Source organism: Peromyscus californicus, unplaced genomic scaffold, assembly GCF_007827085.1.
Source record: "Peromyscus californicus insignis strain IS unplaced genomic scaffold, ASM782708v3 Scaffold_8__1_contigs__length_139910024, whole genome shotgun sequence".
In the NCBI taxonomy this organism is placed as follows: Eukaryota; Metazoa; Chordata; class Mammalia; order Rodentia; family Cricetidae; genus Peromyscus; species Peromyscus californicus.
Window position 1 is genome coordinate 22935587 of NW_026294606.1, and position 72089 is coordinate 23007675.

At 41.7% G+C, this 72089-nt stretch overlaps 1 protein-coding gene across 1 annotated transcript; it reads right to left on the reverse strand.

Annotated features, from left to right (window-relative positions):
- Positions 1-2781: 2781 nt before the first annotated feature.
- On the reverse strand, positions 2782-41204 carry Tmem170b (transmembrane protein 170B). Its single transcript, XM_052727138.1, has 3 exons — positions 40792-41204; positions 16300-16470; positions 2782-10226 (listed from the first exon to the last, which is right to left on the reverse strand). The coding sequence occupies exons 1-3, from the start codon at positions 40886-40888 to the stop codon at positions 10096-10098; spliced, it is 399 nt and encodes a 132-aa protein (XP_052583098.1). The 5' UTR covers positions 40889-41204; the 3' UTR covers positions 2782-10095.
- Positions 41205-72089: the final 30885 nt, after the last annotated feature.

The following is a 72089-nucleotide window of genomic DNA, read 5'->3' on the forward strand; positions in this document are numbered from 1 at the left end:
AGTCAGCATAAAGGGACAAGGAAGGAAAAGCGGGCTTGGCTCTCAGCTTCTCTTGTCATGGTGTCCTGACTTAGGGTTGGGAGCAGCTTCTGTGTTTGTCTCCACAGTCCCTGCAGAGCGGGCACACTGTGTAATATAACATGTGCGGGAAAGCATCAGCCCTGTGGGGGGTCTGAGCTATAGTTATTTCTGTACACTAACAAACAAAGCTATTAGCAACAGGATCTGAGGTAGCTGGTGACCTTGCACAGCTGACAGGCGCGTCATGCCTGTCCTTCAGGGGACCTCACTTAAGTCACTGCTGTGGCTTCCTCAAGCTTGGACATATTTGGTCTAGGGAATGCAAAGAATTTGCTGGCTGAGCAAGTTCATCCATTCTGCTTTGTAACAGGCTCCTCTCCACTACTGCTTCTAAAAAAAGAAAAAAAGAAAATCTCCCAGCAGGCTTTGTTTCAGAAGTAGCACCGTGGTCAATGGGACAGTTTCAGTCTGAAGGATTTTCTCAAAAGAAGCACCCTAACCTCAGGACATAGAATCTGGTTCTGATTTTTGGAAGAGATCTATTTCACTCCCTACTGAAACCTGCAGCAAAGGCCTAGAAGGACATCTGTCTACCTGTCCTACAGACAAACAGTTCATGAGAGGATACAGTTAATGGCTGGGCATTCACTGTATACAAGTTATTCCCGGTTTATTGATGTTTAAACTGAGGATCACAGAAACTAAACACCATGGCCATGTTGAAGCAAGGGGTGGCAGACCAGGACTTGACAGGCAGCTCTAAGGCTGTGTAGTGTTGGAGTTGTTTCTCTTCTCTGGGGAAGCTATTTAACTATCACTAGCTATGTACTATATTCAATTTGATAAAATATGATTAGGCATTAAGTAATGGAATTTGAGAAAAATGCATAAATCAAGACAAGGCTAATGACTTAATTAAAAATCATATAACTGTGATTTTTTTTTATTTGTAAATAACTCTCAACACTGTATCTTAATCATTCTTCAGAAAGCAAAAATTGGTTAGTAATGGCATATAGAAACCATGTTTTTTCTCATGTTTAATTTGCTCACTTATCTTTAGGAGGCAAAATAATTAGCTGTCTTAAGGGAATGAGCCCCCAAAGTACATACCAAATTAATCTGGACGCCTAAGTGGAAAAAGAATATAGAACCATGGCACCATCTAGCGGCAGAATGTAGCCTTGCAAGTAAACAGACGATGCAGTTCCAGTCTACAAATGTGGACAAAAGTGGGTCTGGTTGCAACAAATAATGAAAACGTGCAGACAAGTGGTCAGTATTAGGAGATATAATGCTTCTCAAATGTTTCTGGAGGCAGACCCAATTTCTCTATGAAAGATTCACCCTGGGTCCTGTTGATTTCCTTCGTTGTCCCTATAACCACAGGTAAAATTTTATGAGTTAACAAGGGTCAGGATTAAAAACACCAAGGACGTGAGTACCCGTTCAGTAAGTTGAGAAGGACTTGTCCTCCACAAGGGTTGGTATAGGATTCAAGTGTCTTCCTTCTGGATCCCTTGTCTCTGGTCTTGTCCTAGGTCGGTGCCCTAAGGATGAAGTTTATTGCCTTCTCTCAATGCCCAACGGATATAAAATATGTAAAAACAGTTACCCGTTTCAAAAACATTAGAGTCCAAGAAAATAAAGTAATAAACTCTTGGTGCATGTGTGCAAGATTTGCATTTCATCTGAGATTTCTATTTGGTCTGGTTCATGGGCAATGTGGAGAGGTATTTAGTAATTTTGTAATTCTTATGGCGGAATGAGAATGCTTTCTGGTACCCCCCCCCCCCAAAAAAAAAGAAACTCACTCCAATTTGGTAAATATAAGAGTTAAATAAACACCAGTATAAGTGAAAAATGTATTTACTTCCTTAACATTTTACATGAAGCTAGTTTTTGTCCCAATAGGGTCAGTGACATTCATAGGAAGTGACTGTCCACTCCCTTCTTAAGATGGGTGAGCCTGGCACCCTCCTCAGAAATCCCTTTAAAAAAAAAAACATATTCTGCCTCAAATGTGACAGTCCAAATCCTGAGGCTCCACAATGCCAAGTGTGTGCTACAGTTCTCCAAAACTCTCCATTTTTATGTTGAACTTTCTCCACCATGTAGGTTTTGGAGACTGAACTCAGGTCATCAGATTTGGTGGTGAGCATCTTTACTCAGTGAGCCATCTCTCCAGGGCTACCTTCATTTTGGAGACAGTCTTTCCTGGACCATATTCACATCAGTCAGGACTGGCTAAAGAGTAAGGCCAGGAATCTTCCCGTCTCCTATTCCCTAGTGCTTGCGTTATAGGAACACGCCATAGATTTTGGCTTTTCACATGTGTGCTGGAATATGAACAAGGCCAGCAGTATTGACTGAGCCATCACCCCAGTCCCACGGCATAATTTTTTAGAACAGTGATTCTTAGAAATAAATGCTTATGTGGCCTAGGATTAGTTTAGCACCGACTGACTACTGGCAAATATAAGCCAGGCCAAATTTGTCTTTCAACTTGTTGCTTACCTTTTCAATACTTTCACAGTCCACAGGTGAAACTGGCCCAGAAAAAACAGCAAACGATCAGGAGAGGTCATGTTATTGTGTTTTCTATGGCTTTTGTGGTACCAGAGATTGAACCCAGGATCTTACAAATGCTAGACAAGCATTGCAGCTCTGAGCCATATCACTGGCCTATGAGAATACAGAGTCCACTGTGAGTGAGTTGAGAGGATACAGACTTTAGACAGTCAAGAGTACAGCACTGTGTAAAGCTTTTGAAGACAGGTTTATTTATATATAAGTGCATGAAATTGAATACAGAAACTTTATTAAAATACTGTATATTACAAATTTTAATCCAATAAATTCTGTGTAATGACACAATAAATTCTGTGTACGACATTGAAGTGCTGGGTTCAGTTTAACAGATGTTCTGTGTGTTGTCCTCAGTTCACCCTGTATACTACAAAGAGAAGAGCCATGTGCGGCTCTCCGAAGTTGTCCTGGGACCAGACGCGGGATGGTGTGAGTTGTGCATCTTTACAGCAGTGGATTGACTGCAGTCTCATCTTCGCAGGCCAACTTTCAAGGATCAAGATAACTTGCATATGTTTATTGCTGCCCTTTGAAGAAAATGTGTGGTGAAAAATAATTTAAAATAAGGACCAGCATCTCTGAGGCTAACCCGATGCTTACTGCAATTAAAATACTTAAAATTCACTGCAAAATTTGTGTTCTCCAGGGAGTTATGCTATATATACAATGAAATTTGTACATGACTTGGGAAATAAAAAAATTGCTCATATAAAATTAAAAATCAATAGTATACAATATTTACAGCCGGTTAGGTATTACATATAAACATATTTTAAATAATCCTTCAAAATGAAACTGTTTTATGTAAACATGCAGTACACATCTTCATACAGTGTAGTTTATAGTCTTAACAGAAGGGGAAGTTGTGTTCACATAATGCAGGTACTTCATCAAACACTCTTGCTTGAGTATCACCCTCCAATGTCTATTCTTCCTGTCTTTAAGCTTCACAGTACATTTAGTATTTTTATTGTAAAAATAAATCCCTGATGGCAAACGTATTTCTAAAGGTTACATAAAGTCTGTCCTTGTACTACAATATTAAACTAACACTGTTCACACAGGAATCTCTAGTTTACCATAAAACTCAGCTTTAAAATCCCACATTTAATTTGCTTGACTACATATTTCCCCGTTTCATACTTGCTTGGAAAATGAAGAGCGAGCCAACAGGAAAGGGAAATGCTGCGTGATGAAGGACAGTGAAAGCAGTTGTCTCCTGTCGTAGTTGGTGGCTGACTAGTTCCTAGGGAACCCTAAGAAGGTAGCAGTTGGACTGTCTCAGTGGCCCTTCCTAAGCCTGGAGTCTCACTGTAGGTGGAGTGCACAAACAAAGCCAGCTCACTGGTGCCAACCCCAGCCCCCTACGTACACTCTGCAAAAGGTTCTTAACTTTCAAGACACTGAGACATCATTTAGCTTTTAAAAATTGTACTGTGGTTCAGCTAAATGATTCATCAGTGGGCTGAGAGCTACTACAATTTTAAAGTGAGTTTCTTAGTATTATCTGCCGGATCAATTATACTTGCTACTTAAACAAAGCCACATAACTTCAAAGCTGCTCCCTCATCCTGGGACATCTGAAGGCTGAGGTTAATACGAGGGTAGAAGCACAGGTGAATGTTCTGTCAGATTATATGGCTAAAATGAGCAACAGGGGAACTTCCTATTTATCCATCTAAACAGGTGGACCTCAAGACCAAAGGTGCGTACTGGGGAGAGAGTCAGACTGTTTCTCTATTTCTCCCTGAAATCGCATCCACTATCATAAACACTGAAAAAAAGCTATGCAAACAAAAGCCTCCAGTTGTCTTTCCAGGAAGAAAGCTTTAAAACTGTTCCATCCCAACCATATTGAGTGATGGAACGTAAACATTTTGATTTAAAATGAAGGAGCCAAGCACAGTGGCACACACCCCTAATCCCAGTACCTGAGAGGCTGAGACAGGAGGATCACAAGTTCAAAACTAGCCTGGGCTATACAGTGAGTGAGCCCCTACCTCAAATACATAAAACTTAAAATAAAAGCAAAACAAAATGTTTTAATATCAGTAGTAGTCCCAAGCTACTGCTCATTTAGACAGGGCTCTAAAAAAGTTAATTTTTAAACAGTAATTACCAATACACATCTAAGATGAAAGGACTCTGGTTCTGGGTTAGATGATCACACATCAGAACTCCTCTTTCTGGTATTTATGCCGTACTGTTTCCCAGCTGACATTAGGAGGGAAAGGACTCTGGTTCTGGGTTTAGATGATCACACATCAGAACTCCTCTTTCTAGGTATTTATGCCGTACTGTTTCCTAGTTGACATCAGAGACCTGGGAACTCCCCAAAAGGGGAGAGTGAGACTACATACACTAGCTGTGGGTACAGGACAGCATCTAAAGGAAAACAGGAGCATCACACTGTCCTTCCCTCCGTCACCCCACCCCCACCCCACCCCACCTGACGCCTTCAGCTACTTCCTTTTCCATGAGCTAACCATGGCATAATACAGGCACAGAATGCTCACTCTAGACCAGCACTCCAGCTTCTGTCAAGGAACTGTGACATTGAAATAATAATGAGAGAGACTGTTACAGAAACTGCTAAATAAATCAGTTCAGAAAACCACTAGATAAGTTCAACACATGTACCACACACACAGGTAAAGAATGTGAGAGCCAATCTCCTAAATTAAGAAATTATTCTGGATCACAGCTCAGCTTGTTCAGAAAGGTGAATGCTGCCCTACCCCCACAAAGAGGTAGCACTTCCTGTTTACTGAAAACATTTCAAATATTAAGCATTAATTCCTCCCAAACAAATTCTAGCTATGTTCTGTCATAGGCAAATTCAGAAACCAAGACACCACACTGGATTACCTAGGGGGAACAAGGATCTCCAAGGGAGGAGGGCAAATCCACCACACACAAAATGCACCATGATTTTAAGTGCATGTGTTTGGTAGAGCCCACACTCCCTAGAGTGAAATATTAGCAAACTTGTATCTCACTGGAGTTTAAATTCTTAACAGGATGGAGGAACTATGCTTGCGGAACGCAGGGAACCTCATCACACATGCTTTTGTGCACTGACCTCTTAACAATTCCTCCTCTTTCAACTTCCCTCTGTTGCAAATGGTATTATTCACACACATTTAAAAAACATTATATTTTAAAATCAAATAATGTCCTTTATATTCTGAACAGTTTCAAAAGGATGAGAAATTCTGGACAACCAGGAGACTACTAGATGATGTCACGTCTCACCACTGAGAATGTAACCAAAACCCTTGATTTTAAAAAGTAACAGCACTTTACTCAGTTACACTTAACTTGTGTTACCATACTTCTCTGCAATCTAAACCCATGAGAAATTCCCCAGTAATTTCCCTGTATTCCTCATGTCTTACAAACAAAATAAATAGGAGTGCTTCCAAATATTGTTTGAGACATTCTTCAAAAAGGTTTTCAAATGGCAATAGCACTGTCTGCAAACAGTTCAGAAAGTGTTCTCAGCATCTTGTCACTCCCTCCATTATAAAATGGTCATAAGTTTAAGATAATGGTTTTTTTTTTTAGGTTAAATAGAAAATAGGTAATAAACAAACCAACAGTGACAGGATACAGAAGTGCCAAATGCTCAGGATGACAGGTGACAGGTGACCAGGAGAGGTGAGGAGCTACAACAAGGGCAAACCTTTGGATAACGGAAAGAGTCAATGAAGGTTTGGAGTCAATCCAAAGAAGTAGGAGACGGCAGCGGAGGAAATGCTGGCCACCTCTACTCTTCCTGTAGTAAGCAGCGGTGACAACCTCATAGTTTCCTCCTGTCTGCCCTGCACCACCAACTCCCCGAAGTACCCTTAGAAGAGTTACCTGCTGACTTTAAGAAGAGGAGGTGCCAAAAGCAAGGCTACAGGAAAGGTTTGTTTCCTTTCTTAAAATATACAGAAAGACATGAAATGGATGAAGAGAGGTAAATTTTACAAAACATCATCTCTAATGGGTATCACAAAAATGAACTGTAAATTCTATTGACTGTCTTCTGAGCACTTACTGTCAGATATGCATTCTTTTACCCAGGAGAAATTCATCAAAGTCCAGAGTGAAACCTGAAACTAAGAGTGGTTAAATGATGCTCAGATCAGAGGGAACAAGGCGACAGAGCCTAGACTCAAGACTGCAGCACTGGCTGAGAATCTAGTCCTTTCTCCCCTAGCTCCCCTTAGAGCAACATCTAAGACACTGCAATGCCCAATTCAGAGGATGAGATGGGAAAACAACAACTAGTTCACAAGAGGAAGAGAAGGATGAGTCTCAGGAAGCAACAAGGTACTAGCCCAAGCTATTTAGGGCTTGAAATTGTTTAGCCAGTTCCTGGTGGACTCGAGTGAGGGAATCCTATTTCAGCCGTCTTTGTACATAGGAGATGGGAACACACCAAACTGAGCTAGGTAGTGAGTGCCAGTCTGGGTACCTTAAAGAGGCCACCCTACCTTCCACTGCAAATGAAAGGTCCTGGAAGCACTGTTTCCTATAGCATTTTTTTTAAATCTTAAATCATCCAGTGAACCTTCTTTCCTTTCATAAATAAAACCTCCCAAGGGCTTGGAAAAGAAGCCGTGGAATTCTGCATTGCAAATACTAAGAAAGTATCCTGGATAAGACTTTAACACTGGATTATACATATGAGAATTCAAATTAACAATGACACTTTAAATGGAAATGAATGCAGGCATCAGGTCCCCTGAGAAGCCAATGGAACTGTGCCAGGGCCCATGACCTGCACCTCTTTCTTGAGAAGTTAACAGGCTTCACTTGTAACTTACATGAGGCCCTGGTGCTAAAGAGTTTTCCTTTGTCATGAACGAAATTTACTGCTAGACCATGGCCGAGTTTTCAGAACATGGAACCTGACTATGTTGGTGGAAGCTTTTGTCATGTCCCAAACAAGGGTCTCCAGCAAAAATCCTAAACACCCTCCAGTCTATTTAAAAGATCCTTTAACTGAACAAATATATCAACTTCTCCAATAGGAAAATGTTCATTAAACAAAGCTTTCCAATTGGACCGTATTCATATATAGATATCTATATATGTATATAATGATATACTTGTGTGTGTGTGTGTGTGTGTGTGTGTGTGTGTGTGTATATCATTAAACATTTGTCTCTATAAGAAATGGCTATCTTCTTGAAAACTTCACCATATAAACAGCTATTTAGACAGTTTCATAAATCCATACTATTCAACTGCATTTCAAACTACCAAGAGTGACAGTTACACAAAATCCCAATGGAAATAACTGAAGAAATTAAAAATGCCCCTCAAAATAAAAGTACACACACATACACACACAAACACAATTCTTAATGCAAATCAGCTTGACAATGAGATGACTTCAGGACAGTCTATAAAATGATAACCCTCTCAGACTTTCATCCTAGAGCAGAAACAGGAGCTCAAACCTTTTTGGTCCATTCATTCACATATTCAATGTGTCAAGCTAATTTCTAGTTAATTTTAGGTTATAAACACTGGGCTCCATATTACCTCCTATGATAACTTTCTTAGATCATAAAATAACCATGTTAAAATAATTATTTGTTCTGTACATGAGGAAGCACTGTCCATGTTAGCAATTTTCCTGCTGGTACACGAAGCTCTGAATTCTGGACAAGCTGCTTGAGGGAAGAGCAGAAATCAGCCAACACGAAAGGAGAACCAGGTCTATCTGGAAAAGATGCCTAGGTTTCACTTCAGAAAGCATGAAGAATATAAAGAACACATGGGAGAAACAGCAGGCTTGTACACAGAATCCATCTCTAGACTTGTTTTCCCACATTTCTCAGGGTGAAGACTTGCTGATTGGTTGATTTGGGGGGTTGTTGAATTTCCAAGTCACATTATAAACTGGTTTATGTACTGGCAAAAGCAGCCCCTCCAAAAACTGTCAATATATTCTTTTGCTAGAGAAAAGGGGTATGGATAATAAAAGTCTTAAAACTAAATTAAGTTAAAGAGCTTAGGGTGCTCCATTATTTTTTAGCTTACTTACAAATTCATAATCTCTACAATGGATATTCTCTTAAGTTAGCACACTGTAATCACAACTAGTTAACCATCTTCCCCGCCCCCCACAATACTCAGTTCAACCAGGGTCTGTACTTTCCCGACTTCTTGTATTCATAACCAACAACTGTGTATTTTTATAAACCTCCTAAAAGGTTTTACAGACAAATTCTATATTTTAGAATTTTAATGAGTGTGATCCAAGACACTATTTGACTCAGGTAATAACTTAGAAACACGAACTCAAATGACACCCCTGAAATGAGCCCTCAGACAAAGGCTCTGTGCTGTCTTGATACACTCTGACGAACTGCCAACTTGTAAGTGATACACTATGTCCGTCCCCCAGTTTTTATTTAGTGTAATCCTAACCCCACCACACACACAGAGCAAGAGAGTTCCTGTTCTTCCTATGTAAGGTACTTATTACTCTTCTATAAATGAGGCATTTTAAATCCCAGAGCCTAATTTAGGCCACTCTCTAAGCAGTTAGTACTCCGGAATCAAAGACTGCCGAAACGTGTACACGTACAACACAATCCTACCACAACATGAGTTAGAAGGTCGTGTTCTGTGACTTATGAGGCAAGAACTTTCTTAGAAGGGTTGAAGAATGCAACATGCATTTCAGACTTCTTACAAAATTTATAAGAAAAATTTCAAATGATGTTTTATGACACACAAGTGACAATGTGTTTGAATCCATATAAATAGAGTATGATGTACAGGGAAACCATTAAAAGGGTGAAAGTCACTGCAAAGTATGCACCCTTCAAGTCTATTTGAGTTCTTAGAACAGCTCAGCTAGTCTTCCATTAAGAAGACTACTGTTTTTCACTTAAATTAAATAACAACACATAGACATATTAAAGCCCCAAGTCCCAGAAACACTCAGCTTTAACAACCAAATGCCTTCCTTAGTACTGAAAGCCTGGTGTTCGGCATTCATACAGGAGTGAACATGACAAAACAAAGTCTGACTATGTTACCTGAACCCATGTCAAGTACATTCACAGCACTCACCTACATCTACACTTGCAAACTGTCACATGATCGATGTTAACAGAAAGAAAAGTTTGGCACATAGATCAGTTTCTCAAAACGTCCCTGTAACTTAACACAACACTGTTGAGAAGGATGACCTCACACCAATGTTAACCTGATTGGCAGCTAAACAAGGTGCTTTTTCTTGCAGCTTCACAGAGTGTCCTGTGCACCTTGCCTGGGATGGAGGCACGTAAGGTGCAGTGCGGTAGTGCAATCACTTGAACGCCAGAGGGCAGGCTTTCCACACAGCTCAAGTCTTCCCTAGGTTTGACTTGACGGGTCCCTGCTTGTACAATTTCATTTCAGCTGGTTAACAACGCCATTTCCGGGGAAGCTGTACATCTATTTCCTTAGTTAAGAAGACATTCCCTCAGAACCTCAAAGTGTCGCGAGGATCCTTGAAAAGGAGATGATAAGGGTCAGTACAGTCTGCCCCACGCCCCACACCAGGGCTTCCAGGGGAGCCATGTTCTTCCCAGCCACTCTGTAGATGCCTGCCACTGCTGCACCTGTGAGGGAAGCAGAGCACAGGGTCACCAGGGCACCACCTGCCACACGGCTGCTGCAAAGGTCACCTTTCAGTTTACCAAAGCAGAATACTTCAATACATCCTCGCTCTTCTATGTGACTGGTTAAAAGTTACTACCTTTACTACACAACACATAATCACTGAATTCAAGAATGGCTTTTTCAACTCAGTTATAATACACAGCTTATGCTCTCATCCCTTTTAATGTGAAAACTGTTTTAACAACTGCCACTCGTATTTTACTCCAGAATAAACTCTCATCCCCTTTCATTCATATATATAAATATATATGGTATGTGTATGTACGTACACACACACACACACACACACACACACACACACACACACACACACACACACACACGAAAGGAAAGAATTAGGTGCTGCCCTGGAACTCTCTGCACTAATTCTCGCCAGTAGCCATGGCATGGGAAAGCCTATCAGTGTCTCACAATACAACTAATGGTATTGGAATAACTCAGTAGCCATCTGGAAGAAATAGACTGAAATTCCTACCTCATACCATTCCATCAGGCAGACTAAAGAACAAAATGCTAAAAATAAATAAAACCACAACTATAAACTATGAAACACAAGCGAATGGATTTAGTATCCTAGGAAAGAGGTGACCTTAAAACCATGGTGGTGGGGGAAGGGAGGAGAAAGGAAGAAAAAGAAAAGAAGGGGGCGGGGAGTAGTAGAAAAGAGAAAAGGAAAAGGACCAGGCATAGTGGCGCACATCTTTAATCACAGCTCTCACGAAGCAGAAGCAGCTGGTTCTCAGTGAGTCCCAGGCCAGCCAGGGTTACACAGGTTACACAGTGAGATCCTTCCTCAAAAGTCAAACAAATGTGGTCTGGAGAAATGGCTCAATGGCTAACAGCACTGGCTGCTTTTGCAAAGGACCTGGGTTTAATTCTTAGCACCCACACAGTGGCTCATGACTACCTGTAACTCCAAGGGACCCAACACCCTGTTCTGGCCTCCATGGGCATCAGGCACACAAGTTGTGCACATACACACACACACACACACACACACACACACACAAAAAAAAAAAAAAAAAAAAATTTAAACGAAACAGCAGAAGCCCTAGATGCAGAGAATGAGCTCTGCACTCCAGAGGCAGCATTGTTGTGCCTAGGAGCCCACGCTTCTGTCTTTAACTTTCTGAACTTTCCTGACACTCTTGGACAAGCCTCGATAAGAGCTGTGCATATTTTACTCTTTCTACTTTGTGCAGTAATTTGGATTGGGGGGGTAAATATTCTTTAAAATTTTGGTGGGGTGACATGAATAGCAAATTTAGGTCTGGAGATGGGGGAGGGGGCCCTTCAGCATTTCAAAGATTTAAAAGTGTTTCTGTTCCATTAGTGCTTTCTATTTCTCCGAATGCCAATTTTGACCAATTTTAAGTTTGTAAATTCTTTATCCTTTACTACACTTTGGTTGTTTCCTCAGTCCTGGTCTGTATTTGACTGTCTTAACACTAAGCCTGTCAGCAGTCTATATCTCTCCAGAGCACCAAGTCTTTGTGAATCCTAACTAAACACAACTAGCCAAGCATCACAGTATTTCCTCAACCAATACAACTAAAGTATGACCAAAAAGCACATGCACACCAGTTGTAAGATGATGTTTAGGATTTAAGCAAAACACAGTCCTCCCACTGAGGAAAACAGTTTAATCTCTAATGAAAGGGTAGGTAAGTTCCGTAAGTGAACACGTCACATATCCTAACATTCCAGAGCTTCCCAAGAAAGTTCTAATAAAAACCACACTTGTGCTTTTGAGGGAATTTAGCAGACATACTCTAAAATTCACATGAAGAAACAGTTCATGAACAGCTAACTTTGAATTACCTAGGACACACGACACCATACGACACCATACCACCTCCATGACACACTACAAAACCAGAGGCCTAGGAAATGTGGCCTTGCCAAGAGATGGATCCTTGGGCCTTGAGAATACAGCAATTCAGAAGGCGGCACCCACAGACTGATCAGCAACTGGTGAGTTACTTCAGTGGGTGCTGGGGTGAATAGTGACTTACCATGTATGAGGGGGTCCCACCTAATGCTAAAACCAGAGGTAGACTTGGGCCAGGACTGAGTTCAGACACCTGTTTCTGGGAATAGTTTTCTCTGAAGAGTGATGTCCATTCATTTTCCCACATCCAGGCTTTGTGCTGCAACAGCAGGCTGGAGTAACTGGGATCACTGCCTCCCGAGTCTGAAACATTTACCATCTGTCCCTTTAGGAAGATTTTTGATGACTCCTGCTCTAGATGAATTAAAGACTTACTATAAGAAGTAAAGATATAAAATAAAGAATATATATCAAAGTGCCTTTTTTTCTGGTGTGAGATAGAATTTCTTAAAGGCCCAAATTATAAACCATAAGTGTGTGGGGGGGACCCTGTAAGCTGATTACATTGCTATTTAAACATTTCTACTCAATAAACTCACTGGACAAAGGGCACTGGGAAGAGCCTGGGAAAAGGTATTTGCAAAGTCCCATACCAGGCGAAGCTCTCAGCCTGCACATATGAGAAGCAGCTGTAATGGAGTCAGAAGGAAACAGGTGCATCCAAAGGAAAGCACAGAGTTAAGCGATGTGTACAGGGGAAAACTCAGAATTGCGGGTGGAGGAAGAGATGCTGAGACCCACCGGTATACAGAGAAACACAAATTAAATCAATAAAAAGCTGTTACTCTACACCTTTAGATTGGCTTAAATGTTTATAAAAAATTAGCCAGCTAAAATTGGGCACTATAAAGAAATAAATACATTTTGTTTTCTTTTTAAAATTTTATTTGTAATGGGGCATGGTGGCGAATGCCTTTAATCCTAACCGTCCAGAGACAGAGGCAGGCAAATCTTCAAGTTCCAAGACAGCCAGGGCTACAAAGAGAAACCCTGTCTCAAAACAAACAAACAAACAAAAAAAAACCAAAAGATAAACCTTTATGTATGTGGGGGGGGGGGGGGGGTGTGACGACACGGGACAGGTTGTGTGTGCCCACATGTAGAGGTAGAAGAGGATGCTGGCATCCTGGGTGCCCTCTACTGTCACTCTGCTTTATTCCCTTGAGACACTGAACCCCACTGAACCAGAAGCACACCACTTTGCAGCTAGGCTATCTAAGCAAGGGTCAGTGAGCCCCTAATCTCCAAAGCCCCCACCCCTCACCAGTGCCGGGGCTCCAGGCTTGCATGGCCATACCCGGGGTTTTGCATGGGAGCTGGGGACCAACTCAGGCCCTCCCATTTACGCAGCAAGTACTCACACCCACTGAGCCCCCTTCCTAACACCACCTCTGTTTTTGGTTTAAATCAAATCTGGCAGTATCAATATTAACCAGCATGAGAAAAACAAGCAAACAGAAAATCCAACCACACATCACATTTTCTTGGAAATAAAATCTAAGTAACAAATACAGTGGATATATGCCAATATTCATCCCATCAGTGTCTTACTGATAAGGATGATATTCCGCAACTGTTAAGTTCAGTGTAGAGCTATGTATAAGCCACCAACAAGCTACATTAAGAAAAGACATAGAGGGGCTGGAGAGATGGCCCAGTGGGCAAAAGCACTGGCGGCTGCCCCTCCAGAGGACCTGGGTTTGAGTGGTGGCGCATGGCCACCTGTAAATCTAGTTCCAGGGATCTGACATGCTCTTCTAGCCTCTGAGAACACTGCACACATGTGCACACAGACACACATGCAGGCAAAACACCCATACACATAAAATAAAAATTGAAAAGATTTTTTTAAAAAGATAAAAAAGGAAGATACACAGCTAAATATTATAGCTAGTTTTCTTAATTCATGGTTGCAAGTAAAAAAAAAATGCTGACAAAATATTTCTGTGTATTCTTGCTAACCTAAGAACCAAATTTTTATTTGAAATTTGTGGCAGACTTACATTTTCAAGGATTTTAAAATATTTCATTGCAGTTTTAAAAATTACTAGCTTGTTGGGTAGTGGTGGCACAAGCCTTTAAGCCCAGCACTTGGAAGGCAGCAGCAAGTGGATCTCTGTGAGGCCAGCCTGGTCTACACAAGCGAGTTCCAAGACAGACAGGACTAACACAAAGAAACCCTGTCTCAAAAATCCAAACCAACCAACCAAACCATTAACTTATTGTTATATTCTCGATGGAACTGAAAGTGGTTATATGCATACACCCATATTAGACATAAACAGAAGTAGAATTAAATACCTCACACACCCTTCAAAATCTTACAGTGACACACACATGCACAGCGTCTACAACATCTGAGCAAACCCTCCTCCCTCCTCTGCTTATGGACAACAGTAGCCCACAGTCTTTAAATGTCAGTCACCACAGTGCACAGTACACAGTGCACAGTGCACAGTGCACAGCCGTCACCTAGCGCAGATCCTGACACAGCACTGGCTCCACGTGGACCTCTTAATTCCTCTTCCTTCCCCTTTATTCTCCCTTCTGACCCTCCCCACTTCCTCCCTCCTTTTCCTCCTTCGCTCCATCCACCCAGCCGACAGTATTCACTCTTATTAGTGGTTTTATTAGTGGGTGTGGCCGTGAGAGCCTGCTCTCTGAGTTTTCTCTTGCTTCTTTTCATATACTCCATATACAGTTATAGGACAAAATGTCTAACTGAAGAGCTTACCCCGTATCAACCCCCTGTAAAATATCTCTCTGCGGCCTGGAAATGGCTCAGAGGTTCAGAGCACTCACTGCTCTTGCAGAAGACCTCAGTTCAGTTCCCAGCAACCATGTGGCAATTAACAACCACCAGTAACTCTAGTTCCAGAAAATCCAGTGCCCTCTTCTGGCCTCTGTAGATACTGCATGCACACAGTGCACAGATGTACGGGCAGGCAAAACACCAAAAGGAATCTCTTAAAAGGGAAAATAAAAACATGCATTTGCAGGAAAAAAAAATCCAACTTTTCTGGTTAGCCTTTCAAAACCCTTTAGCAGTCACTCCAGTCTCTTTCCAGATGACTCTCCTATGACCCTAGCAGCCGGACCTGGGCCTGGGCCCTCATTTCAAACCTGACCTGTGACAAGGTAGACAAGAAACCACAGGATAAGGTCACACAATGCCCCCAAATAAGCCAACCCAGGAAACCAAACAGTAAAGACGGGATTAAAGGAGAAAGAGAGAGAGAAATCACTCTTTCCCACAGGTGTTTCATTATGGTTGATGTCAGGAGACAACACAGGTAGACCTGCTTCCCTCTTCAGACAAGATATGCTAATCCCTCAGGAATGGGTTTACTATAAAGGTAAGGCCTTCCTCCTACTGTGGCCAGAATCAACTCAAAGAAATCTCTCATGGAGAACCCCAAAACAGATGCAGTGTAGCAGTGAGTTGTCCCCGCGGGTGCCACTTAAGTGTATGAGAAGTCCCCAGCTGTAGGCACAACCTAGTAAGACAGCAGTGTGGGGCTCCCAGGATGCAACTGGCTTCTGCTCAATCAGCAGCCTCAGAAACCAGAACTCTGAAGAGCTGGGTAGAGTAGGGCCAAGTTCAGTGTCAGGGGAACAAACCCAGGTGACGTGTAAGAGACAGCTCAGAAAACTTGTACGTTTCCTGGAGCAGAGAAGTTTTGTCACAATATGTGGTACAAGAAGAAATGCAATTCTAGGCTGCTGTCACAGGCAGATGACCCTACAGACTCAAAGGCCATAGTTTCCTGTTCGTAAATGACAACTGTTACTGATGTATTTTAGTGCCCATCTTCCTTCCTTAGTAAACAGTAGGTGTCTTTAAAGCAGAAACTACTTTTTCTACAAAACACTTTCAGACTGAACCACTCTGCCCCCTGCCAGCGCCATTCCCCGTGAATCCCCAGAGTAAATCTTCACACAGTGAAGTGCAGCTATCTGTCTGGTGAGTTCGTGAACTCCTCTTTGTCTTTGAGGCCCTGGGTTGTAAAGTGCTGAGGAGGAGTCTACATGAAAGATAAGGCTTCTTTTACCCTAAGGACAGTACTGACCAAAACAATTGCATATAAAATTACATCCCTCAAAGAACCAAGTCGACTTACTAGTAATCATAGCTCCAGTCACAGAGGCCAGAAAGCCGACGCTGACAGCAATGACAGAGATCACTCTGCCCTGCCTGTGCCTCTGCAGCATCACAAACATCAGCACGCCTGCAGCACCGTGGACAAACAGAGAGGAGAAGAGAGCCCAGAGGAAGATCCAGTACCACATCTCTGAAAGGAAAGAACAGTGTTAGTCCCACTGCAGAAATACAGATCAGAAGACCCAGTCAGCAAACAGTGAGCAGCCAGGGCTGGGGAGAAGCCTGAACAAGCCCCACATATAAAAAGGCCTAGCCTGCTGTCTGACTCATGGTATTACTAAGAAAGTCAGTGATTACCATTAATGCTAGCGCGTGATGGGGAAGAATTCCTTCATGATCTCAGAAGGTGAAGGCCACACTGCCATGTCCTCTCCATTTCCCATTTACAAAGCAACCCATCAGCTTGTCTCCTGTCTTGTAATAATCTTACCCAGGACTTTGATAATCCTTTATGCTTTCTTCAATATGCTCCCAATGGGCTGTTCACTGTTGTCTTCCTATCCAGGGACAGAGCACACCCTATATTCCGTCTTTCTAGCCGTCACTTCCTTTCTTCCAGGCCTCTGCTGCCTCCCATACCATCTACACACTTCACATGGATATTGATGCCCTGCACTGGTATAACTCCACCTCCTTGGCCATACCTAAGAGGCACATGCAACAGAGGCAGCAGCTGCTCCAGGTGGGGCCAATCCTTCCCTTTCCCTGGGAATTCTTGATGGGAATGCACTGACTCTCCTCCATCTTTGGCTAACTGAAGTTAAACCTATTTCCTCTGCATACAGTGCAAGCCACAGTACAGAAAGAAAGAAAGAAAATAGATCCATCAAAGATAAGAGGCCACCAAGTCTAGTATTTCAGTGACTTCTGAGGTCTGTCACATTACCATCCTTAAATAGACTTAACATCACAGTTTCTCTATACTAAAACACTTGTTTCATGGGAAGTAACTCAGAGAAGGTTGCTTATAACTGAAAAGCTGTCTACCATGTTTAGCCACCCTTGAGAGGGTCCTCTTTGGTATGTAGATATTCTACAAGGAAGGACTTCCTCTGATGTTTATGCTACTTGTATTTTCTGTCAGGTCACTACAAAGAGACACATTTTTAAAAATAAGCCCTATTTATTCAAACATCACGGTGGAAATTTGTAATGGTGCAATTACCACAAAAAACAAACAAACAAACAACAGTATGGCAGTTCCCCAAAAACCTAAGAGCAGAATCACCATATGGTCCAATGCCATTTTTCAGTATATATCTGTGTTGGTTAGGTTTTATTGTCAATGTGACAAAACCCAGAGTCACCTGTGGAAAAGGAATCTCAATTGAAGAATTGCCCAGATCAGACGCCCTGTTTGTGAGGAACTGTCTTGATTGATGGCTGTTTCAAGAGGGCACAGCCCACTATGGGTGGCACCATCCCTAGACTGTGTAAGAAAGGTAGCTGGGGACTGGAGAGATAGCTCAGCAGTTAAGAGCAAATTGCTTCCTAGCACCTACATGGCAGCTCACAATGTTTTAAAACTCCAGTTCAGGGGCTCCAATGCCCTTTTCTGGCATCCATGGACACCTGGTACACATACCTACATGCAAGCAAAATACTCACCCTCATAAAATAAAAATAAATAAACTTTAAGAAAGCTAGCTGACCAGTTACCATGCCAAAGTGAATAAGGGAAGTCTTACAAAGTCCCAACCCTAGATGAAGAGCTATAGTCAATTAATGACTGCTGAGAGAGGGAAAAAAATCATTCCGAGATGATCCTCTCAAATGGCTATCCAACACCAAGTGGTCAGCCCTAAAAACATATACAAACAAAACTAAGTGGACTCAGCAGGTTCGATTTATGTACTGTCTACATGTAACAAAAAGAACTAAAGAAAAATAGGAAAATGTTTGGGTAATTAGTAAAGAAGGGAGGGAGAGAAAGAGGGAGGAAGATATCGAGATAGCTGAGGATGAGCACAACAATGGACTGTGATCTGGAAGTATAAGACAAACTCTTTTCTCCCTTCAGGTGGTTTTGGTCATGGTTTTCGTCACAGCAATAGAATGAAACAACAGAAATTAGTAATAAAAAAAAGTAGGAGGACTGTGTTACTTTTTGGACTGTTTCATTGGAGAATTAGGCTGGGAAAGTTGTTGAATGTTGGAAGCAGAACTTAATGGGCTTTAGTGGAAGATAATGCTGAGAGACATGTCAATAGTAGAGGCCTGGATTATGAGGAAGCGGGGGAATGGATAGAGGCCATTCGTGTGGTATTTGACAAAGAATCTGGCTGTGTTCTGCTCCTGCCCTGAAAACTTCTATGAGGCCAGAATAAAGAGCACTGGACTCATGTATTAAGCAGGAAATTTCAGGACAGCATAGCACCAGGCCTAGGGTACGGTTATTACTGATTACTCTGATGCAAGCCTACCATGAAGAAAAGCAACAGGCAGAAAGAAAAAAAATGTGCAGCTTGGAGAGGAAGCGAGCGGCAGGAAAGGTAATAGTGCAGTAAGGTCATTTGCTGAAAAAGGTTGTGACTGTTGACAGACAAATATCACTAAAGGGAAGCTTTACTGGGATGAAGGGGACTCTGAGGGCAAGGCCTCACCCAGCTAACATACACCATGTGACAGGAGAAAGCCTAAGGGGTTCTGTCCCCAGAAAACAAACACTTAGGTAAGTTCATCCACAGCTTCAGCACACAGAAGCATCTATAGCTGTGTTCCAAGGGAAGGCCCAGGGTCCATTTCACACTGGCAGCTGACCTTGGCAGTGCCATCCACTTGGTCTGCTTTTTGATGTATGAAAGATGCACGATCAAGGAAGTCATGGGTTCTTCCTTCACAGTTTCAGAGAGCTGCTGTATCTGTCAGGGTTCTCTAGAGGAGCAAACTGATAAAATGAACCTATACATACATTAACAGGAGATTTTTTTTAACATCTGGCTAGTCCAACAACAGCTGTCTCCTGAAGAAAAGTCAAAAATCCTGTAGTTGTTCAGTTCACAAGGCTGGATGTCTCAGCAGTCCCAGGCTGGTGCTAGAGTCTCACGGAAATCCTAGAGAGCTGCCTGTCTACACTGGAATCCCAAAGTAGGTTCTACTATCAGCAAAGGAATGCCTCAGCAGCAGGAGAGATGAACTTGCCAGCCAGAGTGACAAGCATGCAAAGAACAAAAGTTCCCTTCTTCAATGTCATCTTATGTGCAAAGCCACCAGAAGGTGTGGCCTGGATTTCAAGTGGGTTTTCCAACTTCAAATGATTCAGACTTACGGTGGATCTTCCACATTAAATGATCCAATCAAGAAAAATCCTTCACAGGTACGCCCAGCTGTGTGGTTTTAGTTACTCTAGATTCAGCCACGCTTTGAGTCTTAGAAGAGACTTTGAACTTTTGAACAGGAAAGTATCTACTCCAGTAAAGACAAAGCATCCTTCCCACAGTGGAAGTGACCCAATGTAGTCAACTGCCATCAGGTCGCTGGCTGGTCACCCCAGGAAATGGTGCCATTTTGGGGACTCATTGTTGGGTTTCTAATGTTGGAAGGTCTCACACTCAGCAGCAGCTATAGCCAGGTCAGCTTTGGTGAGTGGAGGTCCATATGTTGAACCCATGCATAACATCCATCTCTGCCACCATGACCACTCTGTTCATGGGCCCACTGGGCAATGACAAGGATGGCTAGGGAAAGAGGCTGACTGTCCACAGAACTGTTTAATCCTATCTACTTGATTATTGAACTCCTCTTTTGCTGAAGTCACCTTTTGATGAGCATTTACATGGGACACACATGTCTTCACATCCTTTGCCCATTTGGAGAGATCTATCCACATACTTCTTCCCCAGATGTCTTTCACCAATTTCCCAATCTTGCTCTTTCCATGTCCCTGGCCACCCAACCAATCCTTTGGCTATAGCCCACAAATCAGTGAACAATCAGACATGTGGCTATTTCTTCTTCCAAACAAAATGTCTGATGTGTACTGCCTGAAGTTCTGCTCACTGTGGAGATTTCCCTTCGCTGGTGTCTTTCAGGGTTGTCCCTAGAGAGGGGTTGTTGTAATGCTCCAGCTGTCCACTTCTGGTGATGCCTGCATAATGTGAAGAACCATCAATAAATCAGGTCCTAGTCTTCTCTTCCTCAGTCAACTGCTCATAGAGCACATTTCATGAGGCTATAGGTACATGCTTGGGAACAAACAACATTGTAACAGGAGCAGAAATGATAGGCATTTGGACAACTTCTTCATGTAACTTGTTTGTGCCTTTATGACCTGCTTGGACTCTATCACATACGTACGTACCACTTCCATTTGATAATGGATTGCTGATGTGCACATCCTACTTTATGGCTTAGTGGGTCAGATAACACCCAGCTCATGATGGGCAGTTCAGGTAGCATGGCAACTTGGTGGCCCATTACAGTTTCCATGAAGGCCCAAAAGCAGGCCAAGAGCTGTCTCTCAAAGGGAGAATAGTTGTTTGCAGATGATGGTAGAGCCCTGCTCCAAAATCCCAAAGGTCTCGTCTGTGATTCACCTATAGAGGCCTGCCAAAGGCTCCAAACAGCATCCCTATCTGCCACTGACATCTCAAGTACCATCGGGTCTGCTAGATCATATGGTCCAAATGGTAAAGCAGCCTGCACAGCAGCCTGGATCTGTTACAGAACAGAGTCTTCTCTTATTCCAGGCCCCATACAAAGCTAGCAACTTTCCAAGTCACTTGGTATATGGGCCAGAGTAACACACCCAAGTGAGGAATATGCTGACTCTGAGGGAATGCTTCCAAGAAGATTTTAGCTCGATGATACTGGTCTCTTGTTAATCACAGCTAATAGCTCAGCCCCAGCTGACCAGCACCAACTATCCCAGTAAAGCAAAGGTGTTACTTCAACGGTTCTGGTATCTTGTTAATCATAGCAGTTTCTTCAGTCCCAGCCTACCAGAACCATAAATTCTTAACTCAAAATAACAAATGGCCCTGACAGTCATTAGGGATTCTCAAACTTCCCTCTGAAACTTCACAAGCCAGGCCTCCATTGTCTGCACTGCTCTCAACATTCTTATTTTCCAAGCTCCCATAGAACAGCTCACCAAGCTTTGAATGGTAAATGGCTTTTCCATGCTAAAGTTCCAAAGTCCTTCCACAATCCTTGCATGGTCAAGTCTGTCACAGCAATACCCCACTCCTGGTACCAAATCTGTCTTAGTTAGGGGTTATTATTGATGTGATGAAACACCATGACCAAAGCAACTTGGGGAAGAAAGGATTTATTTGGCTTACATTTCCAAATCAGTGTTCATCACTGAAGGAAGTCAGGACAGAAACTCAAATAAGGCAGGAACCTGGAGGCAAGAGTAGATGCAAAGGCTACGAAGGAGTGCTGTTTATTGGATTACTCTTCTTGACCTGCTCAGCCTGCTTTCTGACAGAACCCAGGACCACTAGCCCAGGAATGGTACCACCTACAATGGGCTGGGTTCTTCCCCATCAATCACTAATTAAGAAAATGCCCTGTAGGCTTGCCTATAGCCTGATCTTAAGGTGGCATTTTCTCAACTGAGGTTCCCTCCTCTGTGATCACTCTAGCTCGTGTCAAGTTGATATAAAACTAGCCAGCAGTCCCCCCCATACACATCCTTCATCTAGTCACCTCTGAATCACATCCTCTATAATATACAAGGAAATACTAAGTATCTCTACAAGTCTGTGGGCCACTTAGTAAATAACCAAATCCCAAGTGGAGGACATAGAAATCCCTAATTTACCTCTGGTCAGAAGTATTGATTAGGACAGGAGACTGAAACCAGCTAGGTAATTTTGGGGCAGGTCCCCCAAAGTAAAGAATTCTATGGTCCTTGGTCACAAGAAAGTCCTGGTTTCTTATCTCCTCCTAAATGAGCACCCTGCCTGCAGGCTGTGCATGAGAGAGTGTCCCAAACTCTAGTCCAGACATTCATCTCCTCTGGTGAACAGCTTTGGAGATGGAACTCCAGGTTTTCTTGGTGAAAATAAGTTATATCTATTCCCCAATTTCAGCCTATCTCCTAAATGCAATTAGGTCCCCATTCTTGAAGGGGGAATGTTACAGGAGCCTTAAAGGTCACTGAGGATGGAACCTCTCCATAATAGAATCTATTCTGGCCCTGGGTAGAGACATGCGATTCTGATCTGTGCCAAAAGTTACAATAGTATATAGTGTTGTCTCCTCCTTTAAGAGTTAATCCAGCTGGTCCTGTCAATTACCGGGCCAAGAGGCCACCCCTCAGGAAGACTCATTTACCCATGTAAAAGAGATAGACAGAAGGAGTAATTATCATCTAAATGGGATAATGTACTTTTTTCCCCAGAAAGCTCCTACTCTTCGAGCAGTCACTTAGAGAGCCACTAGCACGCAGCTACACCTTCCTACTTCCTGAATCACCTGCTCATGTAGAGCCGGAAAGTACTCATTCAGGAGGAGAGAAGAAACCCAAGAATCAAAGGTGACTTCTGTTTCCAGCCAAAGACAAGAGCTGAACTGTTCACCGCCTAGTAACTCCTTCTTTTCCTCTCTTCCTTCCACACTCTGTGCTTCTTTCCTTTTCCTCTGAAGACACACACCCTGCCCTTTGTCGTGGGCTCCTGTCTGCCATGTGGCTGCTTGCTACCCTAAGGCATGTTTCCTCTCTTCTAATTCTCATCTCCTTCCTCCTGACAGATGCTAAGATTTCCAGCTCGCCTTCCCTACTATTTTGTTTTAAAAAAAACTTTAATAAAATTATCTTGAAACTGCTTTCTGAGCTTGTTCTTAAAATTTGTATTCACAAGACTACAAGTCCAAAGAGGAGACACTAATTTCCTGAGTAACATGTGGCCTCTCAGCTGGGGCTTCCCAAAACATCCAGTATGGGGAAAATCCAGACTTTGAACTGGCATCTGGAGTGAGCCAGTCCTCTGGGACTGACCCTTAACTTGTGGGATCGGGTGTTAACTCCAGGTGGAATGTCAGAGCTGAACTGAATTATAGAACACCTAGCTGATGCTTTGAAGAACTGCTTGGTACATTGGTCACAGTCTTCCCTGTGAGAGCAGAGGAAACAATTAATGGGTTTCATCATATGTTTATTTTTTTAATCATTATTTTTAAGAGATAAGTAAGTTAAAATGTATAAAGCATGGATATAAATTTTTAACAGTTGTTTTTAAGTCAAGAATGATAAAGAAATTAAAAACCAAAAACCTGTCTTGAAAATGAAGAAGGGTACAAAAGGGCAGCCTAAGACTTACCTGTGGCAAAAGGGCTGCTCTTCACTGTGTGTCAGTAAACACACTGTGAGTGATAAAGATGCACATGCACATACACAGAGAAACACACACACACACACATACACACGAGAACAAGTACATACACAATTCTGGAGGACGCCGAGTACAGTTGGCAGAACCGAATCAGTATTAGTATCTCAGCTTCAACCCTCTGTGGGCTTTGAAGACAACCCATCAGGCCAGCTGGATAAAGGGCTAACCAGCTCTCCTACATATTATTTCCTACCGTCACTGTGGAGCTGTAATTATCTCAGAAAAAAAAGCTTAATCATGAGGAAAAGAAAGCCAGAAATACAGGGGGGAAAAAAGTGAGAACATGAACTTTCTCCTGCCACACACAGAGAACAGATTCAGAAAACTTGAAATCATTCCAAGGAAGAGACAGCTGACGTATTTTACGATGTGTGTTAAATACCACATGTACCTCCCAACAATAAAAGGCAGTGACACTGATCATTAAGAAAAAATAGACAAATCTTGACTTTTAAAGGTTTTTCTCTTTCAACTTTCAGGAAAATCGTGCTTTCATTCCATGGTCATGCCAGAACAAACAACTTTGATTAGAGTAAGTTGCATTAAGAACTCAAAAATTTAACTAGCTCAGTAGATATCTGTATATTAAAGGATATACTTTCTCAAAGTGAACCTAACAGAGTGAGAATGTAAGGAAAGGGTAAGTGTCACTGGGAAGTGCCTTCCACATCCTACTCAGGGCAAGCACGGTCTCATGGTGGTCACAAACACTCCAGTAACAGAAGTCAACAAAACCCTGTATCCCCCACCCATATACATACACTTAGGAAAGCTCAATAGATTTACTTCCCCCTGAAGGCCTCTTCCATGTCCTAGTAATACACAAGGGAATAATTCTTGACTACAGTTAACACATATCTAACATAAAAGTGGGGTTATTTGCCCACTGAATACATTAACTCTACATAATAAATGCACTTAATAAGGAAAGAAGAATTTCAAGCTTAATGTTTCATAAAGATCCAAGATATCAAAAGATCAATATACTAAAATACAACCTCAAGAGGTCCTGAGAACCAGCCCAGGGTCATCTGTTAAGCTAACTCTCTCTGAACAAACTACTCCAAAATTGAGTTTATTTTCATGGTTCCTTTTTACCCTCTCTTAATTGTACTATACCATTCATCTTAGAAAACACTGACCTCTGTTGCTAATATTTAATTAGGTTGAGAGCTACTACCATTGCTTTTAATTTCCTGACATTTCAACATGACCTTCTGGGCAAGCAAGTCTGTATGAGGACTCACTCCCCAGTGGCAATCACAGGAACCTATAATTGGCTCAAATGAAGAGAACTGCAGGACCTTAATGACAGGTGCCCATAGCCCTAGGGAAGAATGTTGCCAAATGGAGAACCTCAGCCTTTTCCTAGTTTGTTGTTTCCACCAAACAATGTATCTCTAGAATGTATTCAGTCGGAAAAGTTATCTCGGAGTATTTATATCAAAACCATCATATTAGTTAACAAAACTCTGCTCTGATATGGTATGCAGTATAATGGAATTGAAAGCACTAATCTCATTTGATCACATCACATATTTTGGGTAAATGCCAGCCAAACATATGACATCCTCTTGTGATCTTGGGCCTGTCCTATATGGCTCTAGGTATTGACCTGACTGGAGCCAGGAAAGAAAAGAGAAAAAAGACTAATACAAAGACACACAGAAAAGCAGGGACTGGGTAGGCCAGTCTCTGATGGAGAAGCCACAGCACCCCAGAAGCTCAGCAGGTTTGTTATATACAGCTGAACAAGGAGGCAGAGTAATTGCATAGAATTGAACAAGGAGGCAGGGTTATTGCATAGAGTTGAACAAAGAGGCAGGGTTATTGCATAGAGTTGAACAAAGAGGCAGGGTTATTGCATACAGCTGAACAAGGAGGCAGAGTTATTGCATACAGCTGAACAAGGAGGCAGAGTAATTGCATAGAATTGAACAAGGAGGCAGGGTTATTGCATGGAGTTGAACAAAGAGGCAGGGTTACTGCATACAGTTGAACAGGGAGGCAGGGTTATTGCATACAGCTGAACAAGGAGGCAGGGTTATTGCATACAGTTGTAGAGAGAAGCGGAGTTATTGCATACAGCTGAACAAGGAGGCAGGGTTATTGCATACAGCTGAACAGGGAGGCAGGGTTATTACATATAACTAAACAGGGAGGCAGGATTATTGCATACAGCTGAACAGGGAGGCAAGTTTAGCTAATCTCCAAATAGCCAACATCTGGCTGACAGGCAGTATTCACAACCCTAAAAGTCCCTACTCCCCTTGCTGAGCTTAACGAAATCGGGACCTGCTTACGTGTGAGCACCGGCCTGGACCACTATGCTGTATTAGAGGCAGCTGACAGCAATGTCTGCTCTGTCGGAGATGGAACAGTGTAGCTACCAAGCACTGGGAGAATTGAGAGAACTGGAAGGAGGTAACTGTTTAAGTTCCATAGCTAATGTCAACATGCAGAGTCCCACCCCCACCCTTACTTCTGTCTGCCCATTTCCCAACAAGCTCCTCCATCTGGGCAATAAAGGAAGGCGGCCACATCAGGTGACATTGCTAGTGCTAAACAAAATATAAAACAGAGAGCTAAAAAATACAACACACAAAGTAAACACTTGGAAGCGCCTCATGTAAAAGAAATCACCATAACTCACTGGAAGAGGCATGTCTTCTCCCAGAACACAACCAGCCTTCTTAGTCACCTGCCACAGGCAGAACTATCTGTAATCATCATCTTAAACTAATGATTAAACACATCATGGCAGTGTGTTTGCTTCCTTTTTGGTGAGATCTGAGAGAATTATAATTTGTCCTAGTTTCCAAACAATACTAGAAATAGCCCTGCTCCCATCTGTAATATCCCTCAGCCCTGGTTACCAAGTCACTCATTAGCCTCTATGTTTTTGTATTTAATCTGAACAAACACAGTATATGATAAATTAATCTCTTGAGACATCTAGAAAATACTGAGTAAAAATATGACAAAGAAAGGTAGACACTGGATGATCCTGCTTGTTAGAAATCAACCAAAGATTTGTTATCAGATAAGATGAATGACGGGTAACAGTATTTTAGAATCTTCACTGTTGAACAGTCTAAGATACTTCTGAACATTTGTAATGAAAATACAGTTTTTAAAAATTAGGCTTTATTATATTTTTTAATTCATCAAAAGGAGATAAAATAAAGTGATGGCAAGGTTTTTTATTTTCCATTCCAGAGAATCCAAACATATAGAAATTGGTCCCACTACATTGCTAACAGCAGAAACTTCTGATCTTATAACATATTGATTATACTACGGGATACAATTCATTTATAATTTGGTAAGACTCCCTAGATTAGGGCTAATAAATGAGCCATATCTGCTCCACACTATCTCTGAACAATCTATGGCTAAAAGTAATTGTGCCTTTAAAGAAGATATTTTAAAATCCAAAGAGCAAAATTTCAAAAATTCCTACGTGAACACCAGAATGTATGCTCAGACCATCCACGGGTGCTATCATGCTACAGAGGTGGAGTGAGTAGTGTGATACACAGCAAATTGCTCAGCAAGCCAAACATGTTTAGTAAATTTACTTCTTCCAGAATAAAGATTTGTTTTAGAGCAGTGCTTCTCAACTGAACTCCAGCAACCTACCACAGGGGTTACCTAAGACCATCAGAAAACACAGATATTTACATTACAATTCATAACAGTAGTAAAATTAGTTACAAAATAACAAAATAATTTTGGGGGTCACCACAACAAACTGTATCAAAGTTTTGAAGCATTAGGAAAATTTCGAACTACTGCTTTAGAGGATTGTGGAGTTTTGTTGGTGGTGCAGTCATTTGGGGACTAAACCCAGGGTCTTGTGCCTTGTACATAACAACCACAAACTGGGCACTGGGATTTTTCTAATGTTTCCCAGTTGATTTTCCTGTACAGCCAAGCATGAGAAATCACGATGTTCAAATCACACAACTGTATGTGACTATAAAAACTCTGTTTGACCAAAGCCAAAACCTGTTGGGAGATGAGGTGTTTTGGAGCCAAAACAGGTAGGGACTGGAGTGTTACAGATTCTAAAGAATGTGCACTTTATTGTGACGGTGGAAGGTCTGGGGCAGCCCACTGAAAAAGCTTTTGATTTTTAAATTTTGGACAATTTCATGTGTGCACACAATGCATTATAATATTCACTTCCATTACCCTCTATCATCTCCCCCTTCTGCTGACTCCCCTTCTTCCCACCTAGTCCCCCTATTCTCATATCTCCCTCTCTCTGTCTTCCTCCCATTCCCTGTGTGTGCATGTGTGTGTGTGCCTGTGTGTGTGGTGTGTGGTGTGCAGGTGTAGCCACAGCTCCTGTGTGTTCATGATTGTAACGGCCCTGCCACATCTTCTATCCACTGCAGATTTTAAGTGCAGAAGTTACATAACCAAACTCAATTTGTAAAAATACCACTCTGGTAGAGACAGGAAACTGAGACAGGAGCAGATGAGCAAACGTGAGATGTCACAAGTCCAAAGAAAGTTAAGGCCTGGACTTGGGTACTGGCCTTGAGGTTGAAAAAAAACTTGAGAAATATTTGGGAGGACCACTGGTCCATTCTGGATGAGGAGACAAGAGAGATATCATATCTGACCTCCTGGATTTCTAGAAAGGATTAGTGATAGGTAAGAGCATATGGATTACACAATGGAAAAGCATGTTTGGTCTATTCACAACACTATCAAAAATGTGAGCGAAAGATGAGAAATAAAACTAAATGCAAGAAAATGTCAGGTAGACAAGGTAGCTATTATGTAACCTACACTTGTATATGGCTTTATTTTAGTTTATATAGCATATTTCCCCTTAATTGTAGCATCTATTTTGTCATACTTTAAAATCTAGGTTTACTCAAACAGTAAATGTGATTTAGAATTTAGGCTACAGAAAGCTAAAAGAATTATCACTCAGATAGACATATTACAAAATCAAAACTTCTCCTTAGCTCATAAGGAGGGTCTTAGGCAACAAAGTCAGTCGAAAGACACCTCCACCTCCATAGATGGGCACCGCCTAGGGGAGTAAGAAGAAACCAGATCTGTGTGTTAACTGTCATTCGACTAAAATGACAGAGGGAGAAACAAGCGTGTGCTGTTCTCTCCTAGGTGTGCCCTAGAACGACTGAGTGGTAAGGAGGAGGCTAGAAAAGCCTCCTGGTGATGTAGATAGTGTAGGCCAGATAGGTGATCACAGTCTGCCTCTAGGGATCCTTTTACACAAAGCAAACCCCTTCACCAATGGGAGAGCAGCAAACCTTGTCACCCTCCAGAGATGAAAATATACTGCTGCTGCAGTATAGAAAAGGGTAAAAGGAAAAAGTTCTACCCTCAGGGGAGAAGCACAAGACTGTCCATGAACCAAGGAGCCTACTCCAAGCAGGGGTCAGTTACCGCTGAAGGCACCAGAAACTCCGACCCAAGACCAAGCATAGACAAAAGCCAAGTTAGCCCACCATGGTTTGGAAAGGCAGGACTGCTGGGAAGGCTCTAACCCCAATTCCCCAGTATACCAAGCATGACCAGAATCCCCACAATGAGCCTAGTACTGAGTCACAAGGAACAGCTCAGCAATGGGCAAGTGCATGAGGAGTCCCAGTGCAAGCAGGCATGCAGAGATGACTGGAAGCTGGCAATGGAGCACTAAGCAGAGAGCAGCCCTGCAGCACCAGGTCCCATTTCAAGCACAAGACAACAGTAGCAACCTCCAGAGAATGTGAGACATGTGGTACAGCAAGGGTAACCAGAGCAAGAGCCAAACTCAGACTCAGCTTAGCCCTTGAGTAGTGTGCATCACTGCTGGTCTTTACCAGTGAAGACTATGTACCTCATTCTATCTTGCATCCAACAACAAAAACTGATATACACTCAAAAAACTGGAAAACCCTCTTCTGAGAGATACAGCAATCAACAGAACCTGACCCAGACGGCACAGTCCACAATTCCACCAGGCAGCGAGTTTTAAGAGCTAGGCAGAAACTCTTAAGAGTTAAAAGGAAACACTATGACCGAAGTTGAACAAAACATATTAGATAGAAAAATATGTCATCAATGGGCTCATCAAGAGACTTGAGGCAGCTGGGCAAAGAACTGAGGTACTTAAAGATATACCAAAAGAAATTATTAAAACTAAAACAGAAGAGAAAAAAAAGACAGTGGAAAAGAAGTATACATCCAAGAGTTATGGAGCTCCTTCAAAGAACTTATGTAATAGGGATCCAGAAGAGACAACAGAAAAAAACAAAACAAAGCAAAAAAAAAAAAAAAAAAGATATTTGAAGATATAGTGACCAAAGACAGCAAGCCACAAAGCCAGGACTCCTAGAATGCAAAGTCAGACAAACAGGATTCCTTCCCTCCACAGCAAAATCGTTGAATCGGAAGCCAGTGTCACCCAGAGGAAAATCAAAGGGAGGAAGATAGGCAGGCAGATACCTATATCCAGCAAAAATGTCACAAGGAAGATTTTTTTCTTTCTTTTTCTGCTTTTTTCTTTTTGGAAGGAGAATTTAAGAGAACCACCTGCCAGCACTTATGCTAAAGACAGGAAAGGACGTTCTTTGGCCAATGGCAGCGTACTAACAGAAGAGCCACTGTCATGAAGAAGGGCTGACAGGCTAAAGCAGCACAGATACAAGTCTTCCTGTCACTCAAAAGAACTCCGGTCTCCACCCGCTTGAAGCGTCCTTTAACATACAAGCTTAGATGGCTAATAGCTCTCCACTTTTGCTTCTTAGGAGATGAAAACCACAAATTTTTAAAGTCAGTTCTGGCACCTTCAACAGCTGCTTACCACACTGCCTTTTCAAAGTTATGGCAATACTGTTTATTACCCACTTAGACTAAATTACCCTCTTGCTTGCTAATTCTATAATTTCAAAATCGTAAATTACAATATGCAGCACTGAACAGTAAAAGGGAATCTTTAGAAAAACAGGATTTTCATTACAATAATCACAGTTTCACTTGCTTTAAAATGTTAAGGTTATTTAAAGTAACTTAAATACTGCTCAACATTAAAGCTACGGCAGTATCGCCTTATATTGATCACTCATTCAGAAAAGCATATGGAATAATTATTTAAAAATCTGAATCTATATGAAGGTGGAATAGATGAATTATAGAAGACTTCCATGCTATTACTTATATGCCCTCAAGCTACTTAACTTATATATGCGATGCTTAAAAAAAAGTAGTAATACTACCACATGATTTTTAAATCAAACACTGACCTAAAAGCAATCTTAATAATGGGTAAGATTTTTCAGTCTCATCATATAGGGTTATTTATATTGAAAGCTAAAAATAAACTTTTTATAGCAATAGTATAAGTTCTAATAAAACTCCACATATAACATGTTCCTCAAATTTAATCTAAGTAGAGCATGTTCCTCAATTTAATCTAAGTATAAGACCACATACATGAATGGCAGGTCAGGAAATAAAACCACAACCAGAAGCCAGGTGGTAGTGGCTGGTGCATACCTTTAATCCCAGAACTGGAGAGGCAGAGGCAGGCCAGACTTTGTGAGTTTGAGGCCAGCCTGGTCTACAAAACTGAGTTCCAAGACAGCCAGAGAAACCTTGTCTCCAAAAACTAGACCAAACCAAACGAAAAAAACCACAACCAGAGGCTCTCAGCAAGGAATGCTCAATTGAGACTCTGCAGTCCCAAAGAGGCAGTTATGTCTCAGTGGGATAAAAACAACAGTAATTTCAGAACTGGAAGGAAGCTAGAGATGCTGAACTCAGGTTTCAAACCAAGGTACAAGGAAACAATTCAGTCCGAAGAGCTACAAAGTAGTCATTAGACAGCAAAGATTTTTTCCTAGCTCTAAATCTTATCCTACAAATGAGCATACTGAAAGTCTGAGGAAGGGCTGCTTGAAAATGCTATAATTCAAGGATTAATGAGACATTTACATACACATGAAAAATTGTTTTCTGGACCCCTAGTAATATTTTCTGAACTTTCCTTAACTCTTTAAAATGTCAGTTTTCCCTTAATATGACAATGTCAATATTATTATTATCATCTTGTTGTGTTTTGTCAGACAGGGTCTTTCTACACAGCCCTGGCTGTCCTGGAACTCACTATGTAGACGAAGCAGGCCTCGAACTCACAGAGATCCTCCTGCCTCTGTTAGGATTAAAGGTGTGGTGGTGCACAGCAAGACCAATATGAAAACTAACACTAATGTGTAGCTAGAGTTTTCCTGCCTGGCCCACAGTCAGGACAAATCTCTCTTACCCGCCAGTCACACAGCCGCTCAGACCCAACCAAGTAAACACAGAGACTTATATTGCTTATAAACTGTATGGCTGTGGCAGGCTTCTTGCTAACTGTTCTTCTATCTTAAGTTAATCCATTTCTATAAATCTATACCTTGTCACGTGGCTTGTGGCTTACCGGCATCTTCACATGCGGCTTGTCATCGCCATGACAAGACACGGCTGGCAGTGTCTCCCTCACCCAGCTTCCTGTTCTCTCAATTCTCCTCTCTGTTAGTCCCGCCTATACTTCCTGCCTGGCCACTGGCCAATCAGTGATTTATTCATTGACCAATCAGCAACACATTTGACATACAGATCATCCCACAGCACTAATGTTACAGGTAAAGACAGCAAGGTCTGGGAGATACGTGCTGGTGTAAAGTAAGACAGCTTATGGCTGGAGAGATGGCCCAGTGGTGAAGAGTACTTGTTGCTCTTGCTGAGGACCCAGGTGGGTTCTCTTCCTAACACCAACATGGTGGCTCACAACCATCTGTAACTCCAGTTCCTGGAGATCGGATGCTCTCTTACGACCTTCCAACAGACACAAGAACAAAAGCCCGATTCTTGACACAGGTTCTTTCATTCTTTTGACTCCACATGCAGACAGAAATCTAGAAGGACCACAGCTAGCTTGGTGTCAGGAAGATTCCTAACTTAAATTTTATGTACATATTTACCGACACTTTAAATATTTAATTTTATATATTTTGGATGTAACAAAACTACATGACTTAAAAATTTTAAATATACTCCAAGTGTGGTACCTCACATCTTTAATACCAGTACTCGGGAGGTAGAAGTAGGCTGATTTTTGTGAGTTCAAGGCCAGCCTGGTCTACAAAGTGAGTTCCAGGACAGCAAGGGATACACAGAGAAATTCTGTCTTGAAAAACCAAAAAGAAATGGAAAAAATTTAAGTACACTACACATTAATAGGGCTTATTCTTTATGGCTAATGATTATATAAACAAAATATTTCGATATATTATGGTATCATCCTCGAGTATTAAAAGACAGTCACTTTGGAGAGCCAGTTACCCTTATTCTTTGGAAGTAAGCTGTTCATATGGAGATCCTGTCTGCAGTCATCCTACACACACCACATGAACTTCCATCACGTTACTGCACAGCTAAAAGCTCATTCCAAAACTTCTTAGTAGTTTTTAAGCACACACTCCCATTTGCTGAGCACACAATGATAGAATTACCCAAGAGCAGCTTTAAAATCCTTGATGACCCATACTCTATACAGCCTGGGCCCTGGCATCTGTATAACCAGCCTCAGTGGATCCCATATACAAGCAGGGTTAGTAGCAAATACTTCCGCCTGAAGTTGTGCACAGCAGAGGATGAGAGAGTCTGAGGATGCAAACCAGTTTCCTATTACTGATTTAAAAAACAACCTTTGCCTGGAGTACTCTATAAGCAGCTGTCTTTCCCTCACTCTCTACTATCACATATACAGGGTCAACAATCTCCATCCCTTAGGTTTCTTCAAAATCCTATTCCTGGGCCTTCCCAAAGTCCACAAGCCATAAGGAAGTACTTCTGAGAGTGTCCAGTCCTCCAGGACCATTTTATCTGTTTCTCGGCATGTACCACAATGGCCAGCATCAGGCTTGCAGTCAAGAATCCAGATTAGCCGGGCGGTGGTGGCGCACGCCTTTAATCCCAGCACTCGGGAGGCAGAGCCAGGCGGATCTCTGTGAGTTCGAGGCCAGCCTGGGCTACCAAGTGAGTTCCAGGACAGGCGCAAAGCTACACAGAGAAACCCTGTCTCAAAAAACCAAAAAAAAAGAATCCAGATTGGGTCCTGGAAAGGCTTCACATGGCTACTCCATACGACTGTACACGCCAAACAGCCTTCTTTCTTGTGGCTTCTGTTTCCCTGAGACTGCATGCCCTTGCCCTCTGTGCTGACACCATTCCTCCCTCTGAAGGCCTCTTCCCTTCCCCCACACCTATTCAAGTGTTAAAGCTCCTTTCCAGCAGGTCCTCAACTGTTCCAGCCAAACTTGCTTTTGCTTTCGCTTCCCACAATGGACACGAGCTGGTATGTGTTACCAACAGAACACAGCATAACTACAAATTGTACTTCCAAGATTATGTTAAATAGACTTGTGGGTTCTGTTTTGGTCCAACTTGTCCCCATCTTTTTGTGGGGAAGACAACTGTGAACAGTCCCGTGAAAGCCTTTCTCCCACAAGAATGTGTTTGTGGAAGCTGTCTCTCAGGTCCCGGGGCAGTCTGCAGAGAACACAGGCCAGCTGACAGGTGCATTGAAGCACCCAAGACCAGCACTATTTCCAAAGCGCTGAACCTGTGAGATGTTCCTTGTTCTGAGCTATGAAATTTGAGAGTACTGTAACTCAGCAGTAAAGTAGTTCAAATTTGTAAGTTAATACTCACTGCAAAAGAGGCCTAGGAGGGGTCACCAATTGCGATTTACCTCTGTGTCTAAGACATGTTTGCTGAACAGCAATGACTCTTCAAGTCCTGATCCACATGCTCTGCAAGCTGGGCCCATGTGCCCACAATGTGGGGTATTGTAAGAATCAACTAAAACACATGGAAGATTCTTAGAGCCATGTCCTGCTCACTAAAAAGGTTTAGGGGAATGTTATCCTACAAATAGTTTCTAATATGGACATGTCCTCATCATTAAAACTAAAATGCTAAACACAAATTGTTTTGTATAAGGATGATATAAGCCATGGTGAGTTATGAAAACATGAGGAAAATCAGTGTGCTCTCAAGTACACAGGACAGCTCCTCTGGGGCAGGGGAAGTGCCGTAAGTTAGGAAGCTCAAACAAGTCAGGTCTCCACGGTGGTCCCCACCTGAAGGTCCACTTTATCTAAGTCCTACAGGAAGTACGTATGTGTCCGTGGTTACAGTCTAGGATATATATTATCCTAAATGCACTGGCATTTAGTCTCAGGTAAAACCTGACTTCTCCTACTTCCATAAAATTTAGGGGAAAGTTTCTTTAAGCTGAGTCTACTAGCTCAAGGTCTCTAAATGAAATCAATAGCCTTTTTTCCCCCCCAAGACAGGATTTCTCTTTGTAGCCCTGACTGTCCTGGAACTTGCTTTGTAACCCAGACTGGCCTCGAACTCACAGAGATCCGTCTGCCTCTGCCTCCTGAGTGCTGAGATTAAAGGAGTGCACCAGCAGCACCCAGTTAAGGTTAATGAGATCTCTTAAAGGTGTTGCTGCCACCACTGTGTAGTCTATGATTAATTATTATTGCTTAAATAGGTCATTAAAATACATAACTAGCCTATCACACCTTACATAATCATACATAGTAAGAAAATAAATTACATAGTCACTAATTACAGGAAAACACATGTGAAATGTTCTGTATAGTTCTGGCACAGTAAAGTGTTGAATGAGTAGCCATGTTAAGATTTTTCCTCCCAAGGCTATGTACAGCCAGTGCTCAACTCTCAGGACTTGCCTGTCACACCTGACCATTTTTAATTCTAGCTCCCTTCCCTGGACCCAATTTCCCTTCCTTTCCAGTTTGGGGTTCCTAAAATAGTTACTAGAGGCACAACATCTCTGACCTGTCTTTATGATTAGCTCACTGTCTTGGTCACTAAAGAAAGCAAAGATAAATAAAATTATAATTGTATTTATTAAAATTAATTATTTTAACTTTAATAAATAATTTATTAAAGTTAATTATTAAAGAGTCAAAAAATCATAGCCTATATATTCTTACAATGAATCCGCAGTACTCCAGAGAACAGGGGCTTACGTACAGCTCCAAGACAACAGAGTGGAAACCAAGTGTGAGCCCAGTGAACAATGAGCCTGACTTTGCAAAGCTTACAGTCAGTGCCCTCTGTCAAACATCCAGGGAGTCCTTCTAGAACGGTGAATGCTATAAAGCGCAGCCCTGCCTGCACTTACTGCTCTGGGCTACACCACCAGAGTAAGAAATACCAATCATGTGTTTCAAAAAACAGTCAACTGTGGGGTCTGGTACAAATACCAAACGCAGAGTGTATGATTAAAGCTGCAGTTACGGACCAAGCAACAGCAGAGGATTTCTGACCACTCTACATGTGCCTACCTCAGTAAGGGAATGTAACCTAATGGTAAACACAGCCACACCAAGGGAGGCACAGCTACCTGAAAACAACAATAAAGGTGCTGACTGCACCACCGTGTATGAACTATTTCTCCCCTTTCGGCTGACAGCAAAACAGTTTATCAACTATGAAACTCTAAATGGAAACTGTAACAGTATGTGCATGAATATTCTAAAAGTTAATACACAGCCAGAGAGAGACCCCAAATTACCAGTGGTTCAACTTACAAACTGTCAACTTTAAAATGCTGTAAGCCTATGCCCACACAAGCACTCTGTTCCCACTGTGTGTTTGATAAATACGATGTTGTGTTAAGATGACTTCTGGTAGCTCATTTAAGATAGGTTAGGCTAAGTGTTGGTTTGGGTAAGAAAGATATATTAAATACATTTTCTACTAATAGTTTTTTTTTAATTTACAATGGGTTTATCAGACCTAACCATATCATAATTTGAGGACCCACTGTACATACATGCACATGTATACACAAAATGAACAGTATTTATATAGATACCTATAAAGCTTTTATCTTTCACTATATATTGGACCCCAGACTCAACACTTACTACCAGGAAAGAGAAGAAGGGGTGCACCTGCCCCCTACATCTTCTGTTGTCAAAGAGGAAGTTGACAAGCCTAAGACAGCATCTACTTTTCTCCCAGGGCCCAGTATCCCTTTCCCAATCCCACTATGCTTGGCCAGCAGTTTAAGGACCTGCCTTTTCTGAAGTAAAATTCTTCTCTAACTCCTTAGTAACCAAATTTGGATCAGAATACAAATTGGGAGTCAAATCAGTTAAGAAAAACAAAATAAAGCAAAAAGATACAGTTAGTTATTAGGGAAAAAAACCAATCAAGTTACAAAGCTGAAAAGGTAGACCCAGTATGGAGTTCAACTTCAGATTGAGGGGTAGGAATTTAGAGCACATTCATAGAAAAGGGTACTTGTGAATGAAGAAAGGAAGGAAGCCATTCATCTCTCTAATAAGCTAAAAAAAAAAAAAAAGCCTAAAAGCTATTCAGGGTTAAGCAAAGGAGGAATCCTAAACACTACAGAGAAAGGGGTAGACACACAGCAACTGTGGACGGTGGTCGTCTAGTAACAGACACAGGATTTGGAAATGGCTTGTGCTTAGAATCCTCATATGAACGTCTCCAAAAGAGGGAAACATTAAACAGCTGACCAAACCTTAGAGAATTCCTACCACTGGGAATATAACAAATATGGGTCAGTAATTTACAAAACAACAGCCACTGGAATGTTAGAAAGCACTGTTTTTTCAATAGTACCTAACACTTTCCAGCATCTGTTATTTACTGGACAAATCAGTAAACCATCATTGAAGATCTCAGTTTCTATGGTTTTGGCTACCTGCATCGCCAACCATCCAAAAATATTAAATTGAAGATTCTAGGAACAAACAACTCATACTTTTAAAATTGCTGGCCACTCTGAATAGCATGACAACACCTCATGCTGTTCTGTTCTATCTAAGACTCATCTCTGTCAAGGGTATACAGACCTAGGAACCACATCCCTTATCAGACTGACTGGTGGCTATGGATAGGATGCCTCAGTATCGCAATGCTTGTGTTCAAATAGCCCATTGCTTTACTTAAGAGCATCAGAATGCAACAGTAGTGATACAGTAGTGACAGTGTGTAGTTAAAATGTTCCGGCTTTATGTTCTTATTGTTAAGCATCTTGCTGCACCTAACAGAAAGTAAACTGTATCATAAGTATGCATGTTAAGGACTAGATACTATCTGTGGTTTCAAGTAGCTAGGGGAGAAGGCGGGGGTGGGTGTAGGGGATGCGTCTTGGAATATATGGGACCCAGCCACTGGAGATAACCTTACATATTCTCAGCCTGCGACAAACATGTGCCAGGCTAATCTTAAGTATCCTAAGATTTACTATTTTTCAGACCTGCCTGGGTTAAGTAGCTATGTGGGGCAGAAAGGACAGGCATGAAACTAAGAGTCAGGAGAGGCTCCGGGCCTGCCTCTGCCATTAAACACCTCTCACCACAGGCTGGTAAGAGTGACAGACTGGTAGTGCAGAAACTGTAAAACTCTTGGGTTAGGGTGCTTCTAGTTCTTCTCGGCTAAGTTTATTCCTATCAAAGCAGACTCCTGCTTCTTAGACAAAATCCTAAAAGTAAAATCACACTGCTTGTTTGTACAAAGAAGAGAAACGATAGCTTACTTCTCTTTTATTTGGTATTTAATTAACTCAAATTCCCAATACCCAGATTTCTATAATCCCTTCAGCCATAATCCAAGATAGCCTGGTTTTATACTCTGCTTCTTTTCATTATCTGTTTCACTTACAAGTTTGCTATGATGCCAAATATACCTTCTGAATGAACAGTACATGGGACAATCATGTAAACTACCAAGCTGAAGCTTGCTTCCTGCTTCAATGGCTACATCTGTAAAGTGAACATACACAATCTCTCAAAAACTACTGACAATATCAAATAAAGAACACACAAGCCAGTACCTAGCACTAAATACAACTGCATTCAATATGCATTTGCCCGTCCTCCAGGTGTGTGAGATGACTGTCTACAAAGGCCGCCTAAGCACCCCACTGCACTTGAATGGCACATTCACTCTAAGAGACCTAGATGAAACAACACAGTAGGTCCTATTTCACAGACTCACTTCAATACACATGGAGTCAGCAGTTACAATGTGCCAGAGTCCAGTACACTATGGCATAAGAACTCAGAAAGGAGCAAGACAGCAGCCTTACTTTCACTCAAGCTAGCAGAGACAAAAATTGCAAGGCATTCAAAAACAGAAGTAGGTACAAACAGCAGAAGTGGCAGGATGAAGCAAGAAAGTCACAATGCTTGACAAAGCAGAGGATGAAGCTGAATAAAGAGCTATGGAGAGGGAAAGGGGAAGGCATTCTGTTGACAGGTTTGCTCTGAAGTCCCATTTGCTCACTAGAACTTAGGGCAGTTTCATTTGCCTGAACTGCTTTGTATGTCTACTCTGCAGAGATATTAAGATTAGAAATTATATACAGAGAGAGTAATCCATAGGAGACAATCAGCGGTGGGCTGACTGTCTTGGGAGCTGTGCTTGCTTGCTTGTTTTGAACAGACTAGGCTGCACATGGCACAGCAGACAGCATCTCTTGACTAAGCCTCAAGCTACATGTGGGACAGCTATGGTCCTCTGTATGTGCAGGACACACAGAACCACAGGCTGTCACTTTATATAAGCAATTATTAGGCTCACACCAGAGATAAGCAAAGCTCTCCAGGATTGCTATCTGCTATTCCTAACCAAATGGGTAACTTGTGGAGCTGAAAAGCCATTGCAAAGATAAGAATCTTAAATGTTTTAAAACATTGCTAAATCTTGCGAACAGGTCCACTACATTTACACTTTAGAGTTCCCACACCAACTTTCTATAAAATACCTTGATGAGCCAAGCTAGTTATTAATATAGGCAATCTATATTCTAAGTCTTTATCATTATTCATTAATAAACAATTCATACTTTGAAATATGAAACTGTGGATAAACACACACAAAGTCATAAGTAAGATAGAAGAGTCTTATCTTGAAATTACCTTTATGTGGATTTAACTTTTCAGAACCATAAACATGCAACCAAGAAGAGTCTGCTGGCTCCAGGGTTTCCTTTAATTGTGTTGTTTCCTTATATAAGGAATTAAGTAAGCTGAAAATTGTCCTGGAGGTACATAATTCCATCACATTTTTCTCTTTGAGCATGTGCGCCCTGTATCAGGTCAGATTTTTACCTATAAATATATGCATATGTATACTATATGCTATTAACTTGATATCACACAAATTTTGAAATATTAATGTTCAATTGGAGTTAAGACATTTTAAAGACCTGAGGTTTTTTTTGGGTGGGGGGGCCCTTGAGTGGGGAGGTTGCTATTGTTTCAGAAAAGCAGATACCCCGGACTCAAATTGTTAATCCTATCGCTTTCCTGTCACTATTCCTCTTTAGAAGCTCTTTTAAAAACTCAGACTATAAACATTTCCACATTAAGAAAACCAAAAGTTTCTTCCCAAAGCAAGCCTACAGATTAGATGAAAATATGCTGTGTACTAATGCCTCACTCTAACAACCACAAACTGATGCTATAATGTATCTAAATTCAATTTCCAATCACCTTGATTACTGAAGGGAAATACACAGAATTCGCAAATGTCACAGATGCAGCAACTTGAGGCCAGAAGAAGACACACAGACAGACAAAAGGAAACAGCAGAGAAGACAGACAACTGCTTTGACTGCTCTAGCTAGCCCTTGGCCCAGCCCCTGACCCACTATAATCTACTTAGTCATCTCTCTCCAAAAAAGAACGGTCCAAGCAAACAGATCACCGTGAGCAGGGAATGAATGGAAGTGCTGCATTTGGTTTGAGATTTGTCAGCAAGAAAAAGAGCTATACCAGGAAGGAAAGAATAAAAATGATGGAAACCTCAAGAAGCTGAGTGAGTGTGTGTGTACGCGGGGCAGTGTGTGTGTGGGGGGGGGGGGGGGGGGGGCTAATGACACAAACGTGAACTGTGATCCAGTCTGGGCACCGGCGCAACTCGCGCGTGCTCCAGCGGCCGGCACCAGGCCGGGGCTGAGGACGCCCAGAACACGCGTGAAGTGGGTCCCCCACCGCTCCCTCCGCCCGGCGCATTACCCGTGAGGTTCCTCAGCACCGTGCCATGGGCCCAGAGGCTCAGGACCTGCTGCACCGACAGGTTGATCATCGAGTGGTCGGCGCCCTCCGCCCTCATCGTCGCCGCGGGGCGACAGCGGGGCGCTCCGGGGGGCGCCGCTCGGCGGGTGTCGCAGGCAGCGTCCTCCCCGCCGGGGAGACATCGAGGAGCGCGGGAGGGCGAGGCCTGGGCCGCGGGAGGCACCGCCGCTCCCGCTCAGGGCCCGCGTCGCGCCGCGGGGGCCCGCCACACCACGAGGCTCGGGTCACGCCGTGAGGCCCGCGCCGACCGGCAGCCGGCAGGGACAGGCCGCGGGACGAGGCTCATCGCGGGGACGCGCGACGAGGCTGCGGCGCCGGGCCGCGGCACCTGCCGCCCGCCTGCCGCTCGCTCGCTCGCTCGCTCGGCCTTCGGGTCGCCGACACTCGAGGAGCCGCCCCCTCCGCCCGCGACCGCCCCGGGAGCGCGCATGCGCGTGCCCGCCCCTCGGCCCCGCCTCCCCCGGGTGAGCGGCTGCGCAGGCGCACTGCCCCGGCTCCGCGTGCGCCGCCCGCAGCCGCTTAGAACTCGGCGTCCGCCCGCAGTGGGGCGGAGGGAGCGCCTCCTACGTCACTGGCGCCACCGCCGGGGCTCGCTGCTGATTGGGTGCTCCGAGGGAACGGCCTCCACGCCCCTCGCCCCCGCCCGTCTGCGCGCCCCCGGAGACCCAGAGCCGGTGAGCAGGGCAGGCTTGACGTCCCTGCGCATGGAACTGAGGAGCTCTCAGTTTGGGCTTTATTTGGGGACGGTGCTTCGCGACTCGAGATCCTTCCCTCTCCGTGAGGGCGTTTGCGAGCAACTTTTTGCAGAAATGTAAATGACAATGTTATGGTGTTTTTATTTGCGGGGTTGTCTGAGAGTGAGTCCAGTGGCCTGGATAAGTCTCTTCCTTTGCTAAATCCACTAAAACAGAAATAGATCCTCTTTGTCATTTCAACTAGCCTTCCTGCCGACAGTACGAACTTGACCTCCCGGGGCTGCAGAATCTGAAATCACTTACTGACGCAAGGCCCGGCAGGTGTCTGAATCCTCCTGGCCAAGGTTGGCTCTAGCTCTTCTTTTCATCTACAGTTGTGAGTCTCTGTTACTGCACATGCCTCCCCAGCACTTAAACTAGATCAGCCCCCTTTCCCTGTCCTTCAAATCCAAGGTCAGCCTCAGAAGCATCTTAAGTCCAGTTATGCTGGTTACCCTCTTCCTTGAAGTTTGAAACCTTTTAATTTGAAAAATAAAAATTTAAGGGTTTGCAAAGCGTGCTATCACCTCACCCAACTCCATTTTGTTCAAACACTGCTGATACAGTTTAGAGAGGAAAGTGAAAGAAACAACTAAACTAACCAGGTGTATTTGCTCAGTGAAGGGTCGAGTGGCCTAAATATTGTCGCTCTTAGTGAGCACTTTAAAAATAACAATAATGTATATGCAGGTATATATTTATGTATATTTTTCTTTTGCTCTCACAATATAGGAAAAGGAAATTTGGGGATCATTAATGGGAATTGAAGTAAAACCCACTGTAATTTAGAGTTTATCAGCTGAATTAAATCTGTTACTTCAAAATTATCAGACATAAATGAGGCCCTAACATTCTAATTCTTTGTCTTTTATATACAGAGAAACTGATTTTGAGGAATTAAGTGATTTGAAGGGGCATCATTTCTAATTTTACCCCACCCTTTTTTTTTTCTTTCTCTCTTTTCTTTCTGGGCAGCCATAGTTATCTGTCCTGACTCACTAGTCCCTCCCTAGCATTAAAGTTCAGAATGGAAGTTACCTGATAATGCTGGAAAGGGACTTGACATTGTTAAGGAATGTGAACACATTTAGTGAAAGGCTTATACCCGAGTCTTGGAGCATCTCATTAAACTCTCCTCTCATAAGCTTTAAGCTGTTGGGTTCTTTAATAATTACACAGATTTATTTAAAATGCTGTAGCACACATTAAAAATACATATTGAAAACATCCTGAACCTAGGGCAGTGCTTAACATAAAAATGCTCCAGAAATATTTGTTTAATGAATAATTGAGTAAACTTCATAGGAAAGTTAACATTTTTCTTTTCCATGTGATTTTTTTAAAAAAAAACTCCGCCTTTAATCCCAGCACTCGGGAGGCAGAGTCAGGCGGATCTCTGTGAGTTCGAGGCCAGCCTGGGCTACCAAGTGAGTTCCAGGAAAGGCGCAAAGCTACACAGAGAAACCCTGTCTCGAAAAACCAAAAAAAATAAATAAATAAATAAAAATAAAAAAAACTCATATCCAAGCATTTATGGTAGATGATTGAGACACAATGGAATATGAAACTTAATGCAACTTTACAACCAAAAAAAAACTTTTATCAAGATAAATATTAAAATGCGGTATATTTTAAACTACAAAAATCCATAGTGAATAAAATACCAAATTCTTTAAATCAAAACAGAGTCTGATCTTGCACTTGTTACCAGTCGGCAGACTGGAACCCTCTGCTGTACTCCGATAGGAATTGTGAGTAGGCAAGGAGCAGCTCTTCAAGTACTGCCCTTTGGTAGTTTGTGTATCTCCAGGTATTTGACAGGAGGGCGGCTGTCACAAGCTGCTGCCAAGTCCACCTGTCCCAGGCCTGGAGCCTCTTCTGTAAGTGTCACATGCAGCTGGCCCCTCTGCTGCCTCTGCAGCTCAGTCGTCTGCAGCTCAGCCCTCTGCAGCTCAGCCCTCTGCAGCTCAGCCCCCTGCAGCTCAGCCCCCTGCAGCTCAGCCCTCTGGCCACTCAGCTCCGCCTCTTCTCCCATCACTGCCAACCTGGTGCTATTCTGCCATTGCTGTTATTTCTGTTCTCTCTGGTGCTTTCTTCATGTTGCCAGCCCCAGTCTGCCCCTATCCAAAATAAGCAGATGTGTTCATTGGTTTTATTTATTTATTCATTTTTTTCTTTTCAATTTGACACAGCCTAGAGTCATCTGGAAAGAGGTCACCTCAATAAAGAAAATGCTTCCATCTGATTGCCTGGGGCATTTTCTTTATTAATGACTGATGTGGGGAGGGACAGCCCGTTGTGGTCAGTACCATACCTGGGCAGGTGGTCCTGGGTTGTGTAAAAGAGCAAACTGAGTGAGCTATGAGGAGCAAGTCAGTAAGCAGTGTTCTTCCATGGTCTCCACTTCACTTCCTGCCTCCAGGTCCTGGGCTGAGTTCCTGCTCTGACTTCCCCTTCCACGATGGACTGTAAGATGAAATAAAACCCTTTCTTTCCCAGATTGCTTTTGGGCATGGTGTTTATCATAGCAATAGGAAGCAAATTAGGACAGGAGGTAAAGACCTCTTCAGAGAGGTGTTATTGTAACACCAGGGGACAGTAGCACAGGGCACTGTCTCTTGGACGGCTTACAAAATGAACCAGAAAAATCTGCTGAAATAGTCCAAGAAGAGGTGTTTGCAACAACCACAGAAAATCACTCATGCTAATGAAGGTTTGTGGTTGCACCAACTACCCAGTCGTCTGTTTGGTAGCAGCAACAACCACTATACCACTAGGCTGCCAGGATCAAAATGCTCCCCTAGGTGGAAATAGTTGCAGGATCAGCTGGAGTTCATCAAAGACTGTATAGCAGGAAGTACAGGGCAACCTGTGTGAAGCGCCTTTCCTCGGGGCATCCATGGAGTGTTCCAGGTGACTGGTGTTGGAGACTGGCTGACTGCTTAACCAGCAGTCCTTTTGCTCAAGGCTGACAGGGCAACAGGGGAGAGAGGACACTTGCCAAGTGGTCAAATTAACCCATCCCCAAAGTCTTTGCTAATAGAAAATGAATACTGGAAAGAGAGCCCACAATAAGTAATGAACACTAATAGTGTCCTTAACGTGTTTGAATAGTACTTTAACAACATCTAACACCTGCCTACCACCTCATGGAGAGGCCGGTCCCCTCATCTGTCTCACATGAGAGTCTTTCCTTCAGCAACTGTTTACTGCTTATGTAACCTCAGGAAGGTTGTGGAAGTTTCCTAGCCTTGTGGTGAGTTCTTGTAACTTTCTTATGAGTTTCCCCTGCTTCCATCCAAGGAGAAGTGTTTCCCTCTAAAGGAAACACCAATACAACATTTGAGGTTGGTCCTATGGTTGCTTCTGGTAATGTCTATCACCACGACTGGTAAAACACTTCAGTTGATAATCTGTCCATTGTCAATTCACTCCAAACAGTCTCAAACTCACACATTTCCACTTCCTCATAACTGTTCTCCTCTTTCCCCATCGTAGCACAGTAGATTGTATATTTTGTCTACTCTTAAAGCTCAAGTGTCTGGGTGCTAACCCCCATTTAACTGCATAAGCCAATGTGAACATTTAATTACAATGGGCTATTGACCTCTAAGCTTCAGTTTCATTATCTGTGAATTTTAGTGTTTCATTATATATTTATTTCATGTGCTACTTACTGTAGGGAATATAAATTCATTATACTTATATTTCATTGCAGTGTTTCCTTGGGATATTTTGAGGACAAGGGCAACATGGCATTCGGGTCCTTAAACACTCAGAATGCAATCTGTATCTATAAGTAACAGTAGGTGCTAGTTTTTATTACTGTCACATTTAAATATGGATTTTTGAAGTCATATGAAAATTGCTACCTTGTAAATATTTCTCCTAGTGAACAAGCCAAAGGGACTTGTAAAGGAGTCCTTTGATAGGAAAACATCTACTTGTATTTTCCTACTTTGAAAATTGTAATATATTTGAGTGACTCAAAACTCTCACCGTATGAAATGTGTACACTGGAAAGTGTCCTCCCACCAGTGTCCCCCAGCTGCTCACTGCCTCTCACCCAAACACAGTTACAAGGTTCTTGTGACTCATCCTGGTTTTAGCCAGGTTAAATTACATCTTTTCAACTCCAGCTGTAAAATCTGAGAAAAATCAGCATATTTAAACTTCATCTTTTTGCCATTTCCTTCCCAGAATTCTGTGAAAAGCATGGATCTGACCTCAAATACATACGATAGATTTGAAAACCTGAACCTCAGTGTAGACCATGCTGTGTATTGAATGTCCATATCTCTCCAAACTGATACACTTTCCCGAATTATTAGGAGGTCATGACAGTGGAAACCTTGTAGATGAGACTGATTCCTTTATTAGAAAAGATGAGGGAGATGGTCTCTCATCCATGTAAAATGCGGCAACGAGGTACATCTGCAACCCAGGAAAGGACCCACAACAAACATGGAGTTTAATGGCACCCTTATTTGTGTCTCCCAGCTTCCATAACTATGGGAAATAAATTACTTAAGCTACCTGGACTACGGCGTTTGTTTTAGCAAATACTCACATAGCAGAGTAGCCAAGCCATAAGGTGATGTCATGAGAAAGCTCTAAGTGTCAGTATGAAGGCTCTGCAATCACAACCCACAAAGGACCATTCTGAGCTTGCTGTAGCCTGACTCAACCTCATTGACTGTTTGCTTTAAAAACAAAAAAGTTGGGGGCTGGAGAGATGGCTCAGCAGTTAAAGCTGCTCTCTCAGAGAACCCACATCTGTTTCCCAGCACCCACATCAGATGGCTTAAAATTGCCCAGACCTACAGTTCTGGGGATCCAACACCCTCTGGCCTCTGAGGGCATCTGCACATAGATCTACACTTCAGTAAATAATAAAATCCTTAAACAACAAGTCAGTATTCCTTCCACAAATAGAATACAGAAAATTAGTACCAAGAATTAAGGCTGTTGCTGTATAAACTTGACCGTGTAGCTCTTAGGCATTTGGAGCAGGTGTGTGGGAGGAATGTGAAAGAGTTGGGAGGTATGAGCTAGAGATGCCCTCCAATGCTGCAAGCAATGCTTCATGGTCCTTCTGGTGGGCGTTCAGAAGAACAGCAACAGATGTGGACAGTGGAGGCCTGGCTCGTAGGGTTGCAGAGGCAAGCAAGGACTCTCTCAAGAACCAGGCTAGATAGCTGTTGTCTTCTGGCAGAGAATCACACTTTGCCACTGTCCTGAGAACTTGAGTGTGGCTAAATCCAAAGGTAATGAGCTAATTTGTTTGGCAGAGGGCATTTCAAGACAGGGTTGTATTCAGGCTATATCTGGTTAATTGCTCTTATCCAGGTCTGTAGTAAAAGACAGTGACAAGTAGAGCAAAAGATATGAAAAGTGCAGTTTGGCAGGGAAAGTAGTCTGGCAGGAAAGCATCAAGTTGCAACAGGGTGAAGGGAAAGCAGCTGTGATTGTTAAAGGGTTTAGTCCCATCACAGAGAAACCTAACGATAGGAAAACCTCCCGGCAGTAAGACCAACTTGTGAAAACTCAAATTCATTTTAAAAGAATGAGCTCAGGCTGACAATGTCACTGAAGGGACTCCTTGTTCAAAGACAGTCGCCTAGAAAAATGTCTCACCAGGGTCCACACAGAGGCAAATGAAACTGTGGTTTCAAGAGGGCCAGGCTACATCTAAAGCTAACAACAGAGCTTGGTAGCATTGACACCTGATACTGTTTTGCCAACATGAAACATACAAAAGGCAGTGTATGGCAAGGTCTGATGCCAAGCAAGAAGTCCCCCAAGAGGACACTGTGTAAAGCTGTGAAGGTGTAGAATAACTGTTTCTGGAGACCCAGTTAGGATGCTGTAGGTGTCTATCACACAAAGTTACATTCATTACATACATTACATCATGGAGTGAAGGCAGTCTGAAAGACAGGATATTGTGGTATAAGCAGCAAAGCTGGAAAGTCAGGGCTGCCACAACTACTAGAGCCCAAATGATTCCACCAAGAGCCCTACCTAGATGAAGGACATTTACATTTTCATAGAAAAAGACAATCAACAGTCAACTCCGAGATGAGTATGTTGTGGCTTGGCTTAAAGAGATCCCTTGTCACAGGTTGAACAGGTATGCCTACCTGATCTTAAAGTTTTAGCTTTGTCATAATGACTGCTCTATTGCTGTGAAGAGACACAATGGCCAGGGCAACTCTTATAAAGGAAAGCATTTAATTGGGGCTGCGTTAGAGTTTCAGAGGTTAGTCCATTATCATCATAGTGGGAAGTAAGATGGTGTGCATGGTGCTGGAGCAGTACCTGAGAGCTACATCCTGATCCACAGGCAGAGAAGCAGAGAGAGAGATGGGGGTGGGGGGGAATTGGGCCTGGTGTGGGCTTTTGAAACCTAAAAACCACCCCCAGTGACACATTTCCTCCAAAAATTGCCACACCTGCTCCAATAAGGCCACACCTCCTAATCCTTCTAATCCTTTCAAACCAACCACTTCCTGGTGACTAATCATTCATATGTATAATCCTATGGGGGCCATTCTTATTCAAACCACCACAAGGTTTTACAAACTGTGAGATAAATATGCAAAATACCCAGCTTTAGGAGTTAATATTTATTTATATATGACATATAAGTACTCAGTAAATATATTGACTATATTACATAATGTATGGGTGTGCTCTCATAATCTATATGTATATACTCATTAACATATACATGTATATATCTATTGTCCATAAATACTGAGGGGATTATAAAACAGAAAAAGATGAACATCTGGCCTTTGCCTTTGCAAAAGAGATCGAAGCCTGCCTTATGACTAAGTCCTTGCAATCTAATCACAGATTTGAGATGGAATCAACTAGAAAGATAATCAACTCCCCTCCTCCCCAAATATCTCTGTCTTTCCTGATTCTGAAAGGAATGGAAGGCAATGTTTTAAAATCCTATCAGCCAACATACATTGAGCAATACACTGAGCTAGGCAGTGGTTGACTGTCATCTCTCAGTTTGCCAACGGCTCTATGACCAACAGCTTGCACAACAAATTGTAACTTCCTCCTTGCAACCAGAGAACATTTCAAGAACTCAGAGTCTGGTTGCCAAGGGAACTCCTATTTTATGTTCAGCCTCCTTGTATTTGTCCTGGATTTCCAAGTTCAAATGAAGTATAATATAATATTGTACTGTCAACTATAGTGCTCAAAGTGCAGTAGAAAGGGTCAGTAAGGACTTTAATTTACTCCAGGGTGAAGATAAAGCATGGTCAAATTATTGGTCCACAAGGCTTGTTGCTTAAAGGATAGATTTCATGTTAAACGTTGTTTGGAAATTAATTAATGAAGATTTCAATGTGACTTAAAAAAACGGTGGGAACGTTCTCAACAGATAGTCTATTACTGAGCCACACCCTCTCGTTGTAACTTTTTAATGGTCCTCTGCTTGCTTCTGGGATCTGCTGCAAACCGTTTCTTTAAAGGAGAACAATTTGTAAAGTCTTTCTTCCCTATTCTCATCTTCCTTCCTTTCTGGACATGTAAATATGATATGAGCAGTTTGCTAAGCATTCTAAAATCTTTGTTTGTTCCTTTTTATTTTTAGTAAAACCTTGCAAAGCCTGTGTACTGATGTCTAAAGTCTGAGAAGAAAGTAAGTCCATGACATTAGATTAGTCATTTGTTTTGAACTTGCTGAGTAGAACTCAATTACACATTCACCCTGAACTTTTCCTCGGTTCTTCAGACAGGGTATCTAGAGCTGTTTACATGTCAGAGAGAGAATGATGTAGAGTGGCGTGCCATTTTGCCAAGTTCTGTTAAAAGAAATCTTCCCTGGATTTAAGTCATTGAGACTTTAAGCCAACAAAGTTGATTTTTTTTTTTTACTTAAAATAAAATTCTCTTCTTTCATATGTGGATACCTATAATTAGCTTTGATAAAATTGGCATTCTTGTAAAAGTTGTATTCAATGGTGCTAATGTCTGTAATTGCAGGGTGAGTCTAGTGTTCTGAAATTCTGAAGTGTGGCATCACACCAGTTAAGTGGCCAACCTAGAAAATGCTTCTTTTGATCTAAAATGATACATGTCATCATAGGTGAGGGGTTTGTCATCTCCATTTAATTATGCACCAATAATTTAGCAAGAAAAAATTTCGGACTTTATTGTCCCCATGGCTTGACTAGTATTATTTTTTCCCTCTGCCTACAACCAGATCCTTAAAGAATAACATAACATATTGTCAACATTTGCTTGAGTTCTAGCTCCAGAGCAGACACTGTACTAAGCATTTTTCAGTGTGCTATTTCCCACCCTTCCTAGGAAGACACTATCATCTTCAGTTTAAGGATGTGGTGGTTGAATTCATTAAGGTTCTGGGACTAGCACCACAGAACACCAGAAACTGGGGACTCAAAAGAACAGAATTTCTTTTCTCATAGTCCTAGAGGCAAGAGCCCTGTTCCTCCTACAGTGCTAGGTCAGGATCTGATCCAGGCCTTCCTTTTTATTTTTGCTATTTCCAGCAGCCCCTAGGTGCTTCTTGGTTTACAGCTATGTAACCCCAGACTGCTCCTGTCATTATAGGCATATGTGTTCTCCTTGTGTCTCTCTTCACTTCTTACAAGGAACCCAGTCTCACTGCACTACCGACCCACCTTTCCCTCGTATGAATTCATATTGACTCATTAGATCTGCAATACCCTTCATTTCTAAATAAGATCACATGAACCGGTGGGAAAGACATGAGTTAGGGCCATGACAGACAGTCAACCTAGTACATTATAATGGGTAAGCCTCTGCAAATTAAACTGCCCTGTTTTAGTGGATCCAAGATGCAACAGAGTGGTTGCCAGAGCCCATGCTCATAACAGCTTCACGACTCTGCCCATGTTTACAAGTCCCCACCTCCTATTCTTCTTCTCCTTGATTTCTAATACCATGTCATTAATGGAACTCTTCCAAATGTGATCCTCTTCAGTCACCTTCTCTGGCTCCTCATCCACTTTGTTCTCTTCATTCTCTGGCAACCCTTGAGTCTCACCTCCCAGGCTACATGTTTCCACAACCCTGGCTCGTTTTACCTGTCCAAGACCTTTAACGTGGGTGCATCTTCACCACATCTCTCCACCCTTCTCTTCACATTCCCTCTCCAAAGATCTTCCTTTTCTTGAATTCAGCTGAACCATGCCATTTTCTATTCCTTATATCTCAACATGCATTTCCACCCTACACTCTCCCCTAAGCCCCAATCCCACACATGCAGACTCTTTTTAGACAGGAAGCTCCATTGTCTTCTCTAGCTGTTCATGCTTGAAACCAGACATTTTTCATCTCTTGAACAATCTCCCATCCCTTCTCACATCTGCACTATGTTAATAAGGTCTTCACTGTGTGACAGATGGATCACTATAGGATGCCCCAATTAGCTTGCCTGGCTTCAGCCTCCACCCATCCAATGCATCTTGCATAACCTCACCCCAGTTTCTATCCTGATACTCCATAGTTCAGCGATTCCTTCTTGCTGCCATTCATTTTCAAATGCCCCTGACATGTCTTCATCCACCATACTCACCTGGGCAGTTTCCCACAGTTTCTGGCACACACTAAAGTCTAGAAAGGTAGATCGCCCCTCTGCAAAATAGAGCATGTTCTCGTCCCTATGCTTTGGCTCAGGTTTTATCTTCAATGCTTTATTCTCTCAAATCTCCACCTTCAGGATCCATACCAAACCTCATCCCCTTCTAGAAATTTCTCTCCAACCATTTCAGCTTTCACTTACTTCAGAAGAGCCTAAAGAAAGAGTGATGGAAAGGTTATCAGAAATATAGGGTGGGCCCTCTGTCTTAGCACCTCTGCAGTCAGCGTCTCTGTTTATGTTTTACTCCACCTCTCTATTGTCTATCTCAGAACTTCTGAAGTTCAATGTTCACTCTCTGCAGCCTTATTTTATATATTGCTTCTTCATACCACTTCCACATCTAATCTCTTCTTTTTCCTCTGCAACGCTGTAGCACTGACACCTAACATTGGCTATCTATTGAACCACTGTAGTTTAGTTTAATTACAATTTGTCAATAGTTTGAGAATGAGATTTTGTATATAATATATAGAAAACAAGTTTCTTAAAACTGAATGTATGCTAGCCCAAAGACTTGTAGCTAAAAGGCTTATGGACTGAAACCAACAAATCCATAAAACAAATTAAACCTTTTCTCTGTATAAGCTGTTTTGAGGGGTAATTTGTTATTATAGGGTAAAAAAGGCAAGTGAAAGAAAACCCTGGCCCTGAGACCAGAGCCAAAGAAATACATTCTGACCCTAACCAATTCAGGAACTGAAATCCAACCATTCCCTGAACACAAAAACAACCAATCTCTGAGCATGAAATCCAACCAATCTCTGAGTTTGTCCCAAGCACAGGAATTGAAATCCTGCCAATCCCCACCCTGAAAAGCTCCACCTTGGAAAGTTCCACCCCCTAAGAAACCCTCTGTAAGTCCTATACCTGTTCAGTTTGGGGCTGCCTCTTTTCCACCCTGGCAGAGGCAGCCACTTCCCTGGATTCCTCCCTCCCAAATAAATCTCTTGAGTGAGGTTTGTAGTGATGAGTTTCTTTCACCAGAGCAGAGCAGAGCTGTAATGGCTCCAGGTAGAGCAGAGCAGAACCGCTACATTTCTGCTGGGAAACTCTCTTAGTGGAGCAGAGCTCTAACATTTCTCTGGAGCAGAGTTGTTAAACTTGCATTAGGGAAACCTTTCCTGGGACAAGGAATGTTAACACTTTGTTGGGAGAAAACTCCCCGACTGGAACAGAGCTGTAACACTTCTGCTGGGATGCCTTTCCCTTTAGAGCTAGAGTTACTCCTTGGCTTCTGACTTCCAGTATACCTTTCTCTTCAGAGCTGTAACACTTACAGTTATAGTAATAGAAAGCTGATTAGCACAGTGGATATTATTGAAAAAAAAAGTTATCATTGTGAGTGAATATTATCTCTTTGCATCAATCACTAAAAACACGTCACAGAACTGTCTGCTGAACCCAAGCCAAATTTTTAAAAACAGAATTCATTGACATTCAAGAATAAAAATTTTTAAGTGCTTAATTTTTAGTGTTAAGCTTATCGACATCATTTAAAATAATAGTAAGATAAACTAAACTTGATTTCCCTTTGTTTCAGTATAGATTTTTCCTTTAGACATACCATCATCATCCCATAGCCATCTCAGAGAAGGAATGACTTGGGCCCAGTCGCCATGGCAGCAAAATAAACAGAACACGACAATGTCAGATAATTCTATGGTATTAGTAATAGATGTACTGACATACTCTAGTAGGCTGAAGGGGTAGGGGAATAGTTCTCTTACCTGAGAGTCTGGTCTTGACTCCTTCTTGCCCCCTTCACCTCCTAGATATAAATGATCTTGGGAGATGCCAGAGTAAATGGAAAGTGTCAGGTTAACTAAAAGTAGGACTCTATGATGTAGCTTCCATGATGTCATCATTCATGAAAGGGCAGAACTCTGTGTTGATGCAGCTGTTTGGAGGGATTGCCAGTTCCTGGAAGTAACCTTTTACCCTTGTTCCTATAAGTAAGCCAAATAAACTCTTTGGTTCACATCTTGGACTAAGTAGAATCTATTCTTGGTCTGTTGTTGATGCTCTGTCTTGAATTAAAAGATATTTATTTGTGTCTCCTTAGAGGAAATTAGTGTAATACCTTTCTAAAAACCATGTGTTAGGATTAGGATTTTAAGAAAACAACAACCTAAAGGAGTCATCAGATGTCAAATTCTAAGCATTTTCTAACAATCCACACTCTCTAGTCAGGAAAACACACATGAAAGTTTCACAATAAAGCATCAAAGGAGCAAGGGTGATCTCTATATACAAAACCCTTGGTGAATGAGTTAGTATCACAATAGATTTCCAGGGAAAATTGAACGTAAACTATTGAGGGACTAGATAGGTGATACTTTCCATATATAAAGCCAGGGATGTGTAGAACATAAAGAGGGTTGGTTGATTATAGGGGAAAGCCTCTCATAGATCACTTTATTTTTGTATTATTTAGGTTTATTTGATACTAAGTCAACTTCACAAAAGAAGAGAAGAAGGAGGAGGGGAGAGAGAAAAGGGAGGGAAGGAGGGAGGAAAGTTAGGAATTGTTGTGAACAAGGATCTTCTCAGAACCCAAAGGCAGGAAGCTAGGGAAGTTCTAGAAGGAACTGAAACCAGGGTCCATAGCTAGCAGGCTTGAGGAAATACCTCTGGTCCATTCTTGCTTCTCTTTTTACTTTCCTCCTGTTTTTCTTTCTGAGGACGGCCTTTCTCTGTTCTTCAGCCCACAGTATCAGGGTATAGTCTCAGGACCCATGAAGAACAAACATCCTTGGCTGAGAGGAAAACCGACAAATTTAAGTCAGATCATGAGCACTTGAACAATCATTTGTGGTCACGTCACGTTGTTATGTGCTGTAAATTTGGTCTGATCACTGTTTCTATACCTACTCCTGTAAGAGGACATTTAGGTACAATGTTGAAATGTTCAGTTTATGATTTTCCTTAAATTTTACTAAGAGCAAGGAAGTACTGAGCAGATAAGACAAACTCAAAGTCACCACAGACAACAAAAATATAACTATTTCAAAATTACCTCCTTGAGGCATTCTTGCTTAATAGATATGACATATTTTGAGTGGGGAATATTCAATGGAGGAAGAATGTTTATGAGCTTGACAAGTACCCTAGGAGCAGATATCTAATGAAGTGTGACTTGAACATAGCTTACAATTAAAATTTATGCCATTTGAAAATACAATCACAGAAATCAAGAAATATATTGAAATGAAAGATAATACACAAACAAAAATAATTAAATCCTAAGAATTCACAAAGAAAAAAATTATAAGTAATTTAACACTATGCTAAGAAATTTACAAATTTTATGGCATTGTACAGAAAGGCTTTGGAAAACTACCACAGAATTTCATTTTCAGGTAATTTCTGGGTTGTGTGGTCATGAGTAATTTTTATTTACTTCATATGCTATCTTTAGAGCAATTATTAATGAAAAACTCTTCCTTTATAATTTAAAGCGATTACTTTTGTTGAAAATAAACAGCCTAACAGCAAGAATATCATCATATTTTTAGAAACAGTACTTTGATTAACTACTAATACATTACCAATGCATAAGTAAAAAGCAATGATACATGGATTACTGTTTAGATAGAAGTAGTGTTGAAGGACATTCAACTTCATTTTGCATAAACTTTTTTTCACTTAAATATCCAGTAGTTCCAATACCTTTTGCTTGTTGAGCTCTATTTCTGAGCTATGATACCAATTGGTTCTTAAGATGGTATGGCAAGTTCATGATGAGTGTAAATGTTGATTTCAGTTAGTATAACCCTTAGCTTTATTGTTCCTCAAATGCATCTGAATCTTTTTATCTAGAAAATAGTATCCATCTCCAGCTACTTGGGTTTTCTTCATTTCTCTCATCAGTTTTATCATTTTTAATGTCAAATCTTGTCTGACTTTTCTTAACTAGTTTGCAAGTATTCGGTGCCTCCCAAATTACCACTGTAAATGAAATATTTGTTTCCCAATTGTCTGGTGTTAGTGCATAAAATTACTGGTTTTAGAATATTGATAAGGCAACTTATAACATGGTTAAATCTGATTAATTTCTCTTGTGTAGCAGTCAGAGATTGAAACTTTCCATCCCTTGGGAAAGGTTTTAAGAAAGATGGTAGACAACTCAAAATTGCTTCAGGAAGTACCTGAAACTGACTATATTCTCTAGGCTCCTCCCTCCCAGAGTAAGCAGTAAAGCCTGATGAGAGTCATTCTCAAAGAAGCCAGCCTGCAAAGAAGACTCTGAGACCAGACCAGTTGCCTGGAAGAAGCAGAAACCAGCAGAGCTGCCTGGAAGAAGTTTAGACCAACTGAATTACAGAGAAAGGATGTTCTCCAATCTGTTGAGCTGCCTGTAGGCTGTGCAGTGGGCCTCAGGTTTCCAGTTTTTGAGAGTTGTCACCTATGCTGGGGTGGCTGTCTTTGAGTCATTTCTGCTCCTGTGAGTAACTCTTCACCCATACTTATGTAAGTAACCCCAATGAAACTCATTGGTTCACCAAGGTGGACTCAGTGGTATCCATACTTTGGTCATTTACGTGTTACAACTCTGAGGGGAAAAGTCTCCCCAATGTAAGTGCTGTAGCCTGAAGGAAAGGTATTCTGGTGGTTGAGAGCCAAGGAACACCACAAAATCACACTGCATAATGAGCCCCACACAAGAGATTTATTCGGAAATACACAAAAGCGTGGCTGCCTCTGCTTGGGTGAGAAGCAGCGAAGAACTCAGTGGAGTTTTCCAAGGTGGATATTTCCAGTGTGGGGATTGGTAGAATTTCAAGTCTTGAGCTTGGGACGAGCCCAGGGATTGGTGTAGCACGAATTGTTAGAAGGTCTTATTAATAAAAACAAACATGGGACTGGGTATTGGAGTGAACGCTGGAAGATCAGAGAAGCAGAACAAGCCACAGCCACCTCACCTTGCCAGTTCCTCAGCTGATCCTGTTTCCTCAGACTGGAAGCCTCTGTGTCCTCACCTGAATGGATCGCAGCTGAACTGCTGCTACAAGCCTAAAAGCTTAACCCACCTAGTTCCTTCCTGGTCCTCATGCCTTATATACCTTTTTGCTTTCTGCCATCACTTCCTGGGATTAAAGGCTCACTTCCTGGGATTAAAGGTGTGAGTCACCATGCCTGGCTGTTTCCAGTGTGGCTTTAAACTCACAGAGATCAGGATGGATCCGGATGGATCTCTGTCTCCCAAGTGATAGGATTAAAGGCATGAGTGCCACCATTTTCTGGTCTCTATATCTAGTGGCTATTCTGTTCTCTGACCCCAGATAAGTTTATTAGGGTGCACAATATTTTGGGGAACACAATATCACCACAGATTCGTGTGCTTTTAAAATTCAGAAGCGTTCTCCTCTTTACCTAGCTTCTCTTTGGTTGTGGATTGTAGCCTGGTTATCCTTTGCTTTGCTTCTAACGTTCAATTATGAGTGAGTACATCCTGTGTGTGTCTTTCTGGGTCTGGGTCACCTCACTCAGGATGATTTTTTCTAGTTCCATCCATTTGCCTACAAATTTCATGATGGCATTGTTTTTATACCACTGCATAATAGAGCCTGCATGGGACCAAACTAGGCCCTCTGAATGTGGGTGAAAGCTGCATGACTTGATGTGTTTGTGGGTCCCCTGGCAATGGGACCAGGACTTACCCCAGGTATACAAACTGGCTTTTTAGAGCCCGTTCCCTATGGTGCAATGCCTTACTCAGCCTTGATGCAGGGGGGAGGGGCTAGGTCTGGCCCCAACACTATAAAACAGCCTGTGTTGACTATCCAAGGGAGGCCTTACTATCTATGAGGAGGGGATGGGGGTGGCATGGGGGTAGGTGGGGGCAGCAGGAGAAGAGGAGGGAGGGGGAATAGCAGTTGTTATGTAAAAGGAAAGAAAATCTTTATTTTAATAAAAAATTATATATATAAAAAATTTTTAAAAATTCAAAAGTGAGCTTGAATTTTTTACCTATAAGTCAGTCCTGGGATCCCTCTCTGGAATGAGTAGGGGTGTGTGTGTGTGTGTGTGTGTGTGTGTGTGTGTGTGTGTGTGTGTGTGTTGTGTCTCCCCATGAAAAAATCTTGTCACACAAGAGTTTCACTAGTTGCTTAGTAGATGCCTTACAAGTTTCATCATCAATAAATATTATGGTACTTGTTTCACTTTGCCACTGTGTTTGACCATCTAGGATTTCAACAGCACATTAAAAGAGGACATCTTCCCCTCTGTCTATCTGGGAAAGCAACACAATGATTCTTTCATCACTACATATTATATTAACTAAAAGATTTGTGTGGATCTCTTCTATCAGGTCAAGTATATTCCATTTGATTTCTAGTTTACTTTTTTTTTTTTTTTAAAGATTTATTTATTATGTATACAGTGTTCTGTCTGCACATATCCCTGCAGGCCAGAAGAGGGCACTGGATCTCATTACAGATGGTTGTGAGCCACCATGTGGTTGCTGGGAATTGAACTCAGGACCTTTGGAAGAGCAAGCAGTGCTCTTAACCTCTGAGCCATCTCTCCAGCCCGATTTCTAGTTTACTTAAACATTTATTTTGTAAATTTTTAAATCAAGAGTTTGTCTTTTTCCAAGTATGTTTTATATATCTATTAAGAATATCCTATGGTTTTGAGTCTTTAGTTTGCCAGTGTAACAAATTACATTTATTGACTTTTGCGTATGAAACCAGCTCTGCATTCTTGAGATAAACACCACATTGCCATGGTTTATCATTATTTTACTGGATCTATACACTTAGTTTTCCAGTATTTTTCATATATGTTTATGAAAAGGATACAACTTAGTCAATTTCTCCTTAAAAAAATCAATCAAAACACTTTGTTCAAAGTAAACTGTACAAAATTTCCTCTCTCATCCAAAATGGCAGCTGTAATTTCTGTATTACTCTCACAAAAGCATCAAAATTCCTTTTTTTCCCTCCCAGATAATTCTTAGAAATTCAGACAAGACAATGGATATGGTCATGAAAGAAACAGTCAAATACATTATCAGTGACCTTGAACTCTGATTCTGTTTTCCTTATGAAGCATAAATGTTCAATGCACATCTTCTAGAAAGCTTATAATAGTATATATTGAACCTGAGAAGGTGTCAATTGAACAATGAATGTAAACAGTGCAGAGAGGTCAGTTTTGAATTGCTTTCTATTCCCACTTCAATCTTCTCTTGATGGTTGCTAATGAAATCTGTGTTTGCTCAAGTCAATTTCTGCTGTTTGTTGGTAGTTTTCTAACTTGCCCATTACAGAAATTTAACAGCATACTAAATATTTACTAGTTGATGGTTAAACCTTGCTCTATAGAAATGCTTTAAAATGTTTTATTCATGTGTGTGTGTGTGTGTGTGTGTGTGTGTGTGTGTGTGTGTGTGTGTGTGTGCAGGTGCCCAAGGAGGCTAGAAGAGGGCATTGGAAACTCTGGAGCTGGAGTGACAGGCATTTTGAGCTGTCTAACATGGGCTCTGGGAACTAACTCAGGCTCTCTGCTTCCATCTTCTGGAAGAGCAGCAAGTGCTCTTAGCCATTGGGCCATCTCTCCAGTCCTATAGTAATACTTTGTAAGATAGATTCCTCAAACAGGTCATTTAACTCCTATAATTACATGCATGGTGTTAGGTTCAAAGTAAGTTATCTGGTGGCACAGACCTGTAATCTGAAATACCTGGGAGGCTGAGACAAAAAAATCGTGAGCACAAGGCCTGCTTGGGCTACACAGTGGGTGTGAGGTCATTTGGGCAACTAGGACAGACCCCCCCCCTCTTAAAATGAGGGAAAAAAATGGTTGCTGACATTGCTGAGCGGTAGCGTGCTTGCTTAACTTGTGTAAGAACCTGGATTTAATTCACACACACACACACACACACACACACACACACACACACACACACACACACAGAGAGCTAAAATATCCCTAAAGTGCTAACAATAGAAATTACACAAAAGTGCAATATTATTTTAATGGCATCTTCTGAAAAGAGGTGTCTTCAAAGAGGGAATGTTCAAATACCAGAGATTTGTAATGGTTCAGGGGAAGATCCAACTCTGCAGTGACTAAGTGACCCACATGCACCTCACAGCTTTCCCTGTGGATATGGAACGTTAGAAGAAATCTATTTCTAACCACTGCCTTAGATATATTCAGTGTTTCTGATGTTCTTTTCCTTATTGCTTATACGTCACTGAGAGTCCTGAATGTTATTTCTGAAGTTTGAGAAGGAAAGCTATGAGATTAGATGAAAGCACCTTAAAATAGAGATACTTCAACAGAGGTCAACCAAGTTAACTTTGGTTAACATGAATTTTGATATAAAGTATGAATATAAAGTAAAATGTGAATGGATAGCTTGATATATGTGTGTACCATTACATTAAAACCATATATATTTAGTGCTGGTGTTTGGGTTTTTTTAATATGGAGGTCTCACCACATAGCCCAGGCTTGCCTAGAACTTATTATATAGCCCAGGCTAGCCTCAAACTCTTGATTCTCTTGTCTCTGCCTCTCAAGGGCTAGATTTACAGATGTTCACACCACCATGCCTGGAAAACATTTTTGCTTTAAAACCTATTTAAGCAAAGTTAAACAGCATGACATCTGGCCAGTTAAGTTTTTCTCAATCATATTTTCAGATGCTCTTATAATTCCATCGCTTGCTTTCTCAACCTCATCAGGACATAATACATAGGATCTTCAGTAATGCAGAGAACCCCCCCCAAAAAAAAACCCTTAAAATGAAATTAGTGGGCCTTGAGATGAGGTTGGTGGTAGATGGAAGCTCTCTGTTTTTCTCTCTGCATTTTGAGTTGCTGCTCCAGGATGTCAGGATTAGATAGTCTCCTTAGTGCTGTCACTGTGGTGCCCATAGTCACAATGTTGTTTGAGCTGTCTTGCCAGTGAGACCACAAAGATAAGAATGTAAGGTGAAGGGATGTTCTAAGAAAATGGCGTGGAGACCCTGAACCACAGGATTCAATAACGGAACAGATTCTGGATTTCCTTGCTGATACTCAAGGAAATAACCGGACAGTTGTATCTCAGTGTAGTTTGGTTGCTAGCTCTATTTCTTCCTCATATCAATATTTATAATAAATATTTCCACCCCTTCATAGGATGCAATTCTGCAGTCAAGTTAGGGCTACAGTAAAGACACTAGTCATGTGGAGATTATTTCCCAGAAGGCTCTGTTTAATATTTGATTGAGAATAACTAAATTAAAACAATTCAGTGCTCTGAAGATAACATAAGCACAACCAACTAAAATGTATTCATCCAGCATTCATGTCATCACTTATCTATGCTAGCACTTTTGTGTTGCTATAATAAAATACCCTAAGCACTTTATAGAGAAAAGAAGTTCACGTCTCATAGTTCTGAAGGTTCAAGGACATGATGCCGGGGTCTGTGCAGCTCTGGTGATGGCCTCATGACACATGGTAGATACACATGTGGAAGAAAATACAGGGGGGTTCCCAAGCCCTCTTATAACAACCTGTTCTCAAAATAAGTAAGCCAGTCTCACAAGACCCATCTTAACTAACTTGGAGGGTCATGTACTATGATCTAAATACCACTCCCCCAACAGCCCCACACTGGCACCAACATTTCAGCACCTGAAGGATTGGGGCAAATCACATACAAACCCAAGTACTACTTAGATATAAAGCGTTTGAGGGGTTCTACCAAAATCACAAAACCGCCCCACCTCCCTTCAATCCATGTGCCATTTTCTTATTGTTCTAGAAGAAGACAAAATTATATTGTGGAGTTCGGAAGTGATTGTGATTGCCAAAAAAAGAACAAACATCTTTAATTGCTCTCCAAGTAACAGATATTCTCACAAAAGCCAACTAATTTTGACAGATACAAATCTAAGGGGAGGAACAGCAGAGAGTGACCATGTCTTGCACTCATTTCTCTCCAGGTCTTCTTGACCCTGGCTTTCACTCTGGAAGAAGTCCAGTTAACATCATTCAAGGCAACAACACATGCCACAACTCCCTGTTCATTTTGTCATTTCTCAGTTTTAACAGTGTGAAGTTTCAGAATGACCACATCCCCCTGAGAAGGAAGAAAGCAGCATTCCTCTCTCTGGTGTTGAGGTCCATTGAAGAGCCTCCCCAGCCCTGGGCATTGCTCATCTTGAGCTATGTCCACCATATTGGCCGAATAGTGGGAAAGCTGTAAAGTTAAACTGGGTCCAAACAGGAACTGGAGTCAAGGCTCAGTCCTTAACCTGGTGGTGTTGGGAGGTGGGGTCTAGTAGGCATGGTTTGGGTCATGGTGTGCAGCCCTAGCAAATGAATTAATGTCTTTCTCACTATTGTGACACCACCAGATTGCAGACAGGAAGTGGAGCGGGCTATAAACCTCAGAGCTCACCCCCAGTGCCTCACTTTTCTCTTGGTAGCATGCTACACATATGATAGCTCTTTCTGCGTTGTCCCCATCACTCCCTGAGGTACTTTATTTTCTTCTCGTTTTTTTCCTTCGGTGTTTCATATTGTCTTTGGATAGCTTCAAATGAACTCTTCTCTCATTTAAATATACTGCTAAAGTCATCTTGTGACTTCTTAATTTCAAATTCTCTCACCTTCATACTCATCTTTGTCTTCATTGTCTTCTTCTTTTTCTTCCTTCTTTTCTTTTTACTCTTTGTCAGTGTTCCAGTGCTGTGAGGAGACACCATGACTTTTATAAAACGAAATCATTTCACTGGGCTTGCTTACAGTTTTAGGGGTTTAGTCCATTGTCATCATGGCAGGGAGCGTGGCAGCACACAGGCAGACATGGTGCTGGAGAAGTAGCTGAGGAATCTACATCTAGATCCGCAGCAGCAGGAAGAAAGAGGGTGACACTGGGTCTGGCTTGGGGTTTTGAAACCCACCCCTAGTGACTCACTTTGTCCAACAAGGCCACTCCTGTGGTGACATTTTATTTGTGGTGAAATGTGATATTTTACTTGTATGTTAATAAATAAAGTTGTTTGGAGATCAGAGATCGAATAGCTATTAAGCAGAAGTCCAGCACTGGTAGCACACACCCTTAATCTGATCACATGGCAGGCAGAGTCACTGTGTGGTCAAGGATACAGCCAAGCGTGGTGACACGAGCCTTTAATCCCAGTACCAACCATAGAGACCTGGAGGTCTGTATAGACAGGAAGTCATATGGCTGGGCTTAGAGCCAATGAGAAGGCAGAACAGAAGGGCAATAAAAACACAAGTCAGGCAGGAAGAAACTCTCTCTGGGGAGGCTACTGCTGGTGGTAAGCTAAAGCTAGTCTTGGCTATTGCTCTGATCTCTTTGGCTATTTCCTCTGTATTTGGCTTTGTGTTTCTTCTTTACTAAGACTGTTTAGAATTTCATCTATACACACCTCCTAATCCTTCTCAAGTAGTGCCACTCCCTGATGACTATGTAATCAAATATACAAACCCATGTGGGCCATTGTTATTCAAACCACTACATTTACTATCCAGGGCCTTGTGCATGCTCAGTATGTATTCTATCACTGAGCTATATACTCAAGCCCTGTTTCTCCTTTCATAAATTTTCATTTGGTTGAGGCAGGATAGAAAGATGAGAACAAACATGGACACATGAGAAGGGAAAGAGGCACCTCACTTGGAGTCTGAAGCCTCTCACCAGCCAATTCATTAAAATTCCAGCACAATTAACATTTGCTGTAAAGGCTGCCAGCATGGAGACAACGTTCCTTTCATACACAAATGCTTTGTGTTGAAGTAACAATGGCCCAGGTAAGGCCTGCATGTCCATACCTTGGATAGGGCCTTTCCCCAGATGCTGCCCAAGACTCTCAAGCAAAACTGTTAACTTTTTCATAGATCTCTATGTCTGTGAGACAGCTTTTATCTCATCAGTTTTGGCCTGTCTGTACCCATTCAGGCTTCTTAAGCAACTGTTTGAAGACAGTAGATTTATATCCCACCCAAATCTTGTAACTATTGTAAAGCAAAAGCAACAAGCTCCAACTCTCCCACAGAGAAGCACACACCCATGCCCTCAGGAGTATGGTTTGACTCTCTTCTGTGTGCCCCTCCTTTCTTTCTTTTTTATCTGTGCAAGGTTGGATTTTGAGACAGGGTCTTACTTTGTAGCCTTGGCTGGCCTGGAGTTCACTGTGTAGACCAGGCTGCCTCAAACCCTGAGAGATCTGCCTGCCTTTACCTCCCAAGTGCTGGGATAAAAGGCGTGTGCCACCATGCCAAGCTTCTTCTCTTTTTCTTAATATTTGTGTTTAAACCTCTATTAAGATATCTTTATTAAACTCTGACTCCACATCATAAACTGGCTTGTCCTCTGAAATTCTTCTCTTCATTGAAGTTATGAAACCTGGTTTGGCCCAAGTTGAGGTCCCAAAACAGCTAGGGTAACTCCTGGATCTGCTGAGGGTGGTGGGGAGCTGAGCCCCTTGTCTGCATCCCAACAGATGCTGACAGATCTCTTCCATGGTTTTGATTCCACTATTAAGACTTTTCTGTTTGTTCATTTGTTGTAAGTTTTCCTTTGAATCCTCAAATTGGTTATAATTGCACTTTATATCCTTGTATGCTAATTTCAGCATCTGGGTCTGTCTTAGAGTTTCAATTGCTGTGAAGAGACACTATGACCATGACAACTCTTATAAAGGAAAGCATTTAACTGTGTGGCCTATAGTTTCAGAGGTTTATCTTATATCATCATGGATGGACATGGTGACATTCAGGCAGACATGGTACTGGAGAAAGAGGTGAGAGTACTACATCTTGATCCACAGGCCACAGGAAGTTAACAGAATCACTGGGTGTAGCTTGAACATAGGAGACCTCAAAGCCTGCCCCCAGAGTGACACACTTCTTCAACAAGGCCACACTTACTTCAGTGAGGCCATATCTCCTAATAGTCCCATTCCCTATGAGCTTATAGGAGCCAATTATATTCAAACTACCACATTCTACTCCATGGCCCCCATAAACTTGTAATCATATCATAATGCAAAATGCATTTAATCCAACTTCAAAAATCCCCATAGTCTATCACAGTCTCAATGATATTTTAAATCCAAAGTTCAAAGTCTTTCCTGAGATTCATGGAATCTCTTAACTATAATCCCCCATAAAATCAAAATAAAAAAACAAATCATATACTTCCAACATAATGGCATAGGATATACATTACTATTCCAAAACGTAGGGAAGGGAGCATAGTGAAGAAATACTGGACCAAAGCAAGACAGAAAACCAGCTGGGCAAACTCCAACCTCTGCATCTCCATGTCTGATGTCAAAATGCTCTTCAGATCTCCAACTCCCTCAGCTTTGTTGACTATAACACACTTCTTTCTCTCAGGCTGGTTCCTCTCCCTATTAGCACTTTTCCTCAGCAGGTATCCTATGACTCTGCATCTTTAACATCTTGAGATCTCTAAGGCAATCCAGGCTTCAACTTCACAGCTTCACATAATGGCCTCTCTAGGCTTCCATTCCATTCACCTGACACCCCTGACTTATGCCTGGCCTCAGCAGCTTTCCTTAGTTGTGAAAGAATATTTCATAACCCTTTTCTTCTGTCCTTGACTCTAAATCCAGAACCACATGGCTGAAGCTGCCAAGTTCTGCTGCTTGCTGGGGCTGGAACATGGCCCCCTTGTTGAATTACATCTTCACCGGCTTTCTGTTTTTGATGGTTTCCTTCACTGCCTAAGTTTGGCTGTTCTGGAACTTGCTCTGTAGACCAGGCTGGCCTCAAACTCAGAGATTCACTAGTCTCTGCCTTCCACGTGCTGGAATTAAAGGCATTCACCACTAGACCCAGCAGCTCTAAGCTGTTCTTTAATTCCTTTTCACAAGTTGGAAGCTTAGCTGGGTGGGATCTTGCCCTGAGGTCACCACTCCCTTTATTTCATTCTTAATCTGTTTATCTCCTTGAACACAGGACTTAGCTCCATTCCACTTCCTGGTGCTCCTTTTCTCCTCTAATTATACATTTTGTACTTTTCCTTTCTTAGCTTGCTCCTTTTCATTATAAATATTTATAAGCATGAACACTAGTAACCACATGACAGAATCTATACTAGGCTGTTTTGAAATTTCCTCTGCTAATGGAATTAATCCAAAACTCTTCACTTTAGCCTCAGGCAGACTCTTTTGGACAAGAGCAAGAAGCAGCCACGTTCTTTTACCAAAATATCACAAGAACAATTTCTAGGCCTCATATTACTATTCTTTCTCTCTGAAACCTCTTGATTCAGCCCCCACAGTTCATCAGATCACACTCAGCACCACTGTCGTCCATGCTCCTACTAAGATGACCCATTAAGCAGCACTTGAAGCATTTTTGTTTCAAAATTGCTTTTGTAATCCACAGTCCCAAGGTCCATATTCCTTCAAACAAAAGCATGGTCAGCCCTATCACAGCAATAGCCCAGTCCCTGGTACCAACTTCTGTCTCCCAATAGTGCCACTCCCTATGAGTTTATGGGGACCAACTACACTCAAACTACCACAGGGTCCTTTTACACACATACCTTTTAAAACAAATTGTGTTCAGTAACATCTTCCCATTTCTCTAGAAATGTTGGGTCATTTGAATCATAGTGTGGATCATCATTATTTTGAGGATTGTATTCTCTTCCATCCCTCTATGTTTACTGTTTGTTGTTTTTATTTTTGAAGCAGGGTCTTGTGTATCACAGGTGGGCTCAGACTCATTAGGAGGACCCTGAACTTGCAATCTTTCTGCCTCTACCTCCTGATTGCTATAACTACAGGCCTGTGCTACTGTACCCACTTGTGCAGTGCTGGGTGTGAACCAGTGCTGGGTGTGAGCCTAGGGCCTCACACATGCCTGACCATCACTCAATGAACTGAGCTACATCCCTACCCCTGATTTTGACTTAGAGCAGGCAGTTATTTTGACTTCAGTTCAATCACCAGCTTTGTTTTTCCTGTAGTAGAGCAGCTGAAAACCCTGTTTAGTTCTTTTAGACTTAGCTGGCCTGTCTGCTGCCTTCTCTATGCACAGATAGTAATAGTTCATTCAGTGAACCCAGTTTGAGCCACATTTACCTGCAGAATACCCTGCTCATATCATGGCCATGGCTTCTTCTTGTTCAGGATTGCTTTTTTTCCTTCTCTTGTTACCATGGTCTCCCAAATGCTGTTCCATAGCCAAGCCAGTAAAGCTGGGTTTCTTTTAGAATTTTATCCACTGTGACTAAGGCTCACCTGCAGACAAATATTTGTGTCAAACAGGAATTGCACTGCGCCTTTTCCTGCTTTCAAGTATAAATGCATTTCCAGTTTCTTTTAAGCCTCGTGGTATCTTCAGATTCTTGTATTTTAAATTTTGTGTTGAATTTGTGGTTGCCATCTGGCAGTGGGTTGACCTGATAGAAGCTACTTCTCAATTGCTGGAAACTTATTTGCAATAACATTTTATTTATCAAGAAGTTAGTATTTCATTATTTTTTTTCCCTCTAATTGCATGTAGTAGTTGCCTGGTATTTATATTAAATGAAAAAGTTTTGCTTTACTTTACCCTTGTAATGTTTATGAATTGATTGATTAATCATTCATTTTCCACTTGCTTCTGAGCATACTCTATGTCATAAGCACTGGTTACATAAACATAGATAAACCCTCTCTGACTCAGAGTCTAACAATGTAGCGTACAGTGTAGCAGTTACCAGCATACACTGAGTGAATTATATTCACAATATATGTGTCCCCTGTCATTACTGTTGTTATTTAAAGACAAGCCAAACAGCTCTAAACACGACTTCAAAGCAACTGCAAAATCAAATGTCAGTACATGCAGCCCCTCCCTCTTCCAAGGGAGTCAGTGGTTCCTAAGTAATACGTCTGTCAACAGATTTGATTACCTGCTACATTTAGACATCTGAAAATAATAAATCTCAGCTGTCAGAATATCAGCCATGAACTTCAGAAACGTTTTTTTCTCTAATAACTCTGGACAGGCAACCTATATTTACCTTTAAATAGCTTGTTAAAACTGAAGGTCTTAATCTATACAGTGGGAATGACTTGGTAATTTGGGCTGTCCTCCACCCACCAATTTCAAAGACTAGTTGATCAGTGATAAAAGAAGTCCGTGTCTCTGTAAACAGCCACAGGAACATAATGATTTATTATCATTCCAATTGCTGCCTTCTGTTTCCCTTCGTGTCTTGACAATTCATGTCATAACTCTCTCAGCTGGCAGATGTAATAAGCAGATCATTAAAACTGACACACTCCCTTATTTAAAGCTATGGGCTATGTGTTCTGATGGAATTTTTATGGCCACATGTACGTTTACCGATACTTCGTTACATTCTAGAACAGCAGTGCTCAACCCTTTGGGGGTTGCATATCAGGTGCTCTTCATATCAGATTTACATTACATAATTTACATTATGATTCATAACAGTTGCGAAATGACAGTTGTGAAGTAACAATGAAATAATTTTATGGTTGGGGTCACCACAGTGTGATGAACAGTTAAAGTGTGGCAGCATTAAGAAAGTTGAGAACCACTATTCTAAATATTGCTTGAAAGAGGAGACCTTAAAACTGAAAAAAACACAGCTCCTTTCTCTAATGAATTGTATTTGAGTAAACATATTTTACAGAGAAACAATTGTAATCATTATCTAATAACTGGATGTCAAAGGCTCAAGTGGAGATTAGCCTGGGCTGTCTTCACAGGAAAGGTTAAGTTTAGTGTGATATTGGAAGCATGCAGAAATTTAAAGGTCATTAAACTGAACACTGACAATTCAGGCAAGAGAAGGCATGGAATTTTTGCCTTAGAAGGGATCAAGAAAAACTGAACTAGAACTAGTGAGTTTGTTTTCCCAACCCTAAAGACCTGAAACTCGAGGCTTCTTTTTATGAATCCTAGACATGTATGCTAACACACACACACACACACACACACACACACACACACACACACACACACACACACGATGATGAGAAAATGAGTGAGGTTTCTCACTGTTGAGAAAGAGATGCATGTAGAAATATGTGAATTGACAATGTACCTTGCAGTATTTGATTACAAAATTTAAACTACCATTATAAACTCCTGTATTTGATAGTGGAATATACTCTAATTTTAAAATTGTCTAGACAACCAAAATTATAATTTCCAATGGAAAGCAAAAGTCCAGGAAAATGAGTAAAATTACACCTTTTGAACCCATCAGAAAAGTAAGGTTTAAGCATATTTAAGAAGCCTGGGACTTAAAAAAACTGGGCCCTTATAAGCATTTAAGTCAAATGGAATATAGTCATATATACAACAGGATTAAAATAGAAATCAATAGTAGAAAGGTATCTGGAAAAATCCTCAAGGATTTGAAAATTGAATAGCACTCTTCTAAAAAAAGAAGCAGATTTTTGTTTTGTTTTGTTTTTTGAGACAGGGTTTCTCTGTGTGGTTTTGGTGCCTGTCCAGGCTGGCCTTGAGTTCATAGAGATCCACCTGGCTCTGCCTCCCGAGTGCTGGGATTAAAGGTGTATGCCACCATTGCCTGGTGGTAAGAAGCAGATTTTTTAAAGATCAAAATAGAAATTGGAAAATATTTTAAATTAAATTAAAATTTGAAAAAAAGCAGCGTTAAATTATTTTCATTAGCCGAAATGACTATCAGTGGTTGTGGCCTATGGCTAACATAGAGAATTGAAGGAAATTTCTGGCATCAAACAGCTTATGAGAAAGAACTTCCTCATTTCAGTGACCTCAGTTTTCACCTTTAAGTTTATCCATAGCCAAGTAAAAGAAGAGAAATAATAAACACAGAAACAGAAATAAATAAAACAGACAAACAATGAATAAAATCAATGGACTCAAAGCTTGTATTTTTTTTTTTTGAACAACAAAGATGGTTAAACCTTTAGCCATGCCTAATAGAAAACAGAGAAGACTCAAACCAGAAATAAGAAAAGACCATCATTACAGGCCCCACAGACATTCAAAGGACAGCTGAGGGAATCCGGCAAACAAGTTTACACTAATGCATTTGCTAAATGAGGTAAATGGGGCCTGGAGCACTGCACAGCTGGCCCAGTACTTGTGCAGCATGTCCAGGTCCCAGGTTCCATCCTCAGTTCCATATAAACCAGAGGAAGTGATGCATACCTGTAGCCCCAGCACTCGAGAGGCAGAGGCAGAAAGCTCAACAGTAGAACTGTCATCCTCAGCTACATAGCAAATTGGAAGCCCTCCTGGAATAATTGAGATCCTGTCTCAAAATACAACAACAATTATAATAATATTAACATCTTAAAATGACTCAAAATACTGAGTTTCCTTCAAGAAGGGGTTAGATACTCTAATGCTGTATCTATTAAGTAAATTCAGTTTGCAGTACACACCATTCTACAAATAAAACTCCAACATCTTCATCCATAAATTCTAGCAAATCAAAAAAGAAATAGCACAAATTCTACCCTAGCTCTTCCATAAAACAGCAGAGAACAAAACCCTCTCTGCCCTTTATCAAGCCAGCTTTACATTGCGAGAAAAATCAAATGAACATGCTACCAAAAGGAGACACGGGCCAGAACCTCTCCAAAGCACAGCTTCAAAATTCCAAAAGGAATATGTAAAAATCAACTCCTTTACTATGGAAAAGGATGATGCATGGTGACTGAATGGGATTCGTTCTAGATGTACAGTTAGTACAATATTAGAAAATTAGTTTAGGGACTTGAGAGACGGCTCAGTGGTTAAGAGCACTCACTGGCTGCTCTTCTAGAGGATCTGGATCCGATTCCCAGAACCCACATTGCAGTTCACAAACATATATAACTCTAATTTCAGGTGATGTGATGCCCCCTTTTGGCCTCTGCAGGCACCAGGCACACATGTGGTGCACTGAAATAATATGTAGGTAAAACACTGATACATATAAAATAAAAAAAGAAGATTATCAGACAAAAGTGGAAATATATACACAACTGTAGATGAAGGCAAAGGTCAAATACTGAAGACTTTCTTTCTGAGATTAAAAAAGCAAGAAATCTACTCCTAGTACCCTAATTAGCATTATGCCAGAGTTTTTAGCTAGGATAATAAGTTAAGATGAAAAAGTTAAGTGACATATGGATTAAGAAGAAAGAAAACTTCTACTTGCAAGCAATAATTGTGTACATAGAAAATGCCATGAAATCTATTAAAAAAATCCTCATTTTAGCCGGGCAGTGGTGACACATGCTTTTAATCCCAGCACTCGAGAGGCAGAGGCAGGTGGATCTCTGTGAGTTCGAGGCCAGCCTGGGCTACTGAGTGAGTTCCAGGAAAGGTACAAAGCTACACAGAGAAACACTGTCTCGAAAAACAGAAAACAAACAAACAAAAAAAAAATCCTCATTTTGGTTTAGCAATATCTCAGGATTACTACTAGGACAATTGTATTTTATTTACTACCAGTGAGCAACCAGAAAGTAGAATTTTAAAGCTAGTGTTATTTTCAACATTATCAAAAGACTAGTTAGTTAGTAAGATAATAAAATAAGCATAAAATTTCTGTATCAGAAACTAAATGACATTCATGTAATAATGAAATAATTCCTAAATATATGGACCTGATGGGACTGAGTCCACTCACATCCCTTTCGCTTAGAGAATCCAAGCAGTTTCCTTACTTACTGCATACTTTGTTTGCTCATCTGTGAAATGGGACAAATAATGACTTCAGAGTGAAGCAGCATGACTACCTAGGGTAGACTAACTGCTCAATAAACATTCACTCTTTTTACTTTTATTTAAAAAACTGTTCCTAGAGCGTACAGAGAAAATCACTGTTTTCCTGGCTTTACCCATCATTGTTTCCACAAGGGCTGTTCTCAAGCAAATGGTGCCTGTCATACGTTTACCCATGTGGCATCCACAGAACGTGCCACTTGGTGATATTGTTCAGTGAGCATACCTGCCTGCAGCTCCAGCTGCTGGCCCTTGCAGAACTTTACCATCTTCATGTGGAGGCCACATTTCTGCCAACTTTGCCAAGCCAATGATGGAGTAAAATGAGCTCATGGGTTCACCAAGCTGAACTTGGCTACAGACGTCTTTTGTCTTTGTTCTCTATATCTGGAGGGGACAGAAATAGACTCCTTCAGGAGAAGTCATGCCACAGGCCATTTCTACCTACTTAGCATTGGCCTTTGGAATAATCCCTACCCGATGTCCTTGGTCCAGGAGATCAGTGCTGTCATAGTGGGAATGATCAAATGGGAAATGATCAAATGCCCTCCTGTTAAGATAGTGAGCACGAAAGAGAGATCAGCGGTCCCTGTCATAGTGCCTTTAATGGCCTGTCTCTTCTGCAAGCACGGGCTGGATCCTGGAGAGTCATGGATGACTCCAAGTTCAGCCTGGTAGTATTCTTCACCTTAGCTGCTGGGCCAGGGGTAAGATCACAGCTAGAGCACACTCATAGGCCTCAGGTACATGGTCTGAGTGGGTGTGGCCTTTTCTGTGGTGACCAGAAGAGATTGGGAACACTACCTTCAGGTGGAACAGACTATGGTATCCATTTGCTGTTGTGTGCAGGGCTGTGCTTCTAACTCAGCCACTCTCTCCCACAACAGTGAAGTGATCCAGACCATCTAGACCCACAAGTCTCCCCTCACCCCTCACACCAATCTCCTCATTTTCATAGGCCAGGAGAAACAGGAGGTGGACAGTGTGCAGGAGGCCTTGGTAAAATACACATGCTCCAGAAAAGAGAGTATAAAGGCCTTACTAAAGACAAGGGACCCGCATCCAGCAAAGTTCTCAAGGTACAGTAGTGGCACCGGTGTTGGGATAGTT

What these genes read in the sequence shown, in the direction of transcription:
- Tmem170b (XM_052727138.1), bottom strand. Translation starts at nt 40,888, where the DNA reads ATGAGGGCGGAGGGCGCCGACCACTCGATGATCAACCTGTCGGTGCAG. An exon ending in GGTGCTGAGGAACCTCACGG is followed by an intron (nt 16,471 to 40,791) that starts GTAATGCGCCGG and finishes CTTTCCTTTCAG; the next exon opens with AGATGTGGTACTGGATCTTC. An exon ending in GACTGGAGCTATGATTACTA is followed by an intron (nt 10,227 to 16,299) that starts GTAAGTCGACTT and finishes CTTCCCTCACAG; the next exon opens with GTGCAGCAGTGGCAGGCATC.